General features: G+C 44.9%; 2 protein-coding genes across 3 annotated transcripts; one reads left to right on the top strand and one right to left on the bottom strand.

The window, feature by feature from the left end:
- Positions 1–4,395: 4,395 nt before the first annotated feature.
- IL12A (interleukin 12A) lies at positions 4,396–11,370 on the top strand. The gene is made up of 7 exons (XM_065943055.1): positions 4,396–4,585; positions 5,204–5,355; positions 8,284–8,397; positions 8,748–8,789; positions 8,866–8,907; positions 9,007–9,150; positions 10,885–11,370. Exons 1-7 carry the CDS (start codon positions 4,570–4,572, stop codon positions 11,038–11,040), a joined length of 666 nt encoding a protein of 221 aa, XP_065799127.1. The 5' UTR covers positions 4,396–4,569; the 3' UTR covers positions 11,041–11,370.
- A 5,839-nt stretch (positions 11,371–17,209) lies between these two features.
- LOC136173106 (NACHT, LRR and PYD domains-containing protein 1b allele 5-like) lies at positions 17,210–58,937 on the bottom strand. Of its 2 annotated transcripts, XM_065942401.1 has the most exons (17): positions 58,802–58,937; positions 46,399–46,430; positions 44,456–44,500; positions 37,819–37,854; positions 37,444–37,473; positions 34,285–34,329; positions 33,199–33,246; positions 32,994–33,040; positions 32,848–32,897; positions 32,112–32,329; positions 31,750–32,000; positions 28,254–28,388; positions 25,355–25,493; positions 23,913–23,966; positions 23,577–23,657; positions 20,804–21,076; positions 17,210–18,710 (listed from the first exon to the last, which is right to left on the bottom strand). In XM_065942401.1, the coding sequence occupies exons 1-17, from the start codon at positions 58,831–58,833 to the stop codon at positions 18,691–18,693; spliced, it is 1,536 nt and encodes a 511-aa protein (XP_065798473.1). In that variant the 5' UTR covers positions 58,834–58,937; the 3' UTR covers positions 17,210–18,690. The 2 variants fall into 2 exon arrangements, with proteins under 2 accessions (XP_065798473.1, XP_065798474.1); XM_065942402.1 differs by lacking the exons at positions 17,210–18,710; positions 20,804–21,076 and adding an exon at positions 22,575–23,082.
- Positions 58,938–71,893: the final 12,956 nt, after the last annotated feature.

The raw sequence follows: 71,893 nt of genomic DNA, 5'->3' as shown, positions 1-71,893 counted from the left end.
GGTTATTTGTAAGGACATAAGGTTATTTATAACCTTTATCCTGTTACTTAATGTAACACATTCCTACATTTTGCTGCAGAAATATTGTGTTCAATCATGAGATGCTGCCTTTTCTTTTTCTAAAATCCAATTTTTTTGTACTCCTAAACAAACCTGACTGCAAGAGATTGAACTGTCTGTGTCTAGTATTATACACAGATCTTATTCTGGTTTTATCTTTATGTTTTTACCTAGTATTATGTTTTAAAGATCTACTCATATTGATGTGTATACATCTAGTCCACTACTTCTAAATGCTGCAGAATACCCCAGGAAGTGGATCCCTCACACTCTATCTATTCATTTCCCCACTGGTGGGTGACTAGATGGTCTCCAACTCCCTCCACTACAACCAATGACTTAACATGTATGAACATCTTCATACATGCTGTTTTATGAACCTTGGGATCTATATCTCTTTAGGATATATATCCAAGCTAGAACACTGGATAATCAGGTATGCGTGTACTTAATCCAACTGAAAGCCAGATGCCAAAATGCCCTCCAGGATAGCTGCATCAGTCTACTTGTATTACATAAAAAGAACCTAGGATCCTACATTTTCACCAACACTTGTCCAGTGTACTCATTTTTTTGGTGGTCTAAAAAGTCAAAGTGATATATTATTCTTCTTTGCTGTTCTGATTAGCCTTTGAGGTTTCTTCTCTGTATATTGTTGCCTGTTCATAAGTTTTGCCCATTGTCATTGGGGTTTCTTTTTCTTACTGACTTTTAGGAGTTCCTTCTATACTTTCCAGTTGGTTTTAGACGTTGCACAATATTTTCTCCCAGTCTGTCAGCTATCTGTTAACTTTGTCCATAGTTAACAGGAAATCATACTACAGAAATTTTTAATTTTATGTAATCAAATATATGAGTATTTCACTTATGGCTTGGGGCTTTCATGTTTTTAAGAAGTCCTTCCCACTCTTGAATGATGAAGATAGTGTCCTACATTTTCTTCTACTACTGCACTAATTTTACTTTTCACATTTAGTCTTTAACCTCCTTCTAAGTGGCTCCAATTTTGTATGATAACATTTTCTACTAAACAATCCATGCTTCCCAGATTGATCTAAGTGTCATCATACCTTTATGCTAAATATACATACATATGAGTCTGTCTATAATTTTCTATTTTGTTTGAAAGGTGCATTTGATTGTCCTATTGCCAAATGTTATTTGTATTACTATTGCTCTGAACTATATCTTTATATCTGGTAGGGCTATTTGCCTATCTCTATTATTTCTTTACAGGTTTAATTTAGATATTCATTCACCTTTATTCTTATATATTTTAGATTAGGCTTATTATTAAGTTCCTCAGAAAAGTTATTTGTAATTTGTATTGGGATTGCATTGAATATGTGAATTAACTAAAAGAGACTTGGGCTATTTATATCTTAAGATCTTCCAAAGTTATGTGTTTCCATTTAAATTAAATCACTCTATGTTCTTGACTGAATTTTCCCCAAAGATGATTTTATGCTTACATTAACTCATGTAATAATCACAACCACCCTACAGTACCTTTATTATCATCATTTTTCAGATAAGGAAACTGAGCTTGGACAGATAAGTAATTTGCACAAGAACACACAGCAAGTAACTAACAGAACCTGAATTCAAAAAGTTTAGAGTCCATATTCTTAACCACTGTACTGCTTCTCCATCAATAGGCAGTTACTTTATAGTTTGGCTGCTATTGTGAATGGTATCTTCTTTTTATTACTGTCTATTTACTATCTGGTACATTATTTTTATTATATTTTCTGAAAGGTTGTTACAGATGTAGAGAAATTTGGTTGATTTTTGAAAGTTAGTATTTGCATCCAGTGAAGTTTATAGATAGAGTCCATACAGACTAATTCTCTTATTAGTTTAGTATTTGATCTACTCTTTCTGTTGCTTTTTTATATATCAACTGTAAATAATGAGAGTTTTGTCTTTTACTTTCCAATTTTAAATCTCTCATTTCTTTTTCTTTCCTTATCTCATGAGCCAAGACTTCCAGTACAGGGCTAGACATCATGTAGTAGTGATCATGGGCAAAGAACGTCTCTTATAGAAAAGCAATGTTATCTCAGAAGAAGGCTGTCCTTTGACCTTGGCTACAGAACGTGCAGCACGTCAGAGAGCTGTTTCACTATAGATACAGGTTAGAAACCATGTCCAGTGGCCGAGAATCCACTCTGAGCAGAGGCCCTATGCTCATTTACGCTGCAGAAATTCTTTTTCCCAGGAGACAGCCTTTCCAAGGGAGAAGCGGCTCTGCTAAACTTGATTTCACTCTGACTTTAAGTACATGTAACTCCATCCTAAATCCCCATGGCAACGGTACAGCTCAGCACCCCTTATTTGCTTCACACAACCTGCAGACGCAACCGTTTCTGACAAGGTATTGCTCTCCATCCCCAAGGGGTAATTCACAGACCACATTGGAAGGAGCCTTAGAGGTCAACTGTTGGTCTCATTTTACACACATCTAAAAGTCCCTATGGTGGGTACCTCATAGCAGATGATCTGCTAAGGGGACTGATACCAACGAAAGAGAGAGCTGGAATCAGAGGAGGGGTTAACACTGCTTTCTCCTAATTGGTTTCATCACCACATCTGTAGCAAAGGTTGGCCCTGCCATGCATTCATGGTAACACCTCAAGGCCTACTGTGAGCCCATCCATCCAGGCTTCAACAGGGATCCAGAGGAAGCACCACTCTTCTCTCCTGTATTCCAAAAGGCTTATCGCTCTACAAGATGAGTGCATCTGCCCAAAGGTGGACACTGGACACTGAACACTGAAGTCCTGGGGCCATAGTGCAGTCAGATCCATTGGAGGCTCTGAGCGGATGACCAAACACACTTTCATACATACCCAGGGTGACTAACGCTCATGGTAGAAATGAGTGAACTGAAAAGTCCCACAGGAACCTCAAACCCAGCACATCCAAAGTGGAACTTCTCAGTGTCTCCTCCAAACTCACTCCCCTCTCACAGTAACCCCTGTGCAGGAACCAGAACCACCTCTCTTCAGCCATCCTCGGCACCTTCCTATCTGCTCACCTGAGGAGTTGCCAAGTCTCGGCCCCTCCCCACCCTAAGGATTCCATTGCCCACCCCGAGTCTCCAACCTGAATAGGCTTGGTCACGCCCTCCACTCCTGACCCCTGGGACCCATCCCCCGCATTGGTGTTCAGTCGTGTCCGCCTCCTTGTGACCCCATGGACTGTAGCCCACCAGGCTCCTCTGTCCATGGAACTCTCCAGGCACGGACACTGGAGTGGGTTGCCATGCCCTCCTCCTGCAGGGGATCTTCCCAACCCAGGGATTGAACCCAGGTTTCCTCCACTGCAGGCAGATTCTTTACCTTTGAGCCACCAGGGAAGCCCCCATCCTCCACACTACTGCTGGTTTTCCCATCATGCAAATGCAACCGCATCTCCTGCCGAAAACCCTAGAAGGCTTCCCACTATTCTCAGCAGAATGTACACTTCCCAGCACGGACCCTACCCTCACAGAACACCACCCTCACCCTTTCCACCCTCACACCGTGTGGATCACCCCCTTTCTTTTCCTTCCCCAACTGTGTGTCTGATCCCTGTTCCCTCGACCTAGAACTTGCATCCCATCTAATGTCTACTCACCTGTCAGCAATCAAGTCGCAGCTCCCTCCTTCTGGGCGCTCTTGCTGCCTCCTCAATGCCATGGCTCCTTGATAACCTTTCTCCGACCTCTCCTCCCAGGACTCTGTACATCCATCCCACTAAACTCTAATGATTCTCTCCTGGACGCTGTAAGAAACTGGATTCTCTAAGAGTGGTTACTGCATAGCCAGTCTGGTTTCATCCCTCTTTGCATTTCAGATGGTACCCAGGAATAAAACACATTGAGTCAGATTTGGTGTGGGAGTGAGCCGAAAGTGACCAGGTCACTGCTGGGTGCCTGTCAGTGTCGCCCTGGCGCACCGTGGACTATCTGAAAAAAATGAATGATGATTGAATGATTTGCCTACCCCCATCCAGATCTAGGCGAGAGGTCAGATCTCATCCTAGATTTGGATGGACTGGGGGATGGCCTTACTCGGTGTTCCGTCGGGAGGGGGCGCTGCGGAGCGGCGGGGCCAGGGCTGGGGAGCTGGGGGCGGGGGGCGTCCGAGGGGGGCGAGCCAGGGGTCGGGCTTGCCCGGGGACCCTGCGCCGCGACGCTGCGCCGAATTTCACTTTCGTTTTGGGCCAGGCCGGAGGCGGCGGGGCCGTCCCGGAACGACTGCGGCCGGGCGCACGGGGAGTTAATCCGAAAGCGCTCCAGCCCCGCGGGCTAGACTCCACGTGTCATCGAGAAGCTGATGTAGAGAGAGACAGAGAGAGAAAGCAAGCAAGAGATCAGAGTCCCGGGAAAGTCCTACCGCGCCTCGGGCAATTATAAAAATGTGACCCCTGGCTTGGCCTCCCAACCACCACCCTCACCTGCCGCGTGCACCCGTCTGCGTCCAGCTGCCGGCTCGGTTCCGCGTCCCCGCCGCTCCGCTCAGCATGCGCCCACTTCGCAGTGAGTAACCAGCCTCGCGTCGGGTTGGGGGACCGCGGCCGGGCGGCAGAAACTTGGGATGGGCTACGTGGAGACTGGAAGACGGCAATCTCGAGCAGAGGTGGAAGGATGCAGGGAGACGCTGCGGGCTTATCCTGCGCCCCATAAGACATCCTCTCTCTTAACCGTGGAACAGCCCCAGGAGCTAAGTATTATGCCCACTTCGCAGAAGAGAAACTGAGGCCCCGCAGGATAATTTCTTGCCCAGGCTCCCTTGGCGACACCATTAAGAGGACAGATCCCAGCCAGTCGGCTTCAAAGCAAGGCTGTGTCTCCCCACTGTTTCCAAAACACTGGGTGGCTTCCCCACCTGGCCTCGCTTTCCCTCCTCCTGAAACGGAGACTTTTTCTGGGTGAACTCTGCCCTGCGCCCTGGGCTGAACTCACAAGGCAGTAGTGTCTGTGGGTTGGCTTTCAGCCCTAGAACAGAGCACTGCCCTTCGAGAGCTTGATTCATCATCTCTCAGTTTCTGAAAGATCAGGGGAGGTTGGTGTCCAGGAAGGAGATCGGCGGAGATGGCCAGAGGAGATGGAAGGTGGAGGTCGGCCTGCTCATTCTTGCTCTGGATTCCCTTGCAGGCCTCCTCCTCCTGTCCACCCTGGTCCTCCTCCACCGCCTGCCCCACCCCAGTTTGGGCAGGAGCCTCGCCCCGAGCACAGCAGGCCCAGGAAGGAGTTGCCTCAACTACTCCCAAAACCTGCTGAGGGCCGTCAGCGACACACTGCAGAAGGTGAGCGTTTCATTGTCCTGTCCCCACCGTGTTCCCACTGCAGCCTCTCTAGTGAAGGGACAGCTCTGAACCCCTCACCTGAAGGAACTGCAGGGAAATTGTGGAAGTTAATCAGGAGCTGTCAAGAGAGAAAGAGGGAACTTTACAAATGGCCCAACTATTAGCTTAAGAGTCTCAATGAAATTGTGTCTCCAGAGAAGGCAGGAGAGGTCATAAATTACAATGGCATTCCTTTTGGCTGTGCCTACACAGAGGAAAGTGGATATTTACAGTGTTCCCTGTAGCCTGCCAACAGAGATGGAATTGTGTCAGGCCCACACTGTTCCTCTGACAACTTATCAATCCAGGAAACTGTTATTAGGGGCGGCCTCTGTGCTCCGGGGGCTACAAAGATGAATCGGCCCTGCCCCTCACGCTCCTCGCCAGCTTCCAGTCTGGTGGCTCTGTTTGTTGTTAGAGTAACACATTTCAGGGGGCTTGTGAAAGTGCACGTCCAGGCTTCCTTTTCTAGGGGGTGAATTGTCTAATTTTATTTAAAGCTTCATTTTTTTTTTTTTTAGCTTTCATATTTTAATGCAAAAAAATTTTTTTTCTTCTTCCTTTAAAAACACTCCAACATCTATTGCTTTGGCTGCAACAGCCTAAACTGATGTTTTTAAAGATGTCCTTTGACCTTCCTGCTCTCTAGTAAATCTTTCTGGAATATTTCTAGCTTGTTGCTTTATGATTGTCTTCAAGTAAGCTCAGTGCCACAAGTTCTCCTTAAGGAACTCTTCCCACCCCACCCGCCCACCGCAACCTTTCATAATGGGCTGCCCGTAATTCCTTACAGTTCAATCCATCTTAATTAAAAAGGCAGCTCAGCAAGTGAAAACTGCAGAGATAAGTCCTTTGATTCCTAAAGAAAAGTTTGGTATGGGTAAAATTTAGGAGCTCTGATTTAAATAGATGCTTCATGTGAAAAATTTGACTCTTCTACTCCCCAGAGGCAGCACCAAAGGTTAGAAGATCACAGAACTCAATTTGATTTTTTAATATGACTCCTGTGTCAAGTTTGCCAGAACAAATCAGCTGGCTACTTGTGGAGCAAAAAGAGATAGCAAATGCATGTGATTCAGAGGCCATATCCAGTCCACAGATCTGTCAAGTTTGGCCAGTGTCTTTTATAGTTTAATTTTTGAGTTTGATGTCATTGAAAAAGTAGACCGTTCATATAAGAATCCAGATTTCTAGCTTCTCCTGAAAAGATTTGAAGAACTATAGCAGTTGGACCCACATTTCCAAATATATATATATATATATATATAATTTTTTTGCTCTATTCATTTTTTCATTTAAAAAGTAGTTATTGAGTGTCTACTGTATGCCAGGCACTATTTCATAGATTCATCTTTTTTAACAATGCCATAATAATATAGATAGTCACTGTTTCATTTTGGAATAAAGGAAGGCAGTTATCACAGAAATAAAGCTATTGTCTTATTTGGAGATTTTTTTCTTTTTCTTGTTGCAGTGTAGTTGCAAATCTAACTTTTGACAACCTGCTCAGGCCTCCAGGAGCAGTGTATTCATTTTCTATTGCTGTTGGTAACAAATTACCACAAACTTAATGGCTTTAAGCAACACAAACTTATTATCATACAGCCCTGGAAGTCAGAAATCTGAAATGGGTCTCACTGGTCTAAAATCAAGGTGTCAGCAGAGCTGTATCTCTTTCTGGAGACTCTACAGAAGAATTCATTTTCTTGCCTTTTCCAACGTCTAGAAGCAGCCCACATTCCTTGGTGGCCCCCTTCCATCCTCAAAGCCAACAAATGAGTCTTTCTCATGCTTCATCCCTCTGACCTTGACTCTCCAGCCTCTCTCTTCCATTTACAAGGACCCAGAGATTACACTAGACCCACCCAGACACTCCAGGATAATCTATTTCAGAGTCAGCTGATTAGCAACCTTAATTTCATCTGCAACCTTAATGCCCCTTTGCCACATAATGTGACATAGTCTCAGGTTCTAGGTGTTGGGAGGTGGATATCTCTGGCAGGGGCATTTTTCTTCCTACCGCAGACAGGGTAGCAAGCTTGACTACTTGTTGCCACACGTGTCCTGTACTCTCAAGCTTTGGTTCATGCCCCATGCTGTTCCCTCTGCCTGACGATCCCCCTCCTCTGAGGATGTCCCATCCCTGGGGAACCTTTTCATCTCTTTCCACTCCCTTTTCAGAGCCTTCTGACCCTTCAATTCAGCCCTTCTCACCTGCTGGCATGTCCCCTGGTCATTTGGGCACCGGCCTGTCTCCACAGCTGAACTGGGAATCCTGGCGGGAATAATACAATCCCCTTCTTTGTCACATTCCTTAGTACCTAGCATAGAGTATATCAGGCTTGTTGAATGGAAAACTGATCTCAATCTTTAATCAGCAAATCACTGACTTCTTAAACTAAATTTCATACATATGCTCAGCATGCTGGTAAGATGATGTGTGTGTATATACTACACATTAAATCTCCACTTGTTTTCATGGTTGCATGCTGGTTATATCCATCAAGTGGTGACCTTAACAATCCCCCTCTAGAAGCTATATTTGAAAAAGATATTCATAAAACACAGATGCTTTGGCAAAAGGAAAAAAAAACTGTTTTCACCAGAAGCAAGTGTCCCAGCATGGTGTAGAGGCTGATTAGCACAGCCTGTTGAAATGATTTATAGTATTTACATAACTGAAAAACATATCATCCGGAGAAACATGTCATAAGCAAAAGGAGAGGAGGGAGTGGGAGAGAGTGTCAATGACCTGTTTCTTTGGTCTTATGAAGACCTTGAATTTTCTACAGGTCAGAGATAGTGGTCAAACTTGCTTTGGTGCCAGCATTACGGGGACCCTGGTGCGTTATTAATATCATAAACTGAGTTTTTTTTTTTATTTTACAGGCCAGACAAACCCTAGAATTTTACTCCTGCACTTCTGAGGAGATCGAGCATGAAGATATCACCAAAGATAAAACCAGCACAGTGGAGGCCTGTTTACCACTGGAATTAGCCACGGTATAGAGGATTTTCCTCCCAAAGCTTGTAACATGGTTAAGGGCTGTGCATCAGGTCTCATCTTCTTCCAAAAATGTGCATGCTTCTGGGCTCCATCCTCATGGGATGTCAACAGGCCCCATTGTAGAAGTTCAGCTTGAAACAAAAATGTGTAAAAATATGTGGTTTTTTACAATAGTGTAAAATATACATAACACTACTGAACTATACACTTTAAAATAGTTAAGATGATAAATTTTATGTGTGTTTTTTACCACAGTGAAAAAATTTGATGTTTGAGGAGTCAAAAAAATTTATATTAAGAATTAGTATCTTTTCAATGTGTGATTTTTTTTTTTTTTTTGCTCTAGAATGAGAGTTGCCTGGTTTCCAGAGAGAGCTCTTTAATAACTGTAAGTCAGAAAATTGAAGGTTTTAGCTCATATTATGAATTCATATCATTGATATCTCATTATTTTTTTCTTATAGCATGGGAGTTGTCTGGCTTCTGGAAAGACCTCTTTTATGACAGTAAGACACAAGATTCTTTCTTCAAATGCAACGTTGGGGTGGGGGGATGTTTTTAGCCCATTTCAATGGTTGGCTTTCCCACTTCATTGTATCACCCAGACCCTGTGCCTTAAAAGTATCTACGAGGACTTGAAGATGTACCACATGGAGTTCCAGGCCATGAATGCAAAGCTTCTGATGGATCCTAAGAGGCAGATCTTTCTAGACCAGAACATGCTGGCAGCTATTGCTGAGCTGATGCAGGTAAGACCTCCCGTCCTTCATGCTGAGACAGCCAGCCAGGGTCCCTGATGAAGGGCTGTCAGCCCTTCCTGTATTGGGGGAGGCCTGAAATGCCACCTTCAAAAACCAGCTACATTGTAGGGGAGACAGCCTCGAGGGTGCCCTCTAGTGAGCGGGCAACAGGAGCCGATCACGGTAAGGAGAGCAGCCTACTGTTGGTAGATCATGTGGTGTGCCGCAGGCTCTGGGCAAAGATGATGGGACGTCTGCTGTCCCCACAGTAACCACATGGGGTCTGTGGAAAGGAGGAATCTCATGCTTAGAGGGTTGTTCACTTGCCCGAGGTCACACAGCTTGGAAATGGCAGAGGTAGGATTTAAACCTCCAAAAAGGGATTCCACTCCACTCATCTTCTCCCAGATCTCTAATAAAACCTCTGCGATGTTCATGGTAGGGGCCATGCATATCTGCAAATACTGTTAGTAAAGAGACACTAGTCTAGTGCCCAGATAGGACCCATCCGGAAGCAAAATGTGGGTGAAAGAGAGAAATGACTTATCACCTGGGGATGTCCACAGTGTTACTCAGAGACAAGAACTTGCCTTGTTATTTCCTGAATCACCAGAGCACATGATGCTAATATGAAACATAGAAATAACCGCTTAGTAAAGAGCAGGGTGCTGCTGTGGTGACCAGGGCATGGGATAAATACGGCGTCAAGAATGATTATCTGAAAAGAAATTTATTTTTATTTCATTCCTTCTTTTTTTTTTTTCTTTTTTTGGTGCCAGATTACTTGTTTGAAAGGCAGTGAGCATCATGCAAGTATCAAAGAATGTTACCATCTAGACAGTTGTAGATGACATTTTATTTTCAGGACCAAGAATGGAGTCAGTTCCACCAATAATCAAGACAACTATGCCCAGACATTCTGTACCTCTGTGCCTCAGTTTCTTCCTCTGTGAAATGGGGTGATGACCCACTCTATATTTCTTTTGGACTTTTTGTGAGGAAGTACAAGCAAAAATGCCAATCAGTGTGCAAATATACGGGCTTCCCAGGTGGCACAGCAATAAAGATCCTGCCTGCCAGTGCAGGAGACCCAAGTTCTATCCCTGAGTCGGGAAGATCCCCTGGCAGAGGAAATAGTTACCCGCTCCAGTCTTCTTGCCTGGATAATCCCATGGACAGAGGTGCCTGATGGCTAGAGTCCACGGAGTCACAAAGAGGCAGACACAACTGAGCAACTGAGCACACAGTCTTGCGTTGTGTTATCAAATTAAAGGGCTCAAACTGGGAGACCCAGTGCCAGGTTGATTTATCTCACATGACTGAGCATCTGTAGCCAGCAGGTCTGATACTGACAGTTTCCGATCAGTAGCAATGCATCACCTCCCCCTTCTGAGAAGGACATAGCTTCTTAATGTAACAGACAAAAATTAATTGGATATCATAGCAGATGTCTCTTAACAGAATTGTTCCTTTCTAAAACGCAACTCCCACTGATGATTTTCTAAATAGCTTTCAGGCTCTTTTCAGAGCTCACTGAAGATCCATGTGCTTGGATAATGAGCACTTCTTCCCTCAGGTTCTGCCTGCCCATCTGGCTGGGAGTGGATTTGCGTTGGGTTTAGGAGAGGGAATGAGGGAGTGGGTTGCGGGCTCCGAGACGTCTATTGGCTTCACCCGTTTTTACAGATGAACGTTTTAATTTTGGAATACCGTCTATGTCATGCTCAATATTTATTCTCCTAGGCCCTGAATTTCAACAGTGAGACTGTGCCACAGAAACCCTCCCTGGAAGAAATGGATTTTTACAAGACAAAAGTCAAGCTCTGCATCCTTCTTCACGCCTTCAGAATTCGTGCGGTGACCATCGACAGAATGATGAGCTATCTGAGTTCTTCCTAGAATGCTGAGGTCTCTCCTAACCTTAAAATCATTTTTAGAAAAATTGGAACCAAAGAGATTGTAATCGGGCATGGGTTAAGAACTGGGGAGGGGGTGGCTGGACCTGTCCCTACTGAAGCTGGTACAGAATTCTCATGATTGTTTCCGTGAGTCATCTTTCCAGACTTGCAGAATGTGACTGTTCTATCCACATGATTCTTTTGATCAAGTCTATTTCATATTTACTAGGGATAAGTTATTTTCCTAAGTTTTCATGAGAAAATTGATGAGGGAAAATGTCCTCACAGAACGTGTTTTCTTTTTTTTCCCTTTAAAAGAAGAGTAAGGAATTATAAGCTATTTTAGTACCAAAGTGTTTGTAGAAACAAACACTCAAACATAATTTATTTTAAAGTATTTATTTATATAATTTTGTGTTCATGAAAGCGTGTGAACTAACTTATATTTATTTATGTTATATTTATTAAGATATTTATTGCCAAGTGGATTTGAGCTATATCTTATGTTGTTCTAAAAATAAAATGAATTAATTAAAAAAAGTAATTCTGTTTTTCTAATGTGATTGGAATGCTTTGAGTGCTAAAATACACATTGTGGGAAAACTGAAAACTGGCGAAATTTGAAAAAAATCACCTTGGAAAGAATGCCACAATATTCTTGCCCATTTACTAGTTCCTTTAATCCCATATTTTATTTTTTTTAACATCTCTAAAATTTTTTATTATTTCTATCTTGGCTCTGCTGGGTCTTTGTTTCTGCGTGTGAGTTTTCTCTAGTTGCAGCAAGTGACCGGGCTGTTCTCTAGTTGCGGCGCACGGGCCTCTCTTCACCGTGGCTTCTCTTATTGTGGAGCATAGGCTTAGAGCATGGGCTCAGTAGTTGGGGTGCACGGGCTTAGTTGCTCTGTGGCATGTCATCTGAATCTTTCCAGACCCAGGGATCGAACCCATGTCCCATGCATTGGCAGGCAGATTCTTAACAACTGGACCACCAGGGAAGTCCTTTAATCTCATATTTTAAAGGGAGCCTCATAAGACTGATCTACTTTAATACTGAGGCCGTTTGAGTGAAATTACAGCCTGTGAGAATATACTTTATTATTTTTGTTCAACATCTGAATCTAAAAGTAAAACACATAAAAATGCTCTTTCCTATTAACCACAGCCCAGTAACATACTGTGCATTAGCCAAATACATAATAACATCCTCCAACTGGGAAAAACATCATTAAGAGGCTTTCTAGTTACATTATTCTAATTTTTGTGACCTCTTGGTCTCTCAGGGGAGAATTGTTTCTAAATTACAATAAGAAAAACTCTCCCTTTGCTTTAAATTATATAGAACTCCTGCCCAAACCGCATGGATAATAGCCTTATTCTGGCTTGAGAGATGTGCTTTTTAATTCTTTAAACAATGAGAATTTAAAAAGATTTACCTGATGGAATACCATGCAATTTTCAAACTCTGTTAATCACATTCCTCCTTAATATGAAAAGGCCATAAGGAATGGACTATTCAGAGTCCGTCCCTGTCTCCCCTACCTTTTCTCAGGTGAGTCCTCCCCTCAGAACTCAATTCATATCCCAGTGAACACGGAGGGGAGTGTATATGGCCACCCCAGGTCCTCATCTGTGGAGAGACGTACTCGTTTTTCAGTCTCCCCCTGCCAAATTGATGTGCAATTGATAGAAATCATCAAGCTAAGACCCCATCACATGCCTCCTCTTCTTTAGGGACTCCTCCTCAAGCTTGGATGGCCAGCAGGTGATTCACAGATAGGACTTTCTGGCCTTTGAGTACAGGGTTTGGGTGGCCGGCTTTGATCATGGCAAGAACTCAGGGGCTTTGATGGACTGGCGCCGTTGAGTTGCTGGCATCCCACCCCAGCCCCTCCTTGGAATGGCAAGGTTGTCTGGCCGGTTGTCTGGCCAGTTGTCTGTGCCCAGAAATGAGGACAGGCAAGGTTGTCGACTATGCTATAGACTGGGTTTAAACAAATGATCACAGGTGTCTCCTTGGTTCCAGAAATTGCCATGACATATCCCTTCAAAAACATTACTAGCCCAAGAAACATCTTCACAACAAAGTCCATTCTTCACTACTTGACCAGTTTTCTGGTTTTTCTCATTTAAACCTAGTCTGCCGTTTACAACTTGTATGACGTGACCATGTTGTTCTGACCTCTCCCTGTCCATTTTCTCGTCTAAAACGTGAAGATAGGGACTTCTCTGGTGGTCCAATGGTTAGGGCTCTGTGCGTCCACTGCCGGGGCTACTGGTCAGTCCCTGGTCAGGAACTAAGATCCTGCAAGCTGTGTGGCACACGTCCCCCTAAAAAGTGAAGATAATAACCTCAAAGGATCAGATCAAGCGTTACATGGAGCAACTCCTGGCATGTAATATGTACACAACAAATGGAAGCAATTTTTGATCATGATTATTAGCCCTTGGGTTTGGTGATGGGCCAGATGGGTTTGCTCTTTGCTACTATTTTCATCTGTGAAATTCAGAAAACTGTAGCCCTATTTCACAGCACTATTGTGAGAACTGAATGACTCAGTACAGTGCCAGCCTCTAGTCCGCACTCAACATCAAGGTTTTAAAATTGCTAGATCATTTGCTTGAAGACCTCAGTGATGCCTTGTCCTGCCTACTGGGGGCGTTCAGCAGAGAAGACTGTCTGGCCCAAGCCACAGTGTCAAACAAGCAGGGTCCTACCTTCCCAGGGCAGAGGGTGGGGAACAAGGGAACAGGAAGACGGAGGTCCCTCCTCAAAATAGGCCTCAGATCCAGCCTACTAGAGAAATCTGATAACAGATCACTTTTTAAAAAGGAAATAAGAATGACTGAGTCCCAGAATTAACATAAAAAAACAGCTGACAGTGGCCCCACTGAAGGCCCAGAGCTTTGGGGAAAAGGGGTCAGTTCTGCGGGGTGATCCGGCCAGATAGCCACAGGTGGGTGTGTTACAACTCAAGAGATGCACAAGGGCCTTAGACACCCTAATGAGGAAAGCAAGCCCGGGAGTCAAAGGGGGGAACACGGGCTTTGTCTGAAGCCAGAAGGGACAGAGGCCGCAGTCCCCGCGGCTGTGTCGCCTGGACCACACAGTTTCCCTGCTTGAGGACTAAACGGCTGGTTCCGGCCAGCACAACCGTGGCTTCCCGTTTTAAGGCAAAGTGCATCTACAATACTGCCATGGCCTGAACGTCTGTGTCCCTTTAAGTCACACATGGAATCCCTGATCCCCGGTGTGACAGGATGAGGGGGGGCCTTTAGGAGGTTAGGTCCTCGTGGGACTAGTGCCCGTGTCAGAAGAGGCTTGGAGGGGGCTTCCCTAGCGGGCCGGTGGTTAAGACTCCGCCTTCCAATGCAGAGGGTACAGGCTGGATCCCTAGTCAGGGAATTAAGATCCCACATGACTTGCGGTGTGGCAAAAGGAAAAAAAAAAAAAAGGCTTGTGTTAATAAAGTTAAAAAAAAAAAAATAGGGACTTGGAGAGTTCTCCCCCAACCCCAATGTGAGGACACAAACCTGGGAGTTTTCACCAGACACCAAATCCACCAGCACCCTGATCTTGGACTTCCCAACTTCCAGAACTTTGAAGAACACACTTCTGTTGTTTAAGCCATTCAGCCTGTGGTATTTTGTTGGAGCAGTCTGGGCTGACTGAGAAACCGTTTAAATAAGGAAGAAAGTCCAACCATATTTTTCAAAAATTGAATTGTTATCAACCTTTTGGTTGACATGTATTAGGTCAACAACTCAAAACTTTTAGTTATTTGTATGTATCTTTTAGTATGATATTAAAATTATGAGTATAAATTATGACATCAATGTAACATCAGAGACAATCCACTCAAGTAACCTTTTTCTAGAAGCAACAGGAACTAAGCCTTACCCCTGCCTACTAAGTACCAAGCATGTTTCTGCAAGTGTTTATACCACAAATGCACAGAATCCTCTCAAAAACCCTGAGGAGGCACCATTGCCTTCCCCTTTTTATGGATGAGGAAATAAAGAAAGAGACCATAGAGGCTTACACCGGAAGTAGTAGACGCTGGGATCTGAGCCCAGGCGGCCTGGTTCTGCCCTGTGCTTGCAACCTGTACCCTTGGCTTCTCATGCTCAGGTCACAGGTTTCCCCAGTGACTCAGTGGTAAAGAATCTGTCTGCAGTGCAGAAGCCACAGGAGACATGGGTTCGATCCCTGGGCCTGGAAGATCCCCTGGACAGAGAAGTCCGGTGGGCTACAGTCCACAGCGTCGCAAAAGAGCTGGACACGACTTAGCGACTAAACCATAATTCGGGTCACAGTGAGTCACCATAACCATGCAAACAACATGAAATCTACTTGAGCTTCTCCTCTCTCCCTCACTGCACTGTGAGAGATGCAAGTACGGGCAAGGTCATGTCACTCCTGCACTTGTAGACTCAGGCCCTGGCACTTAAAAATGGTAGAGAGAAAAAGGCAAATTTTCACAAGTTCCCACGGTTCTCATTTTTAACCTATGAATAAATAAGAAAGTCTTTTAAAAATCAAATCGTTTCCAATCACACAAAAAAAGTATAGAATGCATGTGTTCCCCTGGCTCAAAACAACTGCACCTGCTCAGAATGGGGGAACACCCGTGAAAGTCACCAAGGCTCCTCCCGAGTGTTGGTTTCCTGGCTTAAAACAAAGGTCCATTTCTTGCTTGAGGAACAGGCTCACTTGGATCGGCTGGGGGCTCTGCTCTGCTGTTCTCTTCCAGAACCCAGGCTGATGAAGCATCGGCCTTCACGTGCTTTCATCACTACAGAGGGAAAGGCAGGCTGGAAGGCCTCTACAGGGTGGATGATTTAAGCGATTAACATATCTATGGCCTGGGATTATGTGGTCCATCAGGAGCAATGTGCCACCGAAGGATTACCAGTGAACTGGAAATGGGGTTATTTCCCACTGCAGATGTCACAGATACAAGCTACAAGAGACCCAGTCATCTCAACAGCAGTCACCTCAATGGCTGGTTCACACACTGCTCAACAGGAGCCAGTCAGGGGACCAGCAGGGTGCCTCAACAACCCCGCATCGGCCCTCAGTAACCCCCCAAACCAGAGCAGCGCCACTTCTGAATGCTTCACCAATGCAGCTTCCAGGTGAGACTTCCTTTCACAAAAGGCTCCTCCAGCTAAAGAAAACATGGACCTCATCCAAGCCCCTCCCTGCAGTTTTTATGTCACAAAACCATCTTTCAGATTTCCCAACTTGCTTGAAAACAAAACACTGCTATAAATGCACAGATAAGACCCCCTTCTAAAAATGAAACTTATGCCAAAGGTTAAAGCACACGGCAAGAATGGACTTCTGCAGAATAAAGATGGCAGCCTAACTCCAGGCTGCTTAACTAGGAATTTACAACATGATTGGAGTAAATTGGATCTGAGTCCTCTGGAGGCTCCAGGCTGGAGGTCTCAGCTTAAAAAAGCAGGAAGAACTTCAGAACTCTGCACTCAGAATTCTACCCCAGGGCCTCTGTTAAGTAGCAGCAGCCACAGAGCCATTATCAGAAATGCTCAAACCCCGGTGTGGAGGCTGGAAGAGATGCACTCCCAGCAGTTGGGATCTCCACCTTCAACAAGAAGCAGGCTGCTTCACCCTGAGGACTTCCAGCAATGGCAACAGGCTAGACCAACTGCTGAAAACAACCATCCTCATGAGAACACACTTCGATTCAGCAAAGACAGTGTCCTCTTTAGAAAATGAAGTGAAAACACTTCCATTTGACAAAGCAGGGGAGAAAGCCTGTCCCCTAAAACCACCCCCCAAAATGACAAAACATGTCGCAAATGTGCAGGAAAATCCTGTTACAGAGACACACAGGTACGGAGCTCATTATGAATACACCTGGTTTTAAATAAAAACATACCTTCCCATGCATAGGTGGGAGAACACTCATTCCTGGACATTCCTCGAGGGAGAAGGGTTAGGGGGTGTGGGGGTGCTCCTGAATCTGTGAAAACTCCTGGGTTAGTTGCCCCTGCTTTACCCTCACTCAACTTTACTCTAAGAACTGGGTCTGGGAGCAAAACCAACTAATGCCCAAACAGCCAAGATAATTCAAGGAAGATGATGCTTCAAAAAGTAATCTGTAAGTAAATAATAACACAAAGAAGACATATTTGCACTGTACAGATGCAGATTTATTGTTCTTCCCTTTATCCACAGTAGGAAAAAGGCTGGAAATTGTTAGGAAACCGGCTTATATACAAAGCACCTCTGAAATTGAGATTTTCTTTGGAAAACAACTTACAAAAAATAATAAACACTTAAAAAATTCAAGACCTTTATGTATTTTACACTTCTGAATGTTAAAACTCCATGTGTTTCCTGAAATATAGAACAATTAAAAAAAAAACTCATAAAGTGACACTGATTTTAATTCCACTGGATCCCTGATCATTAATAATATCAATACGTTCTTCCCTATAAAATGAATTTGTTCTTCACAGGCAAAGCTATAAAGTATGTTCCTCTGATTAATTCATTAAGATTGAATTTACTCTCCAGCTACTGTCGACAGGGGACTAATGGTAATTTATAGTTTCTTCAAATAAGTTAACAAAACATATCCAAAATGTTAATCACCACACGCATGATTCTGGGAGAGTGACAATATCTATACATATTAAGACATATTTAAAAAAAAAAAGATTTCACCCATTAACAAGAGCCAATATGGCCCATGATTCCCTGGGGCAAGTCCTCTTCAAGAAGAGATGACAATGTTCCTTGGTCCTGACTAAGGCTATTTCTAAGCGGCATTCCCGCACTGCCCGCCCCCCACAACCCTCCCAGAAGTAAACAATCCAGGGTCAAGGTCAAGAAATGCAGTGTTTGGTGATTTCAGAAGGTTGACGAAATCTGCAGGGACTCTGAAGATGGATCCAGGTGAACTTCCCCAGTTAAGATGAGGCCACCACCTGTGAGCGTTTGCACCAGCCCGGATGGGGAGTGGATTATAATCCTTTCTAATGACCCTAGGGCCAGGTAACATGATTGATTTAATGGTCTAACAGACCACCAGCCAGACTGGTTAGTAATGTGAGACGCAGAAATCACACCTCACATAAAAAGACATAGTGGACCCGGCAGCGCATGGGTGTCTGACTGTGTGGGAGCTAAAACAACAGGAGCCTCTCTTCATCATTAATGACACGAGGAAAAAAAGCTAGGTGAAACTGGTGCAATTTAAGTACTCCACCACTTAATTGCTAAAAAAAAAATGTTCCAAACGCTTGATAGGAATTTCATAGTTCACAGACTCCAGTAGGAAAATTACCACATTTCTCGCCTGACTGCTGTTGAGTCATTTTAGGCACCCTTTATAAGTGGATGTGTTTGGGTGGGGAAGCCGGGTGGGATGGTGAGAGTGGGAGGTACAAAAAAAAATTCTTGATATTATAGAGGTTTTTTCTTCTTCCTCAAGGTTTCCAAATATTTCACATTCCCTTTGCCCCTGAATAATGTGAGCTGCAAGTGGTCTGTGAAAGGAGCTGCTTCCACAGGTTGTGTGGCTCTGGGTCCCGAAGTCTGTGCCTTATTACCACGGAGACAGTCTTTGAAGGCGGAAGTTCCTGAGGCTTCCTTTTCCAGCTCATCTTTCAAACCTCACGTTTCCTGTAAGAAGCCTAACAAGGGAGAGAAACGAATTCAGGGATTCATTGTTGTGGGGAAAGAGCACATGCGTTTAAAGAAAGGCCGTTTCAAACGGCCGTTTCACTTGTCCATTTCAAAAAGGAACTGTTGGAGTGGCTGGGTTTTCCTGAGATGAAGACAAACCAGCGCAATTTTTTAAGGCTGCAGTTATAGACACTAAAATGCCCTGATAAAGACACAAAAGTCAGCCAATCACCCAGATATTTTGGCTACAGGAGGGCAGAAAACACTGACAATTTCTGGCTTTTTGTTCGTTTGTAACTCACTGAAGATTTTTCTCCTATTCAATGACAAATTGGACTAATGAGCTTTTATGATCCATTTCACTGCCAAAAAAATGTCACAAATCCTTATTCAGCTTTATGTGGCAACAAGTCAAGCGTCTAGCGAAGTCAAGAGCAGATAAAAACAAAACGACAAATAACCACCCTTTCTACAGGATCTGTGAGACGGTCAGACTTCCAAGCCTTCCCTTGATGAAGAGGCTATGATTGTTTCCTCAACACAGCAGAGGCCAGTACTGTCAATAGGCAGAAGTGCCTGTATGCAAATAAGGAGATTTCCACATGTGGGCCTCAGTGATTTACATAATTTCAACATATTCAAGGAAAAGAAATTTGATGTTGAAACTGGCTATTCAATTGGCTTGCAGCTCTTGCATCCAAACTGGTGGGGGCGTTCAGAAAGCTCGTCCTCCACACCTGACTGCATCCTGAGAGGTCACCCCAGACTTTAACTTTTCATATAAGCTTTTGGGGTGGCTGACACACTTTTACATTCTTTAAGGTACAAAAAGTCCGCATAGACTTCCAAATAAAAACCTCTCTCTAACTTGCTTCTGAGAAGTAACACAGCATTTGTTAATCATGGTAACAATATATATTAATAAAAATCCAAGTTGTGAATTGGTTTGACCTTGGGTCTAACAATATGCTAAGTCAAGCCACAAAAAAAAAGAAGTGCTTCAACACAAAGGAAGGAACCCTGTGGTTTTCTGGACTGAGACCAGAAACAACTCCCTTTAGCTATCTGTTCCCATCTTTGCTGCTGGAGGCTCACTAGTGCCACCAAGTGGATCACTGCGTCAACACCACAGAAAGTCTGGAAGGCTCAAGGCTCCCAGTTAGGTCTCCAGTTAAAAGACATTATCATATATATTATCTATGGTGAAACAGATCACCAGCCCAGGTGGGATGCATGAGACAAGTGCTCGGGCCTGGTGCACTGGGAAGACCCAGAGGAATCAGGTGGAGAGGGAGGTGGGGGGGAGATCGGGATGGGGAATATGTGTAACTCTATGGCTGATTCATATCAATGTATGACAAAACCCACTGAAATGTTGTGAAGTAATTAGCCTCCAACTAATAAAAAAAAAAAAATGGGGAAAAAAAAAAAAAGACATTATCAACAGACATGAGTTTGAGCAGACTCCAGGTGACAGTGAAAGACAGAGAAGTCTGGCGTGCAGCCGCTCATGGGGTTTGCAAAAGTCAGACATGACTGAGCAACTGAACAACAAGAAAGGACATTATCTACTCCTGCCTGAGTCTCACTGCCTGAACCTAGAGCTTTTATATGTATTATCTCTTTTCATTCTCACGAGAGACCTAGGACATTTGGAGTTTTGCATCCATTTGACAGATGAGAATATAGAGGCTTTAGGTGAGGTAAGGAATTTGCTTAGTCATAGATATATTGCACAACACAGGGAATATAGCCAATATTTCATAACTGTAAACAGAACATAACCTATAAAAATTGTGAAAACACTACATTGTACACCTGTACCTTACTGTATATCAAGTATACTTCAATTAAAAAAAAACAAACAAACCTGCTTGGTCACAAACCTAGCCAGCACTTGAGAGGGTATTCAAATACTTCCTCTGATGCCACACATGAATCACCTTTACTTAGATTATGACCCACGGGCTTATTGCGGAGCATTTGCACAATCTTCTGAACCCGAGCTTAGACGTGACTAACACATTCTAGAGTACAGATTTGCTATTTGCAAAGACACAGCTTGACCCCAAGTAAATGACTAAGATAATTTTTTGCTTACCTCTCAGCACATCTTGGACTTCAACTGAATCGACATTTTTTAAGCAGTTACATAAATTCTGAGCTGTGGCATTACTCTGCTCCTTCTCTTGCCACTTCTTCAGCATCTTAAACTTACTGATTGTAACATTGTCTTCCTTCTCCCGGATAGCATCGATTTCGCTAATATTCAGCTTCAGGTTGGCAATGGCAATCTTTAACCACTCCTTCCCCAGCTTCTCAGCAAGGTTAAACAACTGAGTGTCTGTTAACAGGGTTTTAGTCTTCACCCCATCTAAAAGCACACGAAGAATTCAGTAGTTCCTCTCAACACTTCATTTACAGTCATTGACAATGAAAATGTATTCTCTTTATATAAAAAAGGATACCATGATTTGAAACTTTAACTGCTTTTAAAATAAATTTAAGCACCAAAAAAATCCCTTCTTTCCAAACTATTAGAAGAACCGAAGGGAATGGTTACACATAAGGTTGAACTGGGGTATAATGCTCACAAGGATAATTCAGTGAATCAGGGAATGAAATTGTTTTGCAAAACTGCACAAATTAGGCTGAAGGGAAAAAAAAAATCAGGCGCCAAAAATACTTTATGTGGCTCAAAAAGAAAAATATACAACTTTTCCCCTTGCCCATCTCTGCATCTTCACATACAAAGCGCTAACTTCAGTGGTCACCTAAGAGGGTAGCAACAGATATGAACTGCAGTCTCCATTCTGCCATCTCCTGGCATTAGGGGGAAAAGCATACTCCACAGAAAAGTCAGGGCACAGCCTCTGTAATATTAGTATCTGTTGTTCACTAAGAAACCATGTCATCATTCTGGAAGGGATTATGTTAGCCAATGCAAACCAGTGCCCCAGTACAAAATACCAGCCCCAGCTGGGTTTTCTATGTTCACACTTTTCAGATTGTTGTGCTATAACACAGCAAAGCTCACCAGGGGTAGAGTCTCGCTAAGGATCCTCCAGGCCGTACAAACCCTGGAGCTGCCATAAGAGGGTGAGAGGAAGAATCCTTCCTGCCCCTCCTCCAGAACCATAACACTTCGCTCATCTAGAGCCAATAGTCTAATGAAGGGAACCTAACATTTATATTGAACCCTAACCCACTTTACTCAAGAATGGTTTCTAAAGGATGGCCACTGCCCCCTAGTGGTCTTCTAACACATGTGACTTGTGTTCCTCTCACTGCTACAAGAGAAACCACACAGGGAATCCATCCATCAAAGATGCAAGTTTTCGGGATCATCCCCAAACCTACCATGTCAGATGCTGTATCTAAAGTTTAACAAGATCTCAAAGTGACTCAGAGTTAAGAGATGACTATATTTTGAAAACCAATATGGTGATATGTTGAGCCTCAAACCATCAGGATAGTCACTCAGTATCAAAAAATGTGAAAATACCTAAACAAAAGTAAATCATTATTAATTTATTTGCTACCACATTGTCAACTCTAAAAAGGCTGGTAATTCTTAATTTTCTAGGTAATATTTGATCATTTTATTCTATGTCTAGCTACTTGTTGTTGGAGCTAATTTTAAATAGCCAAATAACTGCAAAAAAGGAAAAAATTTTCCTATGTGTCCCATTCAGTTATAAGTGAATAATTTTTGAGGATCTAATACATAGCATGATGACTACAGTTAATAATAAATACTATGCTATACTCTTTGAGATTTGCTAAGAGAAGGTCTTATGAGTTCTACCACCAAAAAAAAAAAAAGGTGGCTGTGTGAGGTGATAGATGTGCTAATTAATTCGATCGGTAAATATTTCACAATGTATGCATACATCAAAGCATCCCATTGTGCACTTATATACAATTTTTGTCAACTATATTTCAATAAAACTGAAAGAAATATGTATTCCAATTTGGTTAGGTTTTAAAAATAATTCCAGAGCCTCATTTATTTTGATGTTCATTTAATAGAAATAATAAACAATTCTCTAGCAATATACAGTAAAATCAGACATACATCATCCTCTTCAACTCCAACCGAATAACATCTTATTTTAGTCTATAGAGTTTATCTGCTTTTAGATTCACACCTTCTTACAATAATAAAAGGTATTCTGATGAAAGGGTTCATCTACATGAGGCCCCCAAAGCCTTAAGATCTTGTCTTGTGTAATTTGAGCCTGGGTTTTTAAACTTCGATTTATGAATTCTGGTTGGACTTGAATTCTGAGGTACATACTCCATCTTCTGGTTCCTGGGAGTACTGTTGTTAAGTGCTTAAATCTCTACTGTATTTTCACAGCTATCAAGCCTTGGTCTCTGCCATTTAAATGGAAGAAATTAACTTGACCTTTATCTCTAATAATTGAGCTGGTGGCTCCCTCCCCCCAAGTATAGTCAGTAACTGTGAAGCCAGTGAATGCACACATGGACATTCACTATTCACTTCTTCAGTGAACGCTCATTACCTTCTACATTAGAGGCTGCAGGCTCAGTGCTATAGGAAATGCCCAGATGGACAGGCCATGGCCACTGGCCCTACAGGCTGCAAGACCTTCCCCTGCCCCCCAATTCTACTTTCACCAAGTGCAGGAGGACTGGGCAGCCAAGGTGGAAAAGGAGGCTGGGGCAGACCACCTAGGACCTTTATCCAGGACTGAGAAGCTTGGACACAGGGGGAAGGTAGCTGGGAGAGCAGGCACACCTAGGACATGACTCCAGGGAGTCTGACCCAAGAAGAACATGTGTCAGATGAATGTCCTGGGGGAGACCAGAGGAAGTGACTGACAGCCACAGAGGACATTTTTACAAACCTGAACTGTCAATCTGCTTCATTCTTTTATCATAGACCATCTCATCGGGTAAGCTGCTACTCCTTTTTCGTCGCCTGTTATCTTTAAAAAAACAACAACAAATTGGCTTTCCCTTAGGGTTTTATTATCCACCCATCTTCAAGCTGGACTTTTCAAAAACCATTTTAAAATCATCATTCTGACAGCAAATTAAAAAAGGATTCAAAGCTCATTCAGATGATTAAGAGTTATGGAACACTTAACAGATCCTGAACGTTACTGGATTTGCAAAGCAGAATTAAAATTCTAGTGGATGGAAGGAAGAGACGAGTTTAATGTCCACTTACAAGCACTTACCACTTGTGCTGCTTTTTGAAATGTTCTGGTTCCGATTTTGCTGAACCCAGTCACCTGTTAAGGTACAATAAGCAGCAGTTGGAAAAGTGGTATGAAATTGGAATTAAAGCATCGATGTGTGAAAGCACGTGAAGCTCTAGGGTTTTGGTAATCTCTCTCAAATTCAAATGTGGGTTTTAACTTGGTATGTATGCAAATACCCTGAGCTTGAACTCCTTCCAGCATGTCTGGTGGGACCAGCGTTTCCCATATTTCAGTCATCTGCACACTGCTGGCATGGTATCTGCCACACCCAGAGGCCAGGTGAAATATCATTCCTTCCGTATTTCTCTAAATCTAAAACTACTGTAAATAGAACATCACGTACCATGTGGAGAAGGAAGTCATAAACATTTTTAAAAAATAAATAACATCTTTAAATTTTAAGTATATTTATATGTACCCCACTCCAGTATTCTTGACTGGAGAAATCCATGGACAGAGGAGTCTGGTGGGCTACGGTCCATGGGGTCACAAAAAGTCAGACATAGCTAAGTGACTCACACACACACAAATACACACATGTAAAAGAATCTCATATATGTATTATCATTATGTATACTTGGTGGGTTCTTTGCAGAAACTTCATTATGATTTGACATCACCTGCCCCATGAGTTCAGCCCTGCTCAAACAGATGCCTTTATGTTGGGCAGGCCTTCCACAGGTCCCTTGAGTGAAGACATCTTATGAGTGATGGGCAATTTCTGTTCATCGTTAGGATAGGCCTCCCCAAAATAATAGAAAGCAGAACCATCTTATGAGGCAGAATATTATTAAGTAAAGTTTTAAAAAGAAGTCTTAAAAAGTGGTCTTTAAAACTGCCAAGGGACTTAGTCTGGAAGAACATCTGCTATTCAGGTTGCTACATATTAAATACCTTTATTACTGTGGCATTTGCTATGATTAAAAAGTAACATCTTTCAGGTTCATTTATTTGAGCAAATTAAATAATACAATCTCCAATACAGAATCCCAAAACTAGGACTCCTCTGGGGTAAGTAACGGTAGTTTGGATAAAAAGGGCCTGTTTCAAACTGGCTAATTTAAGGGTATAATATTGAGAACAGGAGTCACACCTATACAAAAGCTTCTGGCTTAAACTAGGACAGAATCCCAAATGGATTAGATTGGGTTTTGTTTCTGGAGTATAAAGTCTCAATAGCAAATATGGGCTCTGTGCATCTGCTGAATGTGGGGATTTGACGGTGCGGGCCTGAGAACCAGAGCCAGCATTTTTGTCCCAAGAACTGGGGCCTCTGCTTCTCTTAATCGAATTTTTTGATGTTATGGTGATGGAACAGATGAGTACTCTATTTGCTTTCCACCCGAGCCACTCCCCCCACCCCTCCCCAATCCCCCACCTGCCAAACAGAGTTTTAAGTCAAGATACAAGATACTCACACTCTCTCAGTTTTGCCTTCCATACAATTTCCTCGGAATCCATTTCAACCAAGAGTAATTTAAACTCCACTGGTTGCTCCAGATACACTTCAATATAACTTTTCAATTTTAAAAGTGAACCATCCACAAATTCAATTTCCTTCAAAAAAAAAAAAAGGTGGTTTTCATAAATTTTAAAGTTGCATTAATTAACAACATAAAATGTCAGATAAGGAATAAAGGCAATGAGAAGGGTCAGTGCTTCAGTGGACGCCCGTTGAAGTTCTGACCTTGTAAACCCACTCCTTAACCACACCTCCTCTCACTCTCCCGCTTTCAGCCCCTCCTTACTCCTACTCAGAACTGTTTTCCACCTCACTGAAGCGTCTAGTCCCATGGGCCTCGTTTTCCAAAGTGTAACTTTTCAGCCCTCTCCTGACTTCCAATATTTCATGTTTCCCAAAAGGAACCTGTGCTCAACCATCAGCCACCCTCTCCCAGGTGCTTTAAGCTCCTTACCACCTTTCTCTTAGATCATTCTCTGACCTGTCCCACTGATCTCACATTTACAGAACTATGTGCAGTGCTGTGTCCACATTCCCTCACTGAACACCACCTTCCCCCAACAAATCCTTTTATCACTATTTTATGAGTAAACAATCCCAGAGAAGTGAATGAATTTGCCCAAGTCCACATCTAAGTGGTGGAACTGGAATTGGAATACACTCCTGTGACTCCAAAGTCTGAGCTCTTAACCACTATTCAGACTGTCTCCTGGCTTCCCATGCCTCTGCTTGTCTCCAGACTGGCTAGCAAGATATACCTCTTTAAAAAAAACATCAGTGAACTGCACCAGGTGTCACCATCACAAACTAATGCTCTTAATCTGTTCCTCTTCCTTTCTGTTCCAAGTCACTAGTATTATCCTCCTAACCTTCCAAGGGTCAGTCACTGAGCTCTACAAAGCTGAGACAGCGCCTCCCCTAACCCCACTCTCCTAAATCCCTCCAGGTTCATTTCCCCAGAGCTCTCCTGGGGCTCAGCCCGGCTGCACAGCTCCGTGCCCTCCTTAGACACCTGCGGCCACCTCTCCCAGGACAGCCTGGGAAAGCATGTCTCTCCCAGGCAATCCCTCACCCTTCAAACCCAGAGCCAACATCACCCACGAGAAAGCCTTCCTGGAAACCCACTGCACTTGTACTCGTCTCTAAAGGAACACCACGTCATAGTAAAATTATTTCTCTGCATGAATGGAGCATTTCCCTCACTACACTGGCGTCTTTGAGGGAAAAGACTGTGACTTACCTATTTTTTAATTCTTAGCTTTTATTAGGAGGGCTGGTAATAGGCACATCTGATGTCAGTTAAGCAAGTCATTAATGGTATAAAACTAATAAGAGCACCTTATATTTACACGGAGTTTTACAACTCTCAGGAGTGCCCCAAACCATTACTTTATATGATCCTTACAGCAATCTTGGGAGATTATCCCCATTTTATAGATGAGAAATTTGGTTAAGAGAGAGCATACAGTTAGTGACAGACTATAAACTCACCATGTGACCGACTATGCACTAGAATGCAGACTATTTAAAGCCCTCTAGCTATCAACATCTTTTGTAAGAAACAACTCCTGAGACCCCCTCGGTCTCTTTCTGGGAACATCCACCCATTCAATATGTATTCTTCCCTCTCCTAGCGGTTCTTAACCTTGGCAGCATATTATAGTCATCTTGGGAGCTTTAACAAGTCCAATGCCTGGGCCATTCCCAGACCAATTAAGTCAGCGTCTCTGGAGGTGGGACCCAGGTCACCGAATTTTTTTTTAAAGCTTCCCAGGGAAATCCATTATGCTGCACGGGCCACTGAAAAGCACACCCTTCGCATTTAGTTCCACTGCCCAGACAAGGCTGCAGTGTGATTCTCGTGATTCTCTTGATGTGCCATCTGCGGGGGCCTGATCGGTATGGAAGGGACGAAGATCAACCTCTCAGTTCCCAGTGGGGAGACGGTAGATTCAGGGCCAAGGCAGTCGGGGCCAGGGGAAGCTCTGCTCGCCTGTGGGGCCTGGGCAGAGCGCCCACCTGCTTTGCACATTGGCTTCCTCAGCCGTGTTATTGTATGGCTCAAATGGTTCAAAGCATGTGCAGAGATACTTTAAAACCAAACAGGAAGGAAGACTGTCCTGATCAACCTGACTGCTTCCATAGGGTGCAAGGCCCTGATAACACCAATGCAATAAAACAATGCAACATGGACCACTGCAATTAGCTCTCTTGCCTCCCACTTTTAATATGGAATCAAAACATGTTTTCAACTTTTCATAAACTGTAAAACAGACAAAGGAGGTAGACAAAAGGAATTTCCACACAGATGTGCAGACTAGATAAGCTATGGCATACACCCAGGGCACACAATGAAAATAAACTTTAAAAATAACTAAGTCATTTCCGAGAAGCCAAAATCACAAGTGTCGTGTGGTGTGTACAGTGAATGCTTCAAATCTAACAATTTATTCCCATAACTATTTTTCAAATGCCTTCCAGTAGGAAAAGCCCAATATCCTTTGTTAGCAACTCTTTTCCATTAACCTTTAATGCTTTGCATGACTTAAGTTTTGTATTCCTTTGAAGCTAAAATTATTTGAATAACTTAATTTAAAATGCAAGAAAACTGAAAACCTTTTCAAAGGGAAAGAGAAATGGAGAGTCTATATTTTTGATGACTGCAGATGAACCCTGAAATTCAACAGCACCTTTGGAATAAAATGCAATTTAACAAAACAAATGCTTTCTTAGACACTGGGAAATAAAAAAGGAGAACAAGATGCATTATTTTTAAATATCTTCAAGATGCTGTATCTAAGAAATCTACACACTCCCCCCACTGCTCCTCCAAGCTGATTTTCTACAGTGTCTACCTCTGGGGTGATCTCAGCTTCTGGCTCACTGATCAGCCTGTACTTCTTCCCATTCTGCAGCAACTTCTGGCAAACCGGAGGCTTGTCGATTTTCATGAACTTCTTAGAGGAGTGCTTTACAGACTTGGAAATATCCTAAAGGTGGAAATAGGTTGGGTTTTGAAATCCATCAGCAACAATTGTGAAAGTCAAAGTCAAGAGCCGGGTAGTGTATGTGCCGGTCGCATTATTTTCATGTCCTCCTACAGAAGTGACGGCCAGGGAGGATGTCCCACAGTGATCACAAGAGGGAAAAGGCCCGGAAGTGGAGGCAGCTTTGTCCTATGCATCTCTCACACAGCCAAACATCCCCCCACAAAGGCACTACAGCCAAAAGCGTCACTTGGATCCTCTGTGGCCCCACCAATTTGCTTCTGAAGGGTCTGAGCATGTTACACGAGCACTTGCATGACACATGCGGATTAACTCCACGCCCAGCATGTGACGAGAGCACCTCTTTTACTGGCAGTGGTTCCAGCTGGCTCCCAGTGTATCTCTGCCCCACACTGGGTATGTTCCCATCCTGCTAACACAACTCTCTTTCTGACGTGGCCCTAGAGGGGACACCGATTTTACATGTATTGTTCCCAGGCCCCACAAGAGGTGAATGTAATCTCTGGCCCAAGCTCCCTTGGTAAAGTGGCTGTATGGCTGAATATAAAATTTAGGTTTTTGAGACAGAGTTCAAGGAAATCTTTTCCTACACAGGAAAAAAAAAAAAATTAACTGGAGAAGGTGCAAAAATAAACCACCAGCCAGGAAGGATATCCTGCCTTCCCCATGCCACGCTCTCCATTGTCCTGACGGCAGCCTTCTCCACATCTGCTGATATAATCAGCTCCTGACCCCAGCTTCCCAGGAAGTCTGCATCATGCTCTTTCAGTTAACTGAATTTACTTTTAAAATATAATAAAATAAAATATACTTTTAAAATATAATTTAAAATTAAATAATAGTGCTTTTTTTTCCAAATCTATGCTAATTCTACTTTATAGGTATGTGTGTTCAATCACTCAGTCATATCCAACTCTTTGTGACCCCATGGGCTATAGTCCACCAGGCTCCTCTGTCCATGGGATTTTCTAAGCAAGAATACTGGAGTGGGTTGCCATTTCCTCCTCCAGGAATTATACTTTAGGTGCAGTTATTTTTATACCACTTTGAAGACTACTTTCCCAACTGAAAGTATTATCTTTAGTGAGATTACAGAAAGCATATTTTACTTTCTTAGGAAAAAACAAAAAAATCTGTTACTTAAAGTTTTTACACTTTAATATGTATTGCTAGTTATAATCTGTATAACATTTTTAAAGCATGCAAATACTACAACCTAAAACCACTGGAAGTGGGTAGCTTGATATAAATTCTATAATTCAAATTATAATTCACAAAGTAGTATACTTTATCATGGCTGTGTGGATCACAATAAACTGTGGAAAATTCTGAAGGAGATGGGAATACCAGACCACCTGACCTGCCTCTTGAGAAACCTATATGCAGGTCAGGAAGCAACAGGTAAAACTGGGCATGGAACAACAGACTGGTTCCAAATAGGAAAAGGAGTACATCAAGGCTGTATATTGTCACACTGTTTATTTAATTTATATGCAGAGTACATCATGAGAAATGCTGGACTGGAGGAAGCACAAGCTGGAATCAAGATTGCCAGGAAAAATATCAATAACCTCAGATATGCAGATGACACCACCCTTGAGGCAGAAAGTGAAGAAGAACTAAAGAGCCTCTTGATGAAAGTGAAGGAGGAGAGTGAAAAAGTTGGCTTAAAGCTTAACATTCAGAAAACTAAGATCATGGCATCCAGTCCCATCACTTCATGGCAAATAGGTGGGGAAACAGTGGAAAGAGTGGCCGACTTTATTTTGGGGGGCTCCAAAATCACTGCAGATGGTGATTGCAGCCATGAAATTAAAAGACGCTTACTACTTGGAAGGAAAGTTATAACCAACCTAGACAGCATATTAAAAAGCAGAGACATTACTTTGTCAACAAAGGTCTGTCTAGTCAAGGCTATGGTTTTTCCAGTGGTCATGTATGGATGTGAGAGTTGGACTTATAAAGAAGGCTGAGCGCCAAAGAATTGATGCTTTTGAACTGTGGTGTTGGAGAAGACTCTTGAGAGTCCCTTGGACTGCAAGGAGGTCCAACCAGTCCATCCTAAAGGAGATCAGTCCTGGGTGTTCATTGGAAGGACTTATGTTGAAGCTGAAATTCCAATACTTTGGCCACCTGATGCGAAGAGATTACTCATTTGAAAAGACCCTGATGCTGGGAAAGATACAGGGCAGGAGGAGAAGGGGATGACGGAGGATGAGATGGTTGGATGGCATCACCGACTCAAAGGACATGGGTTTGGGTGGACTCCAGGAGTTGGTGATGGACAGGGAGGCCTGGCGTACTGCGGTTCACGGGGTCCAAAGAGTCAGACATGACTGAGCAACTGAACTGAACCGAACGCTTATTTTTTTTCACATCTGTCAAACCCTGATCTTGAATCTGAAAGGATAATTTTGAGCCACTGCTTTATCTTTTGTCAGTGCTCCACCCACCTCTAAGTCACTATAACTGTATTTAGAGTGAGTGGGCCAGGTTATAAAAGGAGATTCAATCCTCTGTTCTCAATGATATAGTTCAGAAAATGGGCTAAAGAACATAGATTTATTCTGCATTCTGGCAAACGGGTTCCATTATGAATATTCAAACTCTTCCCCTCAGGTCATTATACCTTAAACGTATTGGGTGCTTCATGAATATCTACTGCTACAAAACCTAGAATGTTGAACCCACGAACCAAACGTCAACTTTTATTCAAATAATTACTCTGGAATGAGCTACCCTATCAGGTGTGTCTTACTGGCAGAGCGTTAAGCCAAGGAGGAATCTCCAGTCTCCCTACATTTGACCCAAAGACCCGAAACGGCCCCCGCAGTGAATCCAGAGCAGGTGTCTCGCCAACTGTAATGTGCCAGTCACCTGGGAATTCTGAGCAGGGCAGGCAGGTCTGGGTGGTGCTGAGATTTGGCATTTAAGGGGCACCCTGCTGACAGCAACCAGCCACTCCTGGTTCCCTGGTCCCCAAATCACATGTTCAGCAGCAAGGCTGTAGAGAATAGATGGCCTTGGCTGTTCTCCAGGCAACCCTCTCCGAGGCCAGAGAGGGTTGCCTTGATTGTGCCACACCCACCTCTAGAGAGCTATTTTCCTATCTGCTTTCCTCCCGACGCTGTTCACACGTACAAACACCCATGCCACAAGGATCTGAGGACCTGGCACTAATCTTACAACGTCGGTGAGTGAGCATGACATCAGACCCACCGTGGGGAGACAATTAAATCAAAAGAGACACCCAGATCTTAAATCAACAGACATCACCCAGACCTTGCATTGAAATCTGAACACACAGTACTCAACATTTAGTATTCACTTTCATTGACTTTACCTTGATGAAGGATTCATTATTGGTTGCTACGTACACTCGAAAAGACAAGGACGGGTTATGGTCGATGGCTTTGTACAGGATCACCGCCCCGTGGTGGAATACCGTCTCTTCGCTTTGAATGACGGGTCCCACAGGAGAAAGAGAGCTCACACGCCATTTGACGTGGGTGGCAGAATGGTCCACAGTATATTCTAATGAGGCCCCAGTACTTTTAACGTGGAAGACTTTGAACGTCATGCTGGCATCTCGGTCTGTTAACACATGAAGGTGAGTTAGTATCCTGGGCATTGCATGCGTCGCACACATACCCACACGTCCACACACGCACATGCCAATTAAACTTTTAGCAAACAAGTACTCACGACCCAAGCAGAGGGAATGTGGAAACTGAATGGAGGTGAGACAGAGCGGGTCACATTTAACATCAAACAAGGGTCCGCCGACGGCCCAGGGCTTCACAATGAGGTCTGAGTATTTGCTCCAGGACAAGACGCAATACTTGATATCAACTTTCCTGTTAACCTCAAATATCAGACCAGTCTCCGTGCACTGGTAAGTTCCCTCTCCATCCACCTTCAGCCTGCATTGGACAGATAAGAACACCTGTCAAGTCCTGACGCTTGTTTAGGAGAGGATTTCTTAAAAAAAAATTTTTAACTCATTTTTTTGGTTATCTAATTTTACTCAAAAGCACTGAGGGAACTCCATAACATTTTGAAGCAGCATCACACTCAAAGGAAACAATCTAAGGCCTTCCCTGGTGGCTCGGGAGTACAGAATTCTCCTGCCCATGTAGGAGACACGGGTTTGATTTCTGATCCGGGAAGATCCCCCCTACCTCAGAGCAACTAAGCCCGTGTGCACAGGAGAGCAGCCCCCACTCCCCGCAACTAGAGAAAAGCTCGCACGGCAACAAAGACTCGGCACACCCAAAACAAATAAATAAAATGATATATATACATAAAAAGAAAACAGTCCAACAAAGTACATAAAAGGTGTGAAGTTACGCTGTTTTGTGTTTTCCCAACTTGGGGTTATTTTTGCATAGACAGATAAATTACTAATGGTATCATGTCTCCCGTATTCCCAATGACTCACAAAAACTGTCCTCGGGAAAGAAGCCTGGGAGTCACCAGTTCATTGTGTTTCTGGAGAAAAAGCACAGATATAACATATAAGTAAACGTCACTTTCTTAAAGAAAGCAAATTAAAGAGCCATCCTTTATAATTAAAAACATACTTACATTTTCAGCATTACAGTGTTCACAGTGAGATTGGATTTTATTAGATTCTAAATGACAGAGAAAAAATTTTACTTACAGGAATGTGACTGGCATTTTCAGATAAAATTTTTTTGACAAATATACATGATATGATCATATTACAAAATTCAAAGATATAGGCCCCCTCAGCAATAAGGAGACTATTTTGGAGAATGTAAGTTCATACCTGAATTAAAATGCTGTGTGGGCAATTCTTTATCCTCCCATTCTTCAACTGTAAAAGATATTGTCACACATGTACTGGCATAAGTCAGTCACAGGGTAAATCAGTTAACCCCCACCCCCCACACCCAGCTTCACAAACAATAAGAACTTTGTGCTAAATCACTTCAGTCGTGTCTGACTCTTTGCGACCCTACAGACTGAGGCCGGCCAGGTTCGCTATCCATAGGATTCTCCAGGCAAGAATATTGGAGTGGGTTGCCATTTCCTGCTCCAGAGGATTGTCCCAACCCAGGGATTGAATCTGTGTCTCCTGCACTGCAGGCGGACTCTACCATTGAGCCACCGGGCAAGCCCAACCGGAACCTTAAACGTATATTAAACATCTCTTTGAGTGGATTCGGTGATACATGACACATTCTGTTTGTCAGTCTCGCTGCAGGTATAAGGCAGCAATCCCCAAACTTTTTGGCACCAGGGACTGGATTCACAGAAGACAATTTTTCCATGGACTTGGGGGTGGTGAGAGCGGAGGTGTTTTGGGATTATTCAAGTGCATTAGATTTATTGTGCACTTCATTTCTATTTTTATGACATTGTGATATGTAATGAAATAATTATACAACACATCAGAAGGCAGAATCAGATCATCAGGCACTAAAGTCTCATAAGGAGTGGGCAACCTAGATCCATGGGCAGTTCACAGTAGGGTCTGTATTCCCATGAGAATCTTGTCCCACCGCTGATCTGACAGGAGGTGGCACTTGGGCGGTAATGCAAGCGATGGGGAGTGGCTGTAAGTACAGATGAAGCTGCGCTCGCTAGCCCACCGCTCACGTGCCGCTGTGTGGCCCGGTTCCGAATGGTACCATATAGTCGCCCAGGGGTTGGGGACCCCCGGTATAAAGCAGGAAAATAAGCTTGAATGGGAAAGCGTCCATGCACCCCACTTTGGCACATTAAGTCTTTAGCTGATCTTTGGACGCTGCAGCAAACAGCTCTCGCATCCCCCTCGTCTCACAGCACGGGCGCAGGGCGGACAGGATACCGTAGGGGACACAGGGGGGCGAGGGCACCGCCTCGCTCTTACCCTGAGCAGACGCTTCCTCGGCGGAAGACTCTCCCAGCTCCCCATCTGTGGAGACAAAGCGAGCTCAGGGCACAGGTGGTCAGGAACGAGCTCCTCACCAGTCACTCCTCAGCTGGACCAGTGTCTCAGCGGGGCAGCTGCAGGCCCCAGTGCAGAGCCCCTCAGAGGGGCCAGAAGTCGGGAACTAAGCTGGAGCTGTCATCCCCAAGACAGAGCCTGACTGGCATCAGCCCTTCAGCTTAGCATAGGTAGAGATTAGCGGAGCAGTGAGAGAGGAACTGACGTCTGATTTCAGGCATGTTTAAGGTGGAATTGCCTAAGAGTCTCTGATTTAGCATGCAGACTCTTTCCACTGGCTCCCCACTACTCGTCCCTGGCCAGCCTCCCTGCGTTTATGCCCTCCAGTCGCTCTGAACCACTCTCCACACCAAAGCAAGCTCCTGCCGCAGGCCCTTTGCACTGTCTCCCGGACTGAATATTCACATTGCTCACCCGGTCACATTCCTGCCGTCTCTGCTCAAATGTCACCTTATCAGAGAGGCTTTCCTGACGTTCCACCCCTCTCCCAAAGCAAGGGCCTGCCTGACACATCTCTTCCCCCTTTCATTTTCATCAGGTCACTGCTCACCACCTCGCACATGATCAGCTCAGTGTTTCTGCTTCCTGTCTCTCTCCCCATTAGAATGCAAGTTTCACAAGGACTGTAACCCCAGGGCCTGGTAAGTGTTCATTTTCTGAATGACTAGAATCCCAGAATCCAAAAATACATTTTGAAAGGGAACAGTGGTGAATTTTTCTATTATCTACACCGGCTACTAGTTGCATGAGTTTAGGCTCTTTAGTTATGTATGAAATCTTTGTCTATTACTTTCCTCATCTGTTAAATGAGAATTAATGTAATACCACCGCCCAGAAAGACAGAAAATTAAATTATAGGTAGGGATTGCGCCTGGCACTCAGCAAGCAGTCAGTGAGTGCTAGCTGTTATTTTGCTATGGTGATGTGTGAAACTCAAAAACATTAATAATTCTGAAGCAGACAATAACCTTTCACTTGGGAGACAAACTAATATGTTGAATACTTGCTTTTAGATTTGAAAGATCCGAACAACCTTTGGGAGGATGAGTCCCATTAGTAAGACAGGCATCTTGAGCACATGCGGAAGGTCCAGGTCACCACCAATGCCCAGGAGTGGACCCCCTCTCTGCCGCCCCAGGACCCTGGCTCCAGTCCTTGCTATACAAGCTGCCTGCTCTCAGGACATTACACGGGGACCAGGGGTTGCAAGACAGAACCAGACTTTAAAAACAGCATTAAAATGAACTAGAAAATAGAGACTAAACATATTCAGAATTCTGGACTCAGAATACCATAGATCTGAAGGTTCTGAAACACCGATTCAAGTCCTGCACTGGAAAATATTTCAATCCTATTCCACAGTCGCTATCCTAAAAAGCATCATAAAATTCTAAATATTTAATAATTATCATCTACACTGCATTTCATCCACATCCCATGTTTTTTCTGTCTTGCTATTTGACTGGAGAGCTGAGAAAATGAAAGTTGTTAGAGAAGCCTAGCATACAGTCTTCCATCAGGTCTTCCCAGCCAAAGCAGAGAAACTGATGCACTTCTCTCTAACACAAAACCCTCGGCTTCTCTTTAATCCATGCGATTCAGGTGACTCTGGAGCTCAGAACAGAAGATATATCCAACCAGGAGGATGATGGGTGAGCCTACACGGCCAGTTGGCCTATCCACAGAGAAGCCAGCATCCCAGGGGAGCCTATTTGGTCCTCCCATCTGACCTGAGAATGGAGGTGAATGGGGGGTATCTTTTTGACCTCTTCCCCAAGGTGGAGGATAAAAGGTCTTTTAACAAAGAGAAGAACCTTGGGAAAGGCAGGGCCCTGTGGATAGCCCTGGACATCCAGGTGTCTCACATGGCCAAGCGCCAGGTCCAGCGGCTCCGTCTCCTACATGTGCCCTGTCTGACGGCGCTGACTCCAGCTTCCCATCCAAATCCGAGCCTATATCGAGCCTCACAGATTCCAAATGCCTTCCACCTGGTTGCCACCCTGGTGAGGCCCTGGGCCAACCCTGGCTGCCTGGACCCTGGGGGCCCTGTCTCTGGATCCCGTGTCTCCAGGGTCATTTACTCAGTCATTAACCAGGGACAACAAAGAACAGATCCCAAGACACAGCCTCTGACTTCATCTCTATTCTAGTCCAATCTATGGAGGCTGGAATTCTGATTGCATTTAATTGGATGAAATAGTCCTTATTATGAATAAGGAGGATTGGAAGCAGGAAGGCTGGCATACATTATTCCTTATGGGTATCAGATGGTGACATCTACTCCACATGTGATACAGAAATAACTACAGGTTCTTATCTATACACAACATGACTGCAAGGAGCTTACAATTACCTTCATGGGTTCCCCACTGGGAAACTGCAGAGAGAATTAGATTAAATACAGGACTTCTGAGTGAAAAGACTTCATTTATTTTAAAATATTATAAAGAAACCCCCTGACTGCCTTGTCATAGTATTTGTGTTCATAAGCAGATTATATTCTAAGAACTGGGAGGGGAAAAAAATCCTAAAGAATAATAAAATCAGTTAAAATAAAAGCTTAGTCATGCAACTTAAGTTTTTCACAAAACTTTAGACCAAAAGCAAATTTTATATTTAGAATCTATATCTTTACAGTGGTTTCATGACTCAGGTTGTTCATAAACAACCAGAACAGCAAGCCAGAAGCTTTAAACCACAAATGGCACCACATTTTCAGCAGTGAACAGTCTACTCTGTGATTAACTGTGAGCAGCGCCCACCACGAGAGGAAGCAGAGGCTGTGGCTGTAGATTTCGGTCAGTCCCTCAATCTCTTCTCCTCTGGGAACCGCAGAGCAAAGCCACACATGCAGAGTCTCAGCATCAGTGCAGACCAGGAACACACCCCTTGTATTCCAAGTGTACTGAGCTCAAATTTTCAAAATGCTTAGTCATTTCCCAGTGTTGAGCCCAATCTGACACAGAAAAAGATCATGAGCAAGCAACTTGCAACTTAAAAATCTCAAAGCCTGTCCTTCTTTCTTCTTTTCAGTTAAAAAAAAAAAAAAAAGAAAGTCAGAAGAAGGAAGGATATACTCACTTGTTTTTTCTGGTTTTGCCTCCTCATTATCTACGGGAAAAAAAAAAGGTTGAAATCATATGTCACATGAAATTCATATGACAACTAAGAAAAAAACACACAGGCAAATGGAAGAATAGGTAAAGTGTTTGCCTCTCACCAATAGCAACCATTTCCTGTCTTTCTTCCTCAGTTCATCCTGTTTTGCCACTTTACTTGCCAACTAGAAATTATTTACCATGTAAGTACTTTTCGGTACTTCACAAAAAGGACACTTGTAATTACTATGTCCTCAAGCAACATCAGTGATATGGGCTTTACACTAAAAGAAAAATAAAGGTGTCCATGTTTAACTAGAATTCTGTTATTAAAGAAACACATACATAGATAACTCACCAGATTCAGAACCGCTCTCAGAACTGCTATCCTCGCCTTAAAAAAAAAAAAAATAGGATACACAGGAGAAGCACACAATGAATAAAAAAGTAGGAACTATTTTTTAAAATTATAAATATAATAAAACAGACCCAAACTCAACTAATTTCCTCCTTTGACTGCATTCTCACTGAGTCCCAAACTAGTCTGATTTACGAAAAAAGAAGGCTTTATCCTTTGGAGCTGGATGAAATACACTTTAATTACTTAAATTTGAGCCCAAATCACACTCTGGCTGCAGTAACTACTTCATTTGGGTGTCATCCAAGTCTCGCCCAGCCTGACCTGCCTTACTGCTCCCATCTTGCCTCTGCACTTGAGCATCTAGAAGGTTCTATACCCAAGTTCAATGATACAACAGTGCAGCATTCTGTAATGCCACCTGCCATTTCCCTGAAGCACAGGACAAAGAGTCTACACGATTCAACTACTTCTGCCAAGAGTGACCCCAAGAATGTTCCCTCCCTTTCCTCATCCCCAACTCTGTCCACTGCAAGCAGGCTTCTGTTCCCACAGTTAGCTTGGAATTCTTTCCCCGATGTCCCCAAAGGCCCACTAACCCCAGACCCATGGGACAGATCCATGGTTCCCACAGGTAAAGGCATCTACCGGCCCTTCCTGTCCACACAGCTCTCCCATCTATCCTGGCTCTCTACGACCTCTGCGTGCCTTCCATCGGCCCTAACGTGTGTGCTCGGTGCTCGGCCATGTCCGGCTGCTTGCCACCCCGTGGACCGTAGCCCGCCAGTCTCCTCTCTCCACGGGGATTCTCCAGGCATGAATACTGGAGCGGGTTGTCATGCCCTCCTCGAGGGGACCTTCCCACCCAGGGATCAAACCCCGCTCTCCTGCACTACAGGTGGATTCTTCACCATCAGAGCCACGGGGGAAGCCCACCCAACCACTAATACCCAGGCCCCACTTCCCACACACGCCCAGCCTTCCTTCTATCTCGAGAGCCCCGCAACGACCTATGACCTACTCCCAAAGCGGATTCCAACCCCAGCTCCCAGGGCGTCCTGACCTGTTCCTGACAGAGCAGACAAGCAACAAGACACCGCTCTCTCCCTTACCCACCCCCTTCAAGTGCTCCTCCTGCTTCACCCTGCTTGGGGCCCCTGAGTAGGTACATGGAAAGCTATAATACGATTCTCAGATCTTCCCTCCATACACACACACTACCAACCAAAACCACGGAAGGGCAATAGCCATACGGAGGAAAGAAAAGATTCGAGAATAAAGATGAGAACAATCACATAGCAGCTAAGAGCAGCTTTTGCGGGGTGTTCACTATGTGCCAGGCACTCTACAGTATATATACTTACTCATTTACATGTATTCATTAATTACATTTATGTACTCATTGTGCATACATATATCTACATATATTTACGTAAGAGCTTTATATATGTTAACACATTAGCCCTCACAACTGCCCAATGAGGTAGGCTGAGGTCAGTTCATTTCCTTATGTGAGACCACCACCACCACCCACCCCACTACCTCCTATTCTCCACCCAGGGAGTCTGAAGCTAAGATATTAACTTGGGGAGTCCAGCTTGAACTTGCATTCTTAACCGTGTTGTTTCACTTGCAAACATGCTTCTTAATGCTTCAGCAGTTTAACACCCAGGAGCTGGTGATGGACAGGAGGAGTGGGAAGAAGGGGAGCAGGAGGCGGTTCCTACATGAGATGATTCCTGAGTGGAAGGCGAGGCACTGAGACAGGGGCTGGGAAATCAAAAGTGATAAGACGTGGCCTTGGTCCTCCAGGGCTCAAAGTACAGAGCAGTGGTTCTCAACCTTGGATGCACACTGGTACCACCAAGGGAGCTTTCCACACACACACACCCATGCCTGGGATTCTGCCCTTCCTTAGGGGGTACTGACTAACTAATCGGGGGTAGCATTTTTGGTAAAGGTCCCCAGACAACTGGAACGTACCGCCAGGGCTGAGAACCATGGCTGAAAACCAACCCACTGTAATCACTTACTCGTTCCCCAAGCTGCACCCCAGCGAGATTACCACTCCTTCCTCCAAGTCCTCAGACACACCATCCCGCTGCCTGGATAGCCCTTCCCCAGACCCCACCTCCAGACCCCAAGGTATCCAAGAGAAGCCAGCCCAAAGTCACTTCTGTGGACCGACTCCCTCTGCGCCACCAAGTCAGATGAGCCATGCCTCTCTCCGATCCATGCGTTTACCCCTCTGTCAAGCAGTGGCTGCTTGTTGAGCTGTTGGTGCATGAGCCCTGAGGACTGAGGCCATGTCTCACCACCCTGATCCCCCTGGCACCCATCGCTATGGATGCTCCATGAATGATGAATGTGTGAACGAACAAACGCTTTGCCCCGCTTTAAAGAACCGAGCAGCCTCTACCATGTCTTTATTCTGCCAGTTCCCTCTAGCAGTCTGGGACTTCGGCGTGTATGTGTGCGCGCGTGCGTGCTAAGTCGTGTCCAACTCTGAGACACCATGCACTGTAGCCCACCAGGCTCCTCAGTCCATGGAATTCTCCAAGCAAAAACAGAGGAGTGAGTTGCTGTGCCCCCCTCTAGGTGATCTTCCTGACCCAGGGATCGAACCTGCCTCTCTTATGTCTCCTGCATTGACAGGCGGGTTCTTTACCACTAGCGCCACCTAGGAAGCCCCTAGGATCTCTGCAGGGATGTAATTCTGCCTGGACCAGCCCCAGGTGAGGCCCACCTTCTGCTCCAGGTCCCTGGGAAGTGGAGTCTGGGGCCATTCCTTCAATTGAATCCCTTCAATTCACCTTCCCTCTGGTCTGGGGCCTAAGACTCCTGATTTCTATTTCTGCTTCCCTGCCCTGCAAGCCCCCTCAAGCCCCCAGGACCATTTTTTGTCTCATGGCACATATTTGAGAACTAAATAAGAAGCCTGTGAAGAGTGACCAGCCCGGGGCCTCATACACAGTAGTCACAATTTTTAAGGGGTAGCGATTTTGACTAACAGGTCACACTCCTAAACTCCAGTGACAGGCCAGCCCAAGCGTGCTACCACTAGCACTAAACCCTCCCCACATTTGCGTAGATTAGAGCTCTGGCAGCAGGAGCCCTGTTTGGGGAAGCTAGCATGCAAACAGTCCCCAACTCTGAGTTTCTTTTCTCTCATTTTCTCACCCTGATGGGTTCCACCTTCAGCACACCCAGCTGTCCTGAATGCCAGCCTAGATGCAGACAAAACCTACACCCCTTCCTCTGACCCATTTTATTCCACTAAAAATAGACTAAACTTCTTAAAATAAATCTTAAAAAAAAAAAAATGGAAAGGAAGGACAAAAAGGTGAGAAGGGGGACAGCGGGAATGTGACAGCGGGCAAACTGAAATCCCACATCCCATGCCTTATCCGGTCGAGAAGCCCGGTCCGCAGCAGTCGAAGTGTGGAGTCCTAACCACTGGACCGCCAGGGGATTCCCACCTACACCTCCTGACCAGCCTCCCTCCAGCCAGCTGAGAAGGCTTCACCCCACTCTGACCTGGAGTGTGTCTCCCCTCACTCGAGAAGCTGAATTATCTACTATACTCTGCATTCGAACATTTTTAACTCTCAATTTCAGACACTGTTGGCAGCAGCAGGCTTTCTCCTCCTTTCGTAGACAGCAGTCCTTGCACAATCTCCTTCTAATCTTCATTTTGATTGCATATTACGAAACCATCATTCTCCTACTTTTTTATTTGACGCTAAAACCAAAGGGTACTTAGCACAACTTTAGGGACCATTCTTCTTTAGTCACTAGGAACACAGAAACCTCATAAAGATAACTGATGTAATCACCAAACCAGTACAAAATTACCTTGATGAAAAAGGGGAAAATATACTTAAACTTCCAGATATAAAGATAAAAACTCCCATCTGGCAACAAGATTGCCAAGTGGCCCTGTTTTCAGAAATGACAAGGGCAAGAAAACAAACTAGAGGGACAACTTTTGCTATTTGTCTGTCCTAAATATATTCTGTTGCACATAAACCTAATCACAGGAGTAAATCAAGCATGCAAAAACCACAGCCCCAGAAAATGGTTCAGGACGAACGGCCCTGGGCACAGAAATGATTGAGCTTAAGTTTTTTCAAGAAAACATGGATTTTTTTTTCTGGATGACAAGCTTCAGATTTTTTTCTTCTGATATAACTTTTTTTATTTTTCTATAACAATCCTGAGAGAGTGAGTGAGTGAAGTCGCTCAGTCGTTATCTGACTCTGCCACCATATGGACTGTAGGAGCCTACCATGCTCCTCTGTCCATGAGATTTTCCAGGCAAGAGTACTGGAGTGGGTTGCCATTTCCTTCTCCAGAGGATCTTCCCAACCCAGGGATCAAATCCAGGTCTCCCGCATTGAGATCTAATTCACACACTACATAATTCAAAGTGTACAACTCAATGGCTTTTCATATATTCACAGTTCCCTGGTGGCTTCGACGGTAAAGAATCCACCTGCAATGAGGGAAAACTGGGTTCAGTCCCTAGGTTGGGAAAATTCCCTGGAGGAGGGCCTGGCAACCCACTCCAGTATTCTCGCCTGGAGAAGCACCATGGACAGAGGAGCCTGGTTGGTTACAGTCCATGGGTTCGCAAAGAGTCGGACGTGACTAAGCAACAACTGTACATCCATCACAACAATCAATTTTTCATTTTCAACATCCCCTAAAATCCCCTGTACATTTTAACTATCACTTCCAATCTCCCCATTCCCCATAGACCTAGATAACCAATACTCTATTTCCTGCCTGAATAGATTTGCATATTATAGACATTCCATGAATGTCCAGATAAATTCCACAAATGGAATTACATAAGAGATGGGCTTTTGTACCTGGCTTTTCTCACTGAGCATGTTTCCAAGGTTCCACCATGTTGTAGCATGTATCATCACTTCATTCTTTTTTATGGCTGAATAATATTCCACTGTGTGATGTTATAATATTGAATTGTGTCCCTCCACAAAAACATCATGTTTTAAGTCCTAACCCACAGTACCTTAGAACATGACCTTATGTGGAGATACAGTCTTCATAGAAGTATTTACCTTTAAGTAAAATGAGGTCATCAGGGTGGACACTAATCCAAGATGACTGGTGTCCTTACCAGAAGGGGAAATTCAGACCCAGAGACACACCACAGGGAGAACATCATGAGATCACGGTGATGGCTACCTACAAAGCCAGGAAAGAGATCTGGAACAGACCTTCCCTCCTAGTCCTCCGAGAGAACCAACCCTGCCAACATCCTGACTGAGACATCTAGCCCCCAGAATGTGAGACAACATACTTCTGCTGGTTAAGCTCCCCCATCTAGGGCACTTTCTTACAGCGGTCGCAGCAAACAAATGTGCACACCACATTGTGTTTACGCGTTTAAAACCTGATGGACTTTTGGGTTGCTTCCAACTTTTGAATAGCATGAATAATGCTGCTGTGAACATTCATGCACAAGTTCTTTGGTAGACATACGGTTCCACTTCTCTTGGTTATACACATGGGAGAGAAGCTGCTGGGTCAAGTGGCAATTATATTTAACTATTTGAGGACTACCAAACTCTTCTCCCAGGTGGCTGTGTGGGCGGGTGTGGGTGTTCAGTCGTGTCTGACTCTCTGTGACCCTATGGACTGTAGCCCACCAGGCTCCTCTGGTGGTATTCTCCAGGCAAGAATACTACAGTGGGCTGCCATTTCCTCCTCCAGGGGGATCTTCCCACCCCAGGGACTGAACCCACATCTTCTGCATCCCCTACATTGCAGGAGGACTCTTTATTACTGAGCCACTGGGGAAGCCCTCTATCAGCAGAGTATGAGGGTTCCAATTTCTCCGCATCCTTGACAATTCTTGCTATTATCTTTTTCATGTCTCCCTAGTGGCTGTGAAGTGGCATCTTTCTGTGGGTTTGAATTGTATTTCCCTGAAATAATAATGAGCATCTTTCATGTGCTTATTGGTCATTTGTACATCCACTCTGGAGTAAAGATTTTGTAATCCAAAGGTCCTGTGCAATCTAGCCCCCACCTGTCTCTACAGACACACTTTGGCCCTGCCATCCCTCCCCTCGCTGATTCCAGTCATCTGACCTTCTTCAGTCTCTGCAAACTAGCACTGTGCACTTTCCCACAGGGGGACATTTACATCTGCAAGTCTTTTGAACTCATATAACCCTTGTCCCCACCTCTGCCCTGTTACCGCAATGCATCCTTCAGAGTTCAAGTCAACCATCACCTCCTCAGGAAAACCTCCCAGGACCACCCCAGCCAAGTAGCCACCACCTGGCTGAACTCGCAGAGGACCCTGTATTAGGTTAGTGAAACCAATCTAGAAAATGGTCCAGTTGCCTCATCAGATAAATTCTCAGTTTCATTAAGTACAGTTTCATCACTGAAGTTTAAGTTACTGATTTCACTAGGCTAGGTAACCATGAAAGTTTAAAACTTAATCAGCTCTTTCAAGTAGAAAGATGAAAGCTCCTATCTTTCATGAAGATTGCTTGAAGTATAACAGAAGAATAAATTGTAATTTATCTTGTGATGAATTGGTTATTTTATAAAAATTTCATTTGGGCATTTACCAAATGTTAATCATATCTCTTACCTGATTTAGAGTCCCCTGAAGTATCTAGGTTGGGGCTGGGGCAATCTAAATTTTGAGAAAGAAATCAAGTTTAGTAGTATAAATACAAGGATAAAATAGAAGATTGTGTTCATTTTTGTAAAAAATTGCTAAACCAAAAATAACAGCAGTTTTGTCTTCTATAAGCTGAACCACCTCTTTAAACCCAAAGCGGCATTGCAAGTCAAATTAAAACCCAGTTACAAATGGTAAGCAAGGCCATATTCTCAAAGGAAAAAAGATTTAAACCAAGCAACCTTAAGCCTTTTCCAAGAGAGGGCAAACAGAAAGCCAATAAACTTTCTAACGACCTTTGGTTGGGTCCCTGACAACCTCTCAGTTCTGTGCCAAAGGAGTGGCACTGTCTCTTTGTTTGATCAACTTAGCCGCTCCCTAAAAACACCCCTGATGATTAAGTAACTTGACACCAGAAAGGGAAAAAAAGCACCTGGTTTTAGATTTTGTAACTGAAGAGCAGACAATGGTGTTACTATACAAGAGAGTCAGAGTCCTTTCCCACTGAACAGTCAATTCATGCAAACAACCACCACCGATTTAGTGAAATGACACAGATAGGTTGGAGGTGAGGATCCAGAGAAGTTGGGACCAGACTAGGGAGGACCTCAAACGCAAATTGAGAAGAACTGGCCTTGGGGGATGGTTCTCCTACAGGGAATGACATGGAGATGCAGAATTACATGAGTACTTCAAGCTGAAATGGGCCTTGGTGTTCCCCAAGATGCTGGTGGACTTTGGTGAGGGGGGCGGTGGATACTGTTGTTCAAGATGCATTAGACTCCAGAGAGTCTAAAACCTCGCTGCAGAGATTCAGCTATGAAGTGCTAAGAGCGGAGGCCAGTGTAGGTGCATGGGAATGGAGATGTTATAGTAAATATTATAGAAAACGAGAAGAAGGGGTAACTGTTGCAGAAGTTACCAACAATAGCAACTAGAGCAAGAGTATTTCTGTGTAGGGAAGGACGGCCACTTAGTTACCAGGCCCCTCATCTGTATTTATGCCACGCTCAATCAGATGGCTCATGAAACAGGACCTAGCACTCTTCCATTTCATTTGTCTGGAACATTCACCCACGCCAGGCTGATGAACAGAAAGGGCTCGATTACTGGTTGACTGCTTTCCCTTGGCACAGGCAGAGACTACTGTCCCTTCACTGACTTACTGTCCACCATGTGATGGGCACTCTACAGAAATTAGGAGAAAATCCAAGTCCTAGCCAGTAGCATGTGTGAGGACAAGGAAGGACCATGCAGTAGACAAATGCAATTAGGACAATATGAAAGTAAGGAAGGCGCCGGTACTTTGCTGGTCAGAGAGAGAGATTGAGAGAAGGGACTCAAGACTCAGCAATCCCTAAACCTAGACCATGACCTTCTTTTAACAGCAGAAGTTTTACTTGACCCAGTTTCAGGGACAGAATTAGGTGCTGCTATTTTCATTAAGTATCTATAATTGATGATAACGCTCAAGTATTAAAGAAAATATCTACTCGTGCATAGAACAATTAGAGAATTCAGTTGACAATGCTTCTCCATTCTTGACTGAATTTAAAATAAGGTTAAAAAAAACATTAGAGCCAGAGTTTAAAAGGAAAGAGATGTAAGAGCATTTGTTTTCTATTCTTAAATTATAAAAACCACAAAGGTATGAATTCTTTACGTTTCATTGTTTTAAATGTCTGTTGACAAATAATCTTAAAGAAAATTCTGAAAAACTGTCACTATCCCATCATCCTAACCTATTGATTATTTCAACACATTTCTGTAAGTTGGTGACTGCATGAATGTAATGAGGCAATTGCAGCCAATAAATAAAATGAATAAAGAAATCATTTTCTAAAAATGCAAATTTCCACACAGTGCAGCTTGAGTTTTTCGATTACTCAACGTTGACTTAGAGTTCATACCTTTTTCTTCTGAAGAGGCATTGTGATCATCACTAGAACAAGAAAAGAAAAACAGTTTTATAAACAGATATAATTTTATACAAATAATTATGAAAGTCTTCAAAATGATCATACTATGTTTCTCCAGAAATGTTGGCAGGTGGGATAACTCTCCCTTCTCAAGGCTCTTCTTGCCCCCTCAACTCCCCACTCCTGCCGAACTCAAAACCACAGGGATAGAGGTGACTGCAGTATGCAGGTGAAGCCCTGCCGGTCTGCTCACACCCCGGGTACCAGCAGCACAGCGCACAGGGTAACCGTGCTGAATCCCTATGCACCTCGTCTCCAGCCCATCCGTCTACCGCGCCCTGTCACGAGTCGCCGCGCTGAACCCCCACGCCCCTCATTTCCAGCCCATCCGTCTACCGCGCCCCTCCACTGGTCACCGCGCCGAATCCCCACGTCCCTCATCTCTAGCCCATCCGTCCACCGCGCACAGGGTCACCGCGCTGAATCCCCACACCCCACGTCTCCAGCTCATCCGTCTACCGCGCCGAATCCCCACACCCCACGTCTCCAGCCCATCCGTCCACCGCGCACAGGGTCACCGCGCTGAATCCCCACGCCCCTCATCTCCAGCCCATCCGTCCACCGCGCTGAATCCCCACGCCCCACGTCTCCAGCGCATCCGTCCACCATGCCCCGCCATGCCGGCCTCCCGTCCCTCCTCCTGGTTCCCACAGAGGCTGCTTGCTGCTCACTCCAAGGTCTTCTCACCTGCTTCTCCAGCCTCCTCCCTCAGATAGAGCACTTCCGGGAAATGAAGGGCCTGGACAGCTCCCCCACTCAATTCGCTGGTCCTTCCACTTTCCTGACCTGGTGCTTGCATCCCCACCCGGCTCTGCCCTGCTCAGCCTCACCGGAGGTCTCAAGGGAGAATTCCCCATCTCCGCTTCCCACTCCTCGTCCTCTCCCAGACTCAAAGCCACCAGCCTTCTGCTTTTTGTACGGAAACCACTGGAGCTAGAGGCACCGAGGACCCCCGCCCAACAAGCCCAAGGCCCTCTCGGTCCTCAGGGACCACCTCTCTAGATGAAGCAGGTGACAGGCTCAGCGGTGGCTTCCAGCGTCCCTCACCTGGTGTCCTCCCTCCTCTCGCCTCGGGGGCCTCTCCCCCCTGCAGGTGCTTCATCTCCCAGCTCCATCAGCTCCCGGTGATTGGCTTTGTCCCAGGACCACCTCGGTGTGCCCTCCACACACTGCCTCAGGCCCGCCTTCAGGCCAAAGCTTCAGATCCTAGATCTCTGACCCCTTCGCAGGCCTCCTCCCTGACTTCCAGGTACGTAAGGCCCGAGGGTCACTTCAGCACTTTACATGCAGTCAGCGGGAGCTAGTCCTTGCCTTCTCCTATCCAAGAAAACCTGCTCCTCCCGGCCTGTCTCCGCAGACAATCACCAGGTCACCTAACTGGAACCTCCAAGTCATCACTAACGCTTGCTCCCTCTTTCTCAGCAAGCAGCACAGACTCCTCCCACGCTTCCTCCAACCCATCTCTCAAACTTCCCCCTCCTCAGCGCACAGGGCTTCTGCCTGCCTGCAAGCTGGCTCTCTCACTGGTTCTCACCCTCTCCCACAACCACTGTCTCGCTCTCTTGCTCTGCCCCTCTGCAGGACCTTATCACGTCTTTGCCCTTCCGGGGCTTCTCACTACTTCCTAGGCTGAGCTCCCTGGCACCGCACACATGGACCCCCACCCTGCTCCCCTATCCCCCACCCTTCGTGCTCCCCCAGAGGGAATGCTCTTCAGTGTCCAAGCACACCCTGCGTAACACACACACACACACACACACACACACACACACCCCTCTGCACCCTCCCCCGAAAACACACACACACACACACACACACACACACACACACACACACACACACACCCCTCTGAGGGAATGTTCTGCAGTGTCCAAGCACACCCTGCGTAACACACACACACACACACACCCCTCTGCACCCTCCGCCGCAGTGTCCAAGCACACCCTGCGTCACACACACACACACACACACACACACACACACACACACACACACACACACACACACACACACACACACACACACACACACACACACACACACACACACCCCTCTGCACCCTCCGCCGAAAAGAGTCACTGCCAGGAGCCTTGCAGGTCTGGAGCTCAGCTACGCGTGCCCCACGGACACGCAGACTTTGTGCATATGAGTGGCAGCCCCGCCCTCCACCATGATGCCCACACTGCTCCTTATCCCCCAGGAAGAGCATTTCACAAGGTGTGGACTTGCAGACATTAGAACTCTCAGAGTGCCTTCTAAAAACCACTTTTCTGGGCCCATCAAATCAGAATCTTGGATGAATAAATGAAAAACCAGGAAGAAAACAACAATGGTGTTATTTGCAGTTATGGGTGTTTAAAATCTTTCTGGATCTTCTCATGGAATCATCCCAATAAGCCTATGAAGGCCATTTGACAAATGCAGACACTGGAGCTGGGAGAGGCTCATTAACTTGCTTGAGGTCACACAGCTGACAAGCAGAAAAGGAGCGCTTGACCCTAGGCCACTGGGACTTCAAAGCCCCTGGTACCATGTCTCCCTCCACTCCCCACCCCTTCCCCGGCTGACCCCAATCCTGGCAGTGACAGTGAACTGAGGAAGCAAAGAGCAAAAGCGGCAGAGCAACTGCTGGTCCCTTCCTTTCTGGAGCCTCCAGATTTTGAAAACCTCCTTGACTCATGGTTTTTTCTGATAAACATTCCCAAGTATTTGGTATTTCCCAAGCTCCATGTCCTAGGAAAACTATGCATTTTCATTTTCAGACCCAAGTCCTTTTATTTTTTTTATCTTAACTTCTGGCTCAGGTCAGACAGTGGTGGTAAGCCTGAAATTAGGAAATGTTTCAAGACATTAAGAAAGACTAAAACATGGTTCCCAATGAAATGCATACAAGAACAAGTCAGCCATTGCATTGTTTTTCTCCAGACTCATACCCTTATAATGCAGTCATTGTGCCTTTTAATTTAAAAGTAATTATGAGAACATATAATGGAACCAGATGCCATGATCTTAGTTTTTTGAAAGTTGAGTTTTAAGCCAGCTTTTTTACTCTCCTCTTTCACTTTCATCAAGAGGCTCTTTAGTTCTTCACTTTCTGCCATAAGGGTGGTGTAATCTGTGTATCTGAAGTTATTGCTATTTCTCCCAGCAATCTTGATTCCAGCTTGTGCTTCATTCAGCCCGGCATTTTGCACGATGTACTTGGCATGTAAGATAAATAAGCAGGGTGACAATATACAGCCTTGACGTATTTTCCTTTCCCAATTTGGAACGAGTCTGTTGTTCCATGTCCGGTTCTAACTGTTGAATACAGATTTCTGAGGAGGCACGTAAGGTGGTCTGGTATTCCTATCTCTTTAAGAATTTTCCAGTTTGTTGTGATCCACACAAAGGCTTTGGCATAGTCAATAAAGCAGAAGTAGATGTTTTTCTGGAACTCTCTTGCTTTCTCGATGATCCAATGGATGTTGGCAATTTGATCTCTGGTTCCTCTGCCTTTTCTAAATCCAGCTTGAACATCTGGAAGTTCAGAGTTCACATACTGTTGAAGCCTGACACTTCATGGCAAATAGATGGGGAAACAATGGAAACAGTGAGAAACTTTATTTTGGGGGGCTCCAAAATCACTGCAGATGTGACTGCAGCCATGAAATTAAAAGACACTTGCTCCTTGGAAGAAAATCTGACCAACCTAGACAGCATATTAAAAAGCAGAGACATTACTTTGCCAACAAAGGTTCATCTAGTCAAAGCTATGCTTTTTCCAATAGTCATGTATGGATGTGAGAATTGACCTATAAAGAAAGTTGAGCACCGAAGAATGATGTTTTTGAACTGTGGTGTTGGAGAAGACTCTTGAGAGTCCCTTGGACTGCAAAGAGATCAAACTAGTCAATCCTAAAGGAAAGCAATCCTGAATATTCACTGGAAGGATGCTGATTCCAATACTTTGGCCACCTGATGTGAAGAACTGACTCATTGGAAAAGACCCTGATGCTGGGAAATATTGAAGTCAGGAGGAGAAGGGGACAAAAGAGGATGAGATGGTTGGATGGCATCACCAACTCAATGGACATGATTTTGAGCAAGCTCCAGGAGTTGGTGATAGATAGGGAAGCCTGGTGTGCTGCAGTCTGTGGGGTTGCAAAGAGTTGGACATGACTGAGCGACCGCACTAGACTGATGAGAACATGTATTAAGAGTTAGACGTCCTTACTGTACAAAATATGTCTGCTTAAAACAGTGACAAACTTCTGACTGTCCCTTTCACAGTCCCCTTTCTACAGCTGTTAATCTTCATTTCCAGACGTGTATGCATGTGCATAGATATCAGAACTTCTGCTAAAAACCAGAAAACCTTTATGGAAAACCTTTATTTTTACCATGTAGTGAGGCTGCAGGGTAGAGGGTCATCTCTCTGTATCAAAACACCCAGCAGTTCTGGGGGAAGGGGCTTAGCCCGAGGCGAAGGAGCCGCCCACTGGGCAACACCAAAGACACAGCCCGGTGGAGGAAGCAACGCCCAGGACCCACAGCGCCCTTGCGCTGTATAGGAATCTGCTTTAGAAGCAGAATCTGCTCCCCTAAAATATGTCGCTTTGGCATATTAATTATTTTAAGCTAGTTATTCTCTAAGAAACAGCAGGCAAAGGAAAAACATGGAAAACCCAGCAGGAGTTGGCCTTTTGGAAGAAACATTAGCATTTGTAAGGGAAATCTCCATGTGTAAGGGTGCCCAAATCTGTACCTTATCAGTGAAAGGGCAGGGACTGAAATCTCAGGACAACCTCACCGGGTTTACGTGCTCTTCCTGGGGACCTCCCAGAACTGACTCTCCCCCCTCAACATCCTGTCTGCCTGCTGAGGACGGTATTGAAGGTGAGGGCTTTGGCCGTTTTGGAGAGTTACTCAAGTTTTCCTTGGTATCTCCCATGTATGGCTGTTGTCCCTAAGGCATGTGCGCCTCTTTCGCAACTTCATGGGTTGTAGCCAGACTCCTCTGTCCATGGGATTCTCCAGGCAAGAACTCTGGAGATATTCCATTTCCTCCTCCAGGGGATCTGCTCAACCCAGGGATCGAACTCGGCTCTCTCAGGTCTCCTGCGCTGGCAGGTGAGGTCTTCACCACTAGCACCACCTGGGAAGCCCCTCTTCCATGTACACCAGTTATGGATGATTTTCTCCTGTTAATCTGACACGTGTCAATTTAATCCTTAGACCAGAAGAACCCAGAAGGGTGGAGGAAGGTTTTCTTCCTCTCTGACATGCCACATGGATGCAAGTGCCCCACATCTTCTTCCTTTCTGCTTCTCCATGTGGTTTGTTAAAAGGAAAAACGAAAGTCATCATGGAGAGGGAAGACCCATTCCAAATGTTCCCAGTGTGATTTAGGGGCTGGAGATCAGTAGGGAATGGAAGTGGACATTTACTTCATCACTTAAAATTCCTTACATTTTCATCCCGACTCAATCGTGATGACGAGGTGTATTGTCAATGCTGCCTTGCGCCTACCAGCTCCCAGGCCCTGCCTAGAACAGGTCTCTTTCCCTCAGTGGGAGGAGAAAGACGCTGCATCTTGGCGCTGTCACACCCGACCTGAGGGAGCCTTTCTCCCACCTCTGCACCGGGGCCTGAGTGCAGACTGGACAGGCGCATAGTAGGCGCCAGAAGGGTTTCAATCAAATCTGGCTCCATGAATAATGATTCTTCAGCTAAAGATTTCAACAGTCCTTAAAGTGAAAATAAAACCATAATTGTTGTTGTTGTTCAGTTGCCAAGTTGTGTCCAACTCTTGACGACCCCATGGACTGCAGCATACCATATAATATATATAATATATTACCATATATCAATCTAATTATTAACATGGTATTTTATTATATTTAAACCATAATATAATAGCTAATTTTTTTTAGTAATTACTGTGTGCCTGAACCCGAGCCAAGGACCTGGCAGGCATCAATGGGCTCCTTGCAACAAACTTTTTAGTGCCTGATGCTGAACTAGTATCATCCCCATTTCACAGATGAGGAAATAAGGCTTGGGTAACTTATCCACAAGCCCAGTCCATCTGACTGCAGAGCCCAAGCTTTTATCAGTACATTTCACAACAAAAGGCCTAAAATTCTGCCAAGCAGGTAAAGACAAAACACTTGATGCTTTCTAGTCTCTGGTCCTAAGATGTTCCTGTCTGTGAAGGTAATTCTCAACTAGAGTCACCTTGTAGTAAATGATAAAAAGTTATCAGGCATAACTAAACCCATAATGGGTCGATTCAGGTAAAGAATCAACCAGCAATGCAGGAGCCACAAGAGATACAGGTTCAGTCGCTGGGTCAGGAAGATCCCTTGGAGGAGCGCACGGCAACTGGCTGCAATTCTCTTGCCAGGAGAAGCCCATGGACAGAGGAGTCTGGCGGGCTACACAGCATAGGGTCACAAGGAGTCAGACACGCCTGAAGTGACGGAGCACGCATGCGCACAAACCTCTAATGAGAGCCAAATCCTCCTCTAACTCTTCACCAGAATGAGACCAACCAGTGGTTTACTTCTTTCAGCCCCTATCAACCTTCAGGAAATAGGTCAAAAAAAGTTAAATGGGTTAAGAAAGTGGAAAAGAGTTAATGTTAGTCACAAGTTAAAGTTAATCTGCATAATCATAAAATAATTATGCTTTCCAGAGAATGAACTCGATGAAAATACTATTCTCTATAATACAGATCTCTTTTCATCAACTGAAATCAACTCACAGTTGCTGTGATAAGTGGAGGGGATACAAAAGGGACACGTGACTCAGGAACCTGGTCCCCAGGGGCACACTAACCGAAGAGAAGACAGATCAGGAAATAAAATGTATGTGATGTGGGACGAGCACAATGAAGGCAATATAAGCTATCATTTTAGCCCAGAGCAGGCCATGGTGACCTGGGAAGAATGCAGCTCTCACGCGAAGAACACAGGCATGAAACTTAAGACCACTTAAACCTCAGTGCTAAAGTCAGCTTTTGCATTTTCAGAGAAAGCTGCTGCTGCTGCTGCTGCTAAGTCGTGTCAGTCGTGTCCGACTCTGTGCGACCCCACAGACGGCAGCCCACCAGGCTCCACCATCCCTGGGATTCCCCAGGCAAGAACACTGGAGTGGGTTCAGAGAAAGCTACCACCCCTCAAACAGGATCCTCGCACTGTTAGACTCAGCAAAAACTGAAACGGAAAGGAACCTATAAAGATCTTCCAGTCTGAGGCATTATTTTACGGAGGGTGAGATGCACTCTAGGAGAGGTGAAACTAATACACACCCAAGATCACAGCAAGTTAGAAGCAGAGACAATCTTACAACCTGTCTCAGGTCCTCTAGTTTACCCATCAATTCATCCATTTAACAAACACAGATGGACTATGTGCCAGGCATGAGTGAATAAAGCAACTGGCGCTGTGGCTTCAAGAACCCATCAGCCTGATGGGGAGGACTGTCTACTTGCATCTGAGAAAGGAAGTGCTGTCTAACATTGAAGAATTGAGGGGGACGGGGGGTGGGAGGCAGCTTCCTGAGGAACTGACATTTAAACCCAGCCACAAAGGACAAGCAGGAATAGGCCAAAGAAGAATTGGGGGCAGGGAGAGTTGAGGTCACACAGCTTCTGTCTGAGGCAGGAAGGAACTGATCAAGATCCAGGAGCAGGAGGAAAGCAAGTGTGATCAGAGGGAGAAAGAGAGATGAGGAAAGACAGGGAGGTGGAGAAACTCCAACTCTATAACCAAGCCGATGGCAACCCCAGGATGCTGAATGCAGATCACCTGGTCCACCGAGTGGTCTCTAAATCCTTCCTCTTGGGAAGATCTGAAGTTTGAGTGCAAAGGAGGAAGTAAACAACGCAGGGTTCCAGAATCTGCTGTCATCAACATCTCTCATGGGGAATGTCTAACCCTGGGCAACCCTGACAGCCTACAGGCTCAGACACGCCTGCGTTGAGCCCAAAAGGTCCAAGCACTTCCGCAAAGAAAATCTCAGTCTCCAGACCACAAAAGCCAGGCCTCCCTGCCCAAGAAGTTGTAGTACCAGATGACAAATACCCCTCAGGAGGATAGGAAACTTTAAAGCATACTCCAAGGAAACTGTCTTCATAGACTTGAGGTCTGGAAGCCAACTACACAGCCCCTAGGATAGGGACAGAAGGATTTCCTGAACTCCAAGTCCTCTGGGACCAGCCTGGGGTGGGGGGAGTGACAGGCAGGTGGGGAAAGGCGGAGGAGAGATGTGGGCATCATGAGCCAGCAGCTGTCAGTCCTCCCAAGGGACACTTCCCAAGCTGGGCAGGTTTCCCATCATCACCCAGTTTCCTTTATTCTAAGCATCCCATGACCACCACCTATAATCAGCTTACCTGGGATGTAAGCCATCCCATCACCTTTTTCTTCTATGTTCAGGTCCCGGAATGAGAGCACAGCTTTAAATGCTTTGGAAAACATTTAGTGCCAGCAACGGTGAAAAATCCACAGGCCTAGCTCCCCAGGCTGGCTCCTTCATCTATTCCCTCCCTTCCTTTTCTCCAGTTACACCAGCAGGAAAAAGAAAAAAAAAAAAAAATAGTGGTCAAACAGGTAGGTTTTTGGATATCAAAAAGGTAAAGGACTCACACATCATTAGTTGTAACAGGCAAACCTGGAAACAACTGCCATGTTCATCAAGAGAAAAATGGATGAACAAAATGTGATTCCGTCATAAAATGGAGTCCTGTAAGCCACGAGGGTGAAAAAGTGTTTACACACAACTTAGAGGATGAGTCGCGCAAACATAACAGCACAAAAGAAGTCAGACACAAAAGGGCATATGCTGTATGATTCTATTTTTATCAAGTTTACAAACTAGAAAAACTATCTCTGGTCCCTTTGGGATGCAGGGGTAGGAAAGTAGGAGGAAAAGGAAGGGGGCTTTTAGGATGCCATGTTCTATTTCTTGACCTGGGTGGTGGTTACCCAGATGTGTTCACCTGGTGATAATTTATCAGCTGTACACTTAAGATGCTGTGTTTTCTGTATGACTGTACATATACACACTTCAAGGAAGGGTTTCCAGCATCTTGGGAAAGGAAAAGTACATAGGACTTTAGCTTTGCGGGCCGTATTTATGAATGAATGACCCCGGGTGGTGGGGGGCAAAAGTGAAGAGATGACTGCATTTGGGATATGGCCCAAACGGCAACTGTGGGGTGACAGGAACTAGGGTGAACAGTGTCAAGGTTTACTTCCTTCTTTCTCCTATAACTAACTGTCAATGAAATCTCTGCATACTGTACTCCAAACGGAAGTGGGACCAGGAGGAAAAACAGCTGGAACTGAGCTGGCTTAAGGGAGCAGGGAGGCAACTGGAACACGTCTGTCAGTGAGGGGTCAAGGAGGGGAGGAGGAAGAAGAGGGAAAAGAATGAAATCATAAAGTGGCCAGGGCAGGCAAGAAGGAGAGCTGGCCTGATTGGGAAGGGCTGGGTTGGGGTGATTGCCATTACTCAGCCCAATTGAAGGGATCTCTTCTCTACTCCCCTCCCTGATCCCTGCTCTGATGCACACCTAAATTAATGGCTTTACTGTGCTGCTCAAGAGATGCAAGAGACACAGGTTCAATCTCTGGATAGTGAAGATCCCCTGGAGCAGGAAATGGCAACCCACTCCAGTATTCTTGCCTGGAAAATTCCATGGACAGAGGAGACTGGCAGGCTACAGTCCACAGGGTTGCAAAGAGTCGGACACAATTGAACATGCATGCACGTTGTACTCTGTAAGTCCTTTATAACTCCTGGGAACTGAAGAATAAGAAAAGTGTGTGTGTGTGTGTGTGTGTGTGTGTACAACAAAGGATTCCACATCCTCAGCATCTAACACATTGTTTGGTGTATAGTTTGCACTATTAAAAGAAAAAAAAATGGTTCACTGGATAAATGACAGAAACAATGTGGTAATTAGATATAAAGTTGCTGTTGCTGAGTCACTAAGTCATATCCAACTCTTTTTCGACCCCATGGACTGTAGCCCACCAGGTTCCTCTGTCCATGGGATTTTCCAAGCAAGAATACTGGAGTGGGTTGCCATTTCCTTCTCCATGGGATTCTCCTGGGCCAGGGATTGAACCCACACCTCCTGCATTGGCAGCAGATTCTTTACCACTGAGACATCTGGCAAGTCCCTAGATATAGAGACTCCCCCCCCCCTTAGTATTTAAAAATCAGTAATAACATTTTAAGTGGCCAAAAATGTGGGAATCAGAGTGGCATACTGTGTAGCTACTAAAAATTACAAGTAACAGTAGCAAACATCTGTAGGGTGCTTTAGGGTTTACTGAGAATTACACCTCGCCCTTGTTTAACACACAATTATACAGACTTTACTACCACACCGAAATGTGCAAATTACTCATTAGTAAGTCTTCCTGAAGAGACCAGAAAGAACAGCAATTTCGGGCTAGCAAACTTTTATGTAAAGAGGTAGGAAGGACCCACATTTCAGAGTAATAGGGTCACAAAGAGTCCAACACAACTGAGCGACTGAACTGAACTAGGAAGGAGTAGGTAGGCAGAAGCTGAGTTAGCTCTGCTTTGTGTAAATAATCATGCATGTTAATTTCACACACTGTACTTCAATTCACTTCCCTTTTCTTTTGGAACAAAACTTTACTTTTGCTGTATTTGATTGATTCAAAATTCATTTTAACCACTATGTGCACGTCTTCCTGCTAACTGACCACCTCTAAGGAAGTGTTTTTGATGACCCAAGTGGACCCAGTTCTTGTTCTAGTGGGGTTTTATTAATGCTAATGTCAAGAAATTCAACAGCAGGACCTAGCCACAACAAACCTTTTGACACTGTCTTCCTGATTGCAACAGTGTTATAAAGAACAGAGGAAAAAAAAAAAAAATCACACATAAAACAAAACAAAAAAATCCTTCCCTCTTTCCTAAAAGAATATGAGCCTAATGTTCAACGAATAATCCACGAAACACTTAAGTTGTGAACACTTTAAAGCTCCGTATTCTCTAGTTGATCGTGCAGAAACTGTTATGTGGCAGGGACTGTCCCATACTCTGCAGAGTCTGAATCTTTGCCCAGCGTTTCTGCACTGCTTTGGGCGGGCTTCCTGCAAGTGCTTACAGCAATGAGAGGATTACCTAAAGGATACATTTCACAAACAAGCCGTCACGTGTCTTGCGCTGAAACTGCATCCAATGCCAAAAGTCTGCTTCTGCAGATGAGAGCTCTGAAGAACTCGACCACCACAACCCAAACCAGCTCTGAATACACATTCCCACGTGAAAAGAGGCTGCCTTTAAAGGTCTGTGGGGCGCTGATGACAGAGGCACTGGCTACCTTTACAGTAAAAGCAGATATCCTAAAAGCAATGTTGATCTCGTGCCTTCCGTGCTAAAGACACTATCAGGGCCCCATGGGAGCGCAGAAGGGATGACTGGCGCAGGGGGGTGATGGGGTGTTCCACGCATGGGCAAAAGGGGATTACGGAAATAATCCCGCTCTCGGCTGAAACCAATTGAAAGTCAAGGCGCCAACACGCTGGTGGTGTTCAGAAAAGCTTCCCAAGTCCTCCCCGACCCGGGAGCAGTGGGCGCAGGGAATCCGGAGCGCTGAAGCTCGAGACGGGAGCAGACGAGGACAGCAGAAGCCGGCCTGGGGGGCGGGGAGTCAGCGCGGAGGCGGGAAGGGCGCGAGTCCACTCGCGCCGGCAGCAGAGGGGATGCCACCGGGCGACCAGCCCCCTCCACGCCGGCGGGCCGCCGGCAGCCGCTGCCGCCGGGTGGATGCGGACCAATCGGGCCCACCTGCCGCCGCCTTTGCGCCGCGGCTGCCGAGGGGCCGGGCTGCTGGCGCCTGCAAGCCGCGACGACAGGGGGCAGCAGCGCCGGCCGTAGCCCCGCCTCCGGGCCGAGCGCCCGGGGCCTCGGAGCCGCGCGCCACCGCCTCCCGCGCGAGCACCTGCGCGCGACCCCGGCGCAGCCCGCCCGACCCAGGTGCAGCGGCCCGGGGCCTGCCGGCGGTACGGGATCGGAGTCCCGGCTGGAGGGCGAGTCGCCACCCCCACGCTCCTTGCCCGCGCCAGGCAGGCGCCGCCACCGAGGGGTGCTTTGTTTGTGTGGCTCGAGCGGGGATGCCGGGGCGGGAGTGCAGCCCCGCCCCGTCCGGAAAACGGGAAAAGCAGAGCCCGCGGTGGAGGGTGCTGAAGACCGCAAAGCCCTTCTCCACGCGGCGATGTCGGGGCCAGCCGCACCCCACCCCCGCTCTGCCCGTCCTCCTTCCCAAACCCCGACCCCCGCCCAGCCCCGCGGCTGCGCTCACCTGCTCCCCGCGACCCCCGCGTCTTGGCTCATCGTCGTTAGGCGTCTGGGAGGGGGCGCCTCGCGCGCCCGGGGCTCGGCGCTCAACTAGCGCCCGGGCGCCTGCAGGAGGGGTTCGCGTGCCGCGCGCTGCCCTGCGCACCCGGAGGCGGCGGACGCTGCCGGGGGAGGGACGAGGGCGAGCGAGAGCCGCCGGGGGAGGGGACTGGGCGGGAGGGGGCGCCGGGCGCGCTGCTGCAGCCGCAGCCGGAGCCCGCCCGGGCTCCCGAACGGAAACGCACGCTCGCCGGCGGGCCCGCGCGTGCACGCCGGCGGGCACACTCTCACACGTGCGCATACGGCCGCTCGGGGGCTGCTTACCTCCCGGCGGGAGCTAGGTTTGGTGCCACTTATGCCGGGGCTTCTGTGAAAGAGCAGGGCCAGCGCCATTCTGCAGGGAGCTCATTTCACCCCCCATTGGGGGGTTTTCACGAGACAACCCGCCTCCCTCGAGGAATTCCCAGATCCTCTTCCTAGGATCTGAAAGCCCCTCGAAATTGATTTTCAGATTTTACATCTAAACCCAAGAGTCTAGAATGAGGGACCGAAGCTTTCATACGGTTAAACAGCCTGTGACCCCCGCCCCCACCCTAAACTGTAAGGGTGGATGGGCTAAACCAATGGTTTCCCAACTTTACTGCACATTTGATTACCCAGGGAGTTTTTACATTTTGATGCTCCGAGTGGTATCCCAGATGAATTAGATCAGTGCAGTGGGATCCAGTCAGTCATATTTCTTAAAGATCCAGGTGATTCCAACATTCAGAAAAGTATAAGAACCACTGCTTAGACTGCCAGTGGTCCTCGTGGTACCGTTTTCTTTTACCCCGATTCTCAGCGTGATCCTTTGCTTGTCTATTTTCCATGTAGTGATGGGTGTCACACAGCATCAAGCCCAGGTCTGACTCACAGTAAGTGCGGAGTACACCTCTACTGCAGGAAGGAAGCAAAGGCAGAGTCCAGGATGGGGCCCTCTACCTTGCAGCCCCCTCTTTGCTCTTTCTGAAATTTTCCATAGGCTGAAATACCCTTGACCTCATGGAATTGGCTTTGCGTCATGCCTGAAGCCGGAGAAGGCAATGGCAGCCCACTCCAGTACTCTTGCCTGGAAAATCCCATGGACAGAGGAGCCTGGTAGGCTGCAGTCCATGGGGTGGCTAGGACTGAGCGACTTCACTTTCACTTTTCACTTTCCTGCGCTGGAGAAGGAACTGGCAACCCACTACAGTGTTCTTGCCTGGAGAATCCCAGGGAAGGGGGAGCCTGGTGGGCTGCCGTCTATGGGGTTGCACAGAGTCGGACAAGACTGAAGCGACTTAGCAGCAGCAGCAGCAGCAGGCCTGAAGCTGGAGAAGAAAAGGAGTCATTGCGCTTGAAGGGACATCTGCCCTTTAGTTTCCTCCAAATGTCTCCACCTCGGCACACCCCTGTCTGTCTCACTGTGACTCAGAGGTCCAGTGCTGACTGTGGTTCAGGGACTGGAACACCAGTTGAGCTCAGCGCTAGGACTCGATGGTTTATACCTGGGAACGAGATGGCCTTGGTACTATCACTGGGCCTTGGTGTTCTTCTGTTGAACATAAACATGAACAAGTTTTCGGAAGATCAGCAGCCGACAAGGCCCCTCTGTAACCACGATGTATGAAGACAAGAGCAAGACTCGTTAATCATGTCTAAACACAGACAAAATATGAACCTCGTCCCAACCACAGTGGACACACAGCCATTCTGGCCAGTTAGAGCTTCTTTGCCAGTTATAGCCTTAGTCTCCCTCTGGTCTGCCCTTCTATGAATAAGATTTACAAAGATACACATTTGTAGAATGAACTCTGGTGCCCTGAGCGCCCCTGCACTCAGCTTACAAAAAAACAAATCCTTTAATAATATTTTCTAATACCTTCTCACTGACACACCTCCAGGGTTTCCCATGGTATGCATTTCCCTCAGTGCAATGAGTAATAAATTCAACTCTTTAAACGATAGGAAATATTCCTAGTGTTCTTTGGCAAGGGAGCATTAAAAAACATCTCAGTCATCACAATAACAGCACAATAACAGTAACTATTACACCCTCTTCACATATAAGCTAACTGGGGTTCACACAGATCATATAACAAACTCACACAGGGCTGCCTGCTGTCAGTGGAGAGGCAGGCTTCATGTTCACGTGGGTCTGAGGGGAGTCGGGCCGGCATGCTACCTTTTCACAGTAACTCTCACTTCCAGATGAGCCTGAGTTCCAGCCCCAGCTCAGTCCTTTTCTAGCTATGGGCATTTGAGCAAGTCATTTAACTCTCTTGAGTTCACCTTCCTCACAAAAGAAAAAAAAAAAAGTAGACCTAGAAACAGGTATTTTTTATTTAGATATACACCATTTTATTAGTTTCAGATGTACCATATAATGATTTGGTAGGTGTATATATGTGAAATGCTCACCATAATAAGTCTAGTTCATATCCATCACCACACCTAGTTATAAAAATTTTGTTCTTGTGCCAAGAACTTTTAAGATATATTCTCTAAGCAACTTTCAGATATATAATACAGTATTATTAACTACAAGGATATGTATACTACTGGTATATTTTTCATAAACTCCCCAGGTGGCCTGACACAGCACCTGTTGGCAGATCCTGGTTTTGGAAGTTTCCTTGCATCTGCCGGATCTGAAGTCCCCTTTTTCCAAATGTTACTATGTCACTTGACTCCTCACCTTCCAGAAGTTTTCTGGCTTCCAGGAGGCCCATATAATATGACAAGCTAATGAACTAAAGCCTGAAAAAACCATGTGAGTGAACTCGTATTGGATCCTTCAGCCTCACCTGAGTCTTTGGACCACCGCAGGCCTGGTGGATAGCTTGCCTACAGTCTCATGACAGACCTTGAGCCACAACCACCCAGCGAAGCCATTTACCGATTCCTGACCCACACAAACTCTGAAATAATAAATATTTGTTGTTTTAAGCTGTTATATTGGGGGGTAATTTGTTATGCAGAAAAAAAGTAATACAAAGGAAATAAGATCCCATAGTTAGTGCAGTAGAATCACACTATTTGCACTTTAAGGTACATTTAACCATATTCACTCTGCAAAAGTGGGAGAGAAAACAATTTACAGTGTCAACAATTCTGCCTGTTACTCCAGTGAAATGAGGGAATGAGAGAGGTGGGTCAGGTTTTATCAGTCAGTCTCTGATTCACTCCTGGGTATCTCTCGCAGAGATGAAAGTCTTGATACTGGCTATGTTGCCTGTATTTTTAAATATCCATGTTTTGCACAAAGTGGAAAGAATGAGGTTAATTCACTGACTTAGATTCTATATATAAGATAATCAAAATGACACTTGAAACCCCTTAACTCATCAGGACCTGAGCCCAGAACATCCCCAAATCAAGAATAGCACTGACTTTAAATTTTTTTCTTTTTTTTTATTTTTTTTTTTATTTTTTTTATTTTTTTACCCCGTGGACTGTAGCCCACCAGGCTCCTCCATCCGTGGGATTCTCCAGGCAAGAGTACTGGAGTGGGTTGCCATTTCCTTCTCCAAGCACTGACTTTAGACCAATGTAAGAGGGGACCCAAACCCAGGACCCTGGCTTCAGAGGATCCTTCCACAGCTGTCATCCAATCACACTTTCCATGGGCTAAGGAGTCCATGAGGCCCAAGGGATGTGCCCTTTCATAGTTTTTGTCCTGTCTCCACTTCTAAACCAAGCTCAAGGGAAGAGAGATCCCACATTCCACTTCAAATGCCCTAAGCTCACTTCCAGGGCCCACAACAGGCCTTTCCCCAGTCCAACCTCCACCAGCTCCAGCTCTCTAAGGCTGGGACATAGCAGGGCCAGGGGAGACCAGATGTAGCTGTCTAAAGGGATGTGGATGGAGATTGTCTGTGCAAACCTAGTGGTCCACACATGCACAGAGGCCCTCGCCACTCAGGCCAGCAGCAGAAAACCAAGAACAAGACCCACGGACCACGAGCTGGATCTCCAAACGCTGCCTCTTGCTGGGTGTATGACTCTTGACAGTTCTCACTTGACCTGTCCCTCCTGTCAGTTATTCATTTGGCAGGAATATTTGTCAAAGCAGGAAGACATGGTATATTTCATGTAACAAACAGCATGTTTGCTTGACTTATAACTTACATGTTTAGACATATTACACATATGTCACATGGATGTCCATGTGTACTCAGGCCTCGGGTTCCACAAATGACTGGGATGACCTGGCCCAGAACTAACTTCTTCATCTTTATTTTGTTTCACTTTTTTAGTTCTGGCCTCTTTTTGCCTGAGAGAGTGGAATCCAAGGCATTATTTGAGTGGAGAGGAAGGCAATGAGATAATCCTCCTTCTGCTGTTATTTAAATATATTGGTGTGGGGCTTCCCTGGTGGTCCAGTGGTTAAGACTCTGTGCTTCCACTGCAAGGGGAACAGGTTTGATCCCTGGTGGGGGAACTAAGATCCTGCATGCTGCTCCTGACACAGCCAAATATATAAAAATAAAAGTATGATGCTTTCAAAATTTTAAGAATAAATAAATATATTGGTGTATGATTTTGCCTAACACATTTGGTTAAATCCACAAAGATGGGGTGTCTTCTCTCTCTGAGGCCCAAATGGGGTCTCTCTAGGTAAGGTCCATGCTTGGATTTTTGTGTGTAGTTGTTATTGTTTAATACTTTGCTAGGATAATTACTCATCTCAGATGGAAATGTCCCTTCCAGACCATTTTCCTTACATCTTCATATATATTATTAAAAAAAATTGTGTGTGTGTTTGCCTCAAAATTGTATGATATATGCACTATTTTTCCATTTGTTTTTATGCTACAATATATCTCAAAGATCTATCCACCTTAGCTACAAATTTTGCTATTCATTTATTTATTATTAGCACTATTATTTATTTTTTAGCCCTATTCCATTAAAGATAGTTAAATTATCTCATTTTGATACCTAATGTACTATATGACATTTGTATGTGAGTCATGCATGTTTTCAGATTTAAAATGCGAGTTTATTTATGTTAAATTTTATAGAAGGGGTGTTAGTGGAGAGAGATCTGAAGAGAAAAGATTTCCTGAAGACATCTTGGAGAATTCATTAAATACTACAATACCAGAGTGAGAATTGCTCATGGATGCTGTGAATAAGGGAAGACTAGTCATTTTCTGACCTAATGATGGCAAAAACTACTCAGTTTTCTCTCCATGTCTGTTTTCTCTGTGTTGTAGATTTTTGTCTTTCTGTTTCTGCCTTGGAAAGGCATGTGCAGCCAAGAAACCAACAGTGAGATGTTCTTTGGATGCTGGCATGAGCCAGGGGAAATCTTGATGTGTTCACACAACTCCTGGTTTTCTTCCTAAAGTCCTTTTGATACACTCTTTTGTGTTCTGAGCTACCTTGGAGCTTGCCTTCTTTGTTTTCTAGAACAAGAGCATCAATTTGTTGTTTAAGGTCCTATTCATGGCCTCCCAGGGCTTGTTATGCATCTCCTTCTCCAACTGGCAGAGGGTTGCCATCCTCCAGGCTCCACAGGAAAGCAGGTATTGCCCACTGCTCTGCTGCCGATCAGAGCTCACCAGGGGTGCACGTTCATTACAGCAAAAACACGCCACCACTGGTAACAGGGAACTCTGCCCAGAACTGACAGACTCCTAGCACCGAAGCTAAATCATTTATCTAGAAGAGTCTTTATCTAGTTGTAGTGGACCGAATGTCTGTTTCCCCACCCCCTACAAATTCACATGTTGAAACTCTAACGTCGCTGATGTGATGGCATTAAGTGGTGGGGACCTTTAGGAGGGAATTAGATTTAGATGAGGTCATGATAGTGAGGCCTCCAAAATGACATTCATGTCCTTATAAGAAGAGAGACACCAAAGCTGTCTTTCTCCATCATGTGAAAAAATAGCAAGAAGTCAGCCATCTGTCCCTCACCAAAGTCCAAATCAGCTGGTCTCTACAACTGTGAGAGATATGTCTGTCTAAGTCACCAGGCTATGGTGTTTTGTTATGGCAGCTTGAGATGACTTAGACACTAGTCTTTAGGCCTCCATTGTCCATACCTGTTACCACAATTTGGGGAGGGCTACTCTGCTTCTTGGTATTAATGGTAAAGAACCTGCCTGCCAATGCAGGAGACACAAGAGATGTGGGTTCAACCCCTGGGTCAGGAAGATCCCCTGGAGGAGGGCCTGGCAACCCACTCCACTATTCTTGCCTGGAGAATCCCATGGACAGAGGAGCCTGGTGGGCTACAGTCCATGGGGTCGCAAAGAGTTGGACACGACTAAAGCGACTCAGCGTACACGCACTCTGCTTCTGCCTTTATCTAGCTGAACTCCCTTTGTCTCAGTTATTCAAAGAGACAGTGCATGAGGAAAAGATTCTGGGAAAGTGAATTTAGTCAGGAAGTTATCATTCCTGCCTCCTACACCCCTTACACCCCCACTCTAATCATGCACTCGAAGATGTAAATACCTCACAGAATGATTTCCAAATCTAGTTTTAGGATACATTGCTTCAGTTAACTCTAAAGGTTATTACAGAACAATAAAATATCACTCAACACAATTTTGACTCACCTTAATTTTTAAAATTAAGCATCATCCAGACTTTTCCCTAGAAAACAATAGAATAAATAGAATAACTGTCATCCCAGAAAAATTGAAAATTTTCCTTTTTGTGTGTTTCAGTATTGGTTTGTAGATAAACCATGCCCCTCACAGCCATTACTGATGACAGAATCTACAAGTATTAGTCAAGATATTTGTTAAGCTGAAAACAAATAGAAAAAGCATGCTGCACAAAGTGGGGTCCTCAGCAGCTGCAGCATCACCTGGGAGCTTGTTAGAAATGCAGAATCTCAGTTCCAGTCAAGTTCCTCTTGAGTCCAATTCTACATTTTAATATAATCTAGTGATTTGTAGGGCTTCCCAGATGGCACAGTGGTAAAGAATCCTCCTGCCAATACAGGAGACTCAAGAGATATGATTCGATGCCTGGGTTGGAAAGATCCCCTGGAGGAGGAAATGGCAACTCACTCCAGTATTCTTGCCTGGAAAATTCCATGGACAGAAGAGCCTGGTGAGCTACATACAGTCCACGGGCCCACAACGAGTCAGACACAACTGAGCGCGCACACACACGTACGGTGATTTCTGTGCATGTTACACTTTGAGGTGTGCTGGTTTTAAAGATACTAGGTATGGGATTTCCTTGGTGGTCCAGTGGTTAAGAATCTTCCTCGCAACCCAGGGAACATTGATTTGATTCATGGTCAGCAAACTAAGATCCCAGTACTATGGGGGAACCAGATGAAAGATCCCATGTGCCACAAATAAGACCTGGTGCAGCTAAATAAATGTTTTAAATGAATAAATAAATTATTATTTAATATTGGATTTATTATTTTAATAATTAACATTAATATGCAACATTTAAATAAATAAAGATACTGGGTAGTTCACAGACTGTCCTTCAGAAGAGCCAAATTTGGAATGTTAAGATCAGGAGCAAAACCCAAGTCAATCCTCAGAAGGGCTCAGTGAAGACAGCGCCTTGGGGCCCAGATCACAGCCTGCCACCCAGTTTAAGTGAGGCCAGGTAAAGTGGTAGCATTTTCAGTTTAATTAGTGAGTATTTAAATGATGAGGGGAGGGATATGCCTCTGAGAGGGAGGGCGTTTTCAAACATAGGCAAGAGGGTTCAGCTGCTGGGTGGCCAAAAAAATAACAGGCTGTCCCTCCCAATTTTTTTTTTTTTTTTAAGAAGAATGGTGGAGTCCAACTCCACCATCAGCTACCCAGACACCTTTAGCAAGTGCAAGGACGTTTCATAGCCTGGATTTCCTCATCTTTAACATGATAGTTTCTATTGACACAGAACTTTATAGTTGGCAAGGCATATATTTTCATTTGAGCTAACAGAGCAACTCCATGCAATAGATGAACACAGTAGTGTTACCTCCATTTCACAAACTGGAAAAGAGAGGCACAGAGTGATCTGCCTGAGTGCTGAGACCACAGAGCTGCAAGCCCTTGTACTGTGACCCTGGAACCACAGCCACATGAGTTTACATGTGTGAAAGTAAACTGAAAACTGTAACACGTTCTCCCAATAAAAGGTGTTCCTTATTACTCTAGTAACATTCCGCAAACACACAGCAACCTGAACTGACTCACCCACCAAGATAGTGGTCCCAGCATCAGCAACCCCCTTTCTCTCCTTGTGTCATGGTAAAACTATTACCAAGAAAAGCTAATAATTAATATCATGATGATGTGCACATGAATGAGCAATAAAGGAAACCCCAGAAACCCAGATGGAAAAAACTAATCACCCTTGTGTTGTTTCATTGTTCAGAGTCTTCTGCAGGAAGTAACTGAGAAAGATTTACAATGTTTCTTTAGAACTATTTTGAAGAAATAAAATCATGACCATTTTAATTATTTGTTATTTATCCTCATATTTTTCACATTCTTCAACAAGTTCCTATGACCAATCCAAGGAGGTTCAAAGGCAAGCTAAAGGACCAGGATAATGATCAGATCAGGATTCAGGCCTTCTGTTCTCAAAATCAATGTTTATTTTGGGTTTTGCAAATAACGAATCTCTTCTAATTTTTTCTCTAGAAAAAAATAATTTCCTTTCACAATAATTTCCTTTCATCTGTTTCTTAACAGGTCACAACCTACGTTTCTTTTATCATCTGTTATGAATTCCACTAATTCTCTTCCTTTCTTTGTCACTGATGTTACATTTAAGTGAAAGTCTTTTCAACAGAGTTCTAAATTGGGCGAGGTCTCAAGGTCAAATGTCTTTGCATAGCCTGCTCAAGGAAATAGATTTTCAGTTACAGTAGTAGAGAAAGGAATATTATTTTTTAATTTATTTTTATAATCCCCGCTCTGCAAATAGATGATGAAAAATATGTATCAACACCATTCTATCTAAACTGAAATACATTTATTCACATTTATTTCCTTGCCTTTTTTGTGGGGAAAGGGGTTCTCTTCTATTTTGAATATGTATCTATTGATAATAACTGCCATTTTTGGTTGTGCCTATTGTACGTGAAAGATTATGCCAAGTATTTAAATATATATCTGGAAACTCCCTAGCAATTTAGAGGTTAGGACTTGCACTTTCACTGCCAAGGGCATGGGTTCAGTCCCTGATGGGGAACTAAGATCCCACAAGTCACTCGGTGCAGCCAAAAATTAATTAATAAAATATGTTATCTTAAATCCCCTTTGGTACTATCAACAATACTTTCAACACTCTGCAGTTGATTACACAGTTGAATATTTACAATAATGGTGGTGGTGGTGGTGGTCAGCCCCTAAGTTGTGTCTGACTCTTTGCAGCCTCATGCACTGCAGCACGCCAGGCTTCCCTGGGCTTCACCATCTCCTGGAGTTCGCCCAAATTCATATCCACTGAGTTAGTGACGCTATCTTACCATCTCAGCCTCTGCGACCCCCTTCTCCTTTTGCCTTCCATCTTTGCAGCATCACGGTCTTTTCCAATGAATTGGCTCAGTTTTCACTGCTCTTTATGCTACAATTGGCAGTGGTGCTGGGCTCTTTTGCATGGGTTGTCTTGCTTAGTCCCCACACCAGACTTATGAGGTATCAACAGGCAGAGAGATGCCTCCAATCTCCCTCCTCAGGATGAGCAAGCCAAGGCAGAACCTCGCACGGGTGACCCACTAGCTCAACTGGCCTGAAACTCACCCAGTTTCAGCACAGAAAGTGCCATGTGCGGAGGAGACTCCTCGGGCATAAAGGGACACGTGGTCACCCTCCTCCAGCAGAGGGCACCCCGTGAGCCCCACCACACTGCTGTCTCCGGGTGAGAGTGGGCGTGACAGGCAGGAAAATTGCCCACCCACTTCCTGTTCTCCTCCACTTCCTGGCAGGGGGGAGGACACTTCTCTGCCCCTGCGAAGTTAGCTGATGCCCTGTGACTTGCTCAGTCCAGTAAAACGTGAATGGAAAAGATGCTTGTGACTTCTGGGTAGAAGCATGTAAGCATCTGTATGGGGAGGATGCGGGAGGGGCAAATTAGGATAAATTAGGGATAAATTAGGATAAATTATATACAGTACTGTATATAAAATAGGTAAACAACAAGGACCTACCATAATATTTTGTAATAACCCACAAGGGAAAAGAATCTGAGAAAGAATAGATATATGTGTATGTATAGCAATCGCTTTGCAATACACCTGAAACCAACATGACATTGTAAATTAGCTATATTCCAACAAGATAATAATAAAATAAAATTTTAAAAATAAAATTAAAAAAAGAATCAGTATGTAATTCTCCATATTTCCTTCCTCTTGCCCTGGCACTGGCAGCATCTAGACAGCTCAGCCTCTGTCAACCCGAGCCCCTGAGCAAGGACCACACAGAGCAAAACCCTTCGTGCCTATGTGCTCAGTGACTCAGTCTTGTCCGATTCTTTTGTGACTCCACGGAGTGTAGCCCAGCCAGGCTCCCCTGCCCATGGGATTAGGAGTGGGTTGCCATTTCCTTCTCCAGGGGATCTTCCTGACCCAGGGATCAAACGTGTGTCTCTTGCATCTCCTGCATTAGCCAGCAGATTCTCTACCACTGAGCCATCTAAGAATCCCTGTATATCTTTTTACACACCATAAACTTTGTATATCCTTTTGCTCTGCTAAAAAATAATAACAGCTTAAGTAAAAAGACACCACCATATTGCAAAAAGCACTTACGCCCAGAGCTAAAGAAAACTGCCAGTGAACATGCTTCCCAAATTCCCTGATCCAGGCATTCCCACCCTGGCTGTGCCTTCAAATCACCCAGGGATTAATACATATGCTGCCCAGGCCATGCCCCAACTGTATTAATTTCCTGTGACTGCAATAAATCAGCAGAAACACAGAGGTTTCACACAATAGAAACTAATTCACAATTCTGGAGTCTGGAAGTTTGAAATCAAGGTGTCAGCAGGGTTACCATTGAAGGTGTCAGCAGCCTTTCAAGTCTCGAGTGGATTTTCCTTGTCTCCTTCAGCTTTCGGTGGCTCCAGATGTTCCTGGGCTGTGGCTGCATAACTGCCTCCATCTTCACGTGGTTTTTTCCTTTTCTTCAGGTCTCTCTTCTCTGAATGTCTCTTATAAGGATACTTGTTGGAATTATGCCCTACTGGGGTAATCCAAGATGATCTCATCGAAGCATCCTCAACTTCATTGCATCTGTGAAGACCCTTTTTCCAAAGAAGGCTACATTCACAGGTTCTAGGAAGTGAATATACCTTTTGGGGAATAAATGTTTGGCCCACTAATAATTTTTTTAAATGTTTATTTATGGCTGTGCTGAGTCTTCGTTGCTGTGCAACCCACTAGTAATTGCTATAGACTAGATGTTTCCATCCTCCTAAAATTCATTTGCTGAAACCTAATCCCCAATGTGCAGTTATTTGGAGGTGGGGCCATTGGGAGGTGATTGGGTTGTGAGGGTGGAGCCCTCATGAATGGTATTACTACCTTATAAAAGAAGCTTCAAAGAGCTTCCTCACCCTTTTCACCAGGTAAGGACTCAGCAAGATAGGCTATTTATAAACTAAAAAGTGTGTTCTCCAGTATGGAATTTCCTTTAAAAACTAGGAATAGAACTACCATATGACCCAACAATCCCACTACTGGGCATACACCCTGAGAAAACCATAATTGAAAGAGATGCATGTACCCCAATGTTCGTTGGAGCACCTTTTTACAATAGCTAGGACATGCAAGCAATCTAGATGTCCATCGACAGATGAACGGATACAGAAATTGTGGTACATATATACAATAGAATACTACTCAGCTATAAAAAAAAATGCATTTGAGTCAGTCCTAATGAGGTGGATGAACCTAGAGCCTATTGTACAGAGTGAAGTAGGTCAGAAAAAGAAAATCAAATACTGTATATTACCGCATGTGTATGGAATCTGGAAAGATGGTACTGATGAACCTATCTGCAGGGCAGCAGTGGAGATGCACACAGAGAGAACAGACTGTGGACACAGTGTGGGAGGGAGAAGTTGGGATGGACTGAGAGAGCAGCGTGGAAATATCTACATTGCCATATATAAAACCGATAGCCAGTGGGGATTTGCTATGTGACACCAGGAGCTCAGTCCAGAGCTCTGGACAACCTAGAGGGGTGGGATAGGGTGGGAGGGGAGTTCAAGAGGGAGGGCACGTGTGTATACCTATGGCCAATCCATATTGATGTATGGCAGAAACCAGCCCAATCTTGTAAAGCAATTATCTTCCAATAAAAAATTTTAAGATATATACATTTTTTTTTAAAAAACAAGTGGGTTCTCACCAGATGCCAAGTTGCTGGCACCTGGATCTTGGACTTCCCAGCCTTCAGAACATTTCTGTTCTTTGTAAGTCACCCAGTCTATGGTATTTTGTTAAAGCAGCCCAAAAAGACTAAGACAGAAATCAACCAATTAAATCAGGCTCTTTTTAAAATTTTTATTTATTTATTTTGACTGCTCTGGGTCTTAGCTGCAGCTTGTGGGATCTTCCCTGTGGCACTCGAAATCTTAGTTTCTGCAGGCATGCAGGATCTAGTTCCCCAACCAGGGATTGAACCTGGGCCCCCTGGTACTGGGAGTGTGGAGTCTTATCCACTGAACCACCAGGAAGATCTCTAAATCAGTCTCCTTAGAAAGTGAATCTGGGCATTAGAATTTTTTAAATTGTATTTCTTTTTAATTGAAGGATAATTACCTTATAATACTGTGTTGGTTTTTGCCATACACCAAAATGAATAAGCCACAGATATTCACACAGCCCCTCCTTCTTGAACCTCCCTCCTGTCTCCCACCCCATCCATCCCCCTCCGTTGTCACAGGGTACCAGTCTGAGCTGTATCTGTGTCATAGAGCAAATTCCCACCGGCTATTTTACATACGGTAATGTACATGTATCTTCTCTTAGTCCCACCCTCTGCTTCCCCAGCTGCGTCCACAAGTCTAGTTTTTAAGGTTTAGAATCTGCTGATGAAAGGATGTG

This window comes from Muntiacus reevesi, chromosome 8 (assembly GCF_963930625.1).
Source record: "Muntiacus reevesi chromosome 8, mMunRee1.1, whole genome shotgun sequence".
Taxonomy (NCBI): Eukaryota; Metazoa; Chordata; class Mammalia; order Artiodactyla; family Cervidae; genus Muntiacus; species Muntiacus reevesi.
Note: the sequence above shows the minus strand (reverse complement) of the source record. Positions and strands in the feature narration are given on the sequence as shown.

Bases quoted from the DNA above. Each gene is read 5' to 3' on its own strand.
- IL12A (XM_065943055.1), top strand. The intron at 8,790-8,865 runs GTAAGTCAGAAA...TTTTTCTTATAG, and splicing joins GAGAGAGCTCTTTAATAACT to CATGGGAGTTGTCTGGCTTC. The intron at 9,151-10,884 runs GTAAGACCTCCC...TTATTCTCCTAG, and splicing joins CTATTGCTGAGCTGATGCAG to GCCCTGAATTTCAACAGTGA.
- LOC136173106 (XM_065942401.1), bottom strand. From the start codon at position 58,833: ATGAGCCAAGACGCGGGGGTCGCGGGGAGCAG. The intron at 44,501-46,398 runs GTATGAACTCTA...CTCAAAATTTAG, and splicing joins TGCCTCTTCAGAAGAAAAAG to ATTGCCCCAGCCCCAACCTA. The intron at 37,474-37,818 runs GTGAGTTATCTA...TTTTTCCCGTAG, and splicing joins TGAGAGCGGTTCTGAATCTG to ATAATGAGGAGGCAAAACCA.